This window comes from Indicator indicator, chromosome Z, assembly GCF_027791375.1.
Source record: "Indicator indicator isolate 239-I01 chromosome Z, UM_Iind_1.1, whole genome shotgun sequence".
NCBI lineage: Eukaryota > Metazoa > Chordata > Aves > Piciformes > Indicatoridae > Indicator > Indicator indicator.
In genome coordinates this window covers 77,545,900-77,617,670 of record NC_072053.1, presented here as the reverse complement: position 1 = coordinate 77,617,670, position 71,771 = coordinate 77,545,900, and the positions used below count along the sequence as shown (strand labels likewise).

Genomic DNA, 71,771 nt, shown 5'->3' with positions numbered 1-71,771 from the left:
TGGGGAAAACGAGCTTGAAAATCCTGCGGGCAACTTGGGTTGTTACCTGATTTCAGTGTGGCTGATCAGCAGCCCCAATGTCAAAATTTGTGCGTGAGTTACCTACACAAAGGAAAGATTTCTGTTCTTTAGGGTTTAAAGCTGGTGAGTACTTCAGGGATTGAGGAATGCAGGCGTTGTCTGCCAGAAATCATCTGAACGTATCAGGTAGCATACCCCTTGTAATACCCCCCTTGGTAACGTATCCAGGAGATTACAAGGCGGGGTTGTTGTTGTCTGTGTTGGTTTTATATGCTTAGCTACCCTACAGAGATCGTTCAGGCACTGATGCCAAGTACAGCCAACTGAAGGATGCTGGAAACTTGGAGAGTTTTCAGCCACTGATCTCTGAGCTGTGTTGCTGCCATTGTTGTAATAAGCTTTTCTTTGTGGTTCATTAGATGCAGCTGCAGTGAATTAGAACCAGCTTAAATATAACTCTGCTGATCTGCTTTGAATGCTCTAGGTATTTTTGTCAGACGTACAGCCTTGCTTTCCTTTCAGGTCCGTACTAGAAAGGATGTTTAGTTATGAAAGCTAAATGCGCTTTGAAGAAGACAGTTTTTGGAGTTTGAGCTGTGTTCTAAATTATTCCAACCTGCCTTTCCTATATGCAAAGGATAAAAATGAGCTGAGGAGCTGGTAGTTTGGAGGCACCCATGTGATTTCTCTCTAACCTCTGATACTTAGCAGACTAAAAATAGTTACCATATGGGATGTCTTTATTGTGAGGACAGCCTCTGCTACTTGCCAACCTTTCTGTGTTTAAGCACTTTCTGTGCCTAAACATTTTTAGCTATTTCTTCAAGTAGATGAAGTCGTCATATGGCTTTGAATGAGACCTGCTGTCACTGTACACAGAACTAGGAGGATGGAGACTTCTCTGAATTTAGTAGGGCTGGATATTGCAGAATTCTGTTTGATTTTTTTTTTTCTTTTTTCCCTGGGTCTGGCTTAGATCTCATTTAAAGACAAAATGTAAAAAACTTTGATCTTACACTGGTGAAAAATATCACACATTTTAATGTTAACACCTGACTTTTTATCTGTTTCTTTTGCTTAACCTTCTAGCCTAACCTAGTAAGAATTTGTAGGTTCAGTGGAGGTTGTTCAGAGATGTTCCTGACAGACACTACTTCAGTAGTTGTTCTTGCTATTGTAGGTAGTTCTTAAGCTACTGAGACAGGTAAGAGAACATTTGGTATTTGCTTACGCTGAGTCCATTTTCCCTCAAAGGTGTTGTAGCAAACAGAGTAATGCTTACAGAGCAGTTACATGTCTGTTTCAAGACCTGCAGTAGAGAAAGCAAAATCTAAACTTGAACACACTTGTATAGCACAGCTTATAATTAGCGTATATAATCTGGTATTTTTCTGCTGGCAGTTTGTGATAGGTTTGGGAGAAGTTTCCATTATTTTGGATTTTTTTTTTTTTTTCAAATAATTACTATACTGCAAACTCTTCCCTTCGTTAGCCAAATGATGCTTCATGGCAAGTCTTCAGTATTAGGATTCTGTTCTTCATGTTTTACTGGTGCAGTACCCTGATCTCATCCTTTTTGTCTCTCTTTTCTGATACTATGGACTTTATCTAAAGTGACTTTATGACTTCAATTTTCACAGCATTGCCATGCACTGGCTTTCTGGAAGTCTTTGGGAGGAATATACGAATGTTGCCTGAGTATGCAATGAGGAAATCTAAGGCTGTCTTGGAATTAAATATGGCAAAATATGTACAAAATAACAAGAAGGGCTTCTTCAGGTACATCTGCAGGAAAAGGCACACCAGGCAAAGTGTGGGCCTGCCTCTGCGTGAGGTGAATGGCCTGCTGAGAGAGGATACAGAAGGTGGAGTTACTGAAAACCTTTTTTGCTTTAGTCTTTACTCCTATAGCTGGCCTTCAGTCCCTGGAGGAAATAGAGAAAATCGGGCAAAAGGAAGAATCTCCCTTACTCAAAGAAATAACCTAGGCAAGCTCTTTACCCTGGCCCTGATGGGATGTATCCATGAGTGCTGAAGGAGCTGGCTAAGGGTTTTGCTAAACCACTCTCCATTTTTGGAAGGTGCCTGAGGACTGGAGGAAAAGCCATTGTTGTCCTTATCTTAAAGGGTAAAAAGGAGGATTCAGGAAACAACAGGCCATTTAACCTTACCTCCATCCTTGGAAAGGTGATGAAACAGCTCATTCTGGAGGTCGTGTCATAGAAGGCAAAATCATAGAATCAGTCAGGGCTGGAAGAGACCACAAGGATCATCTACTTCCAAACCCTCTGCCGTGGGCAGGGACACCTCACACTAGATCCGGCTGGCCAGAGCCTCATCTGGCCTGGCCTTAATCACCTCCAGGAATGGGGCCTCAGAAGATCATATAATGGACTGGTTGGAAGGGACCTGTAGAGGTCATCTAGTCCAATTCCCCTTCAGTAAGCAGAGACATTGCCCATCAGATCAGGTTGCTCAGACCTGCATCAAGCCTGACCTTGAATGTCTCCCAACTCTCTGGGCAGCCTGTGCCAGTGTTACACCATCTTCAGAGTAAAGAACTTTTTCCTAATGCCTGATCTAAATCTACCCTTCTCCAGTTTAGAACTGCGACCCCTTGTCCCATTGCTACATGCCTCCCTAGCTTTCTTCTAGGCCCCCTTTAGGTAATGGAATGCCCCTGTAAGTCTCACCAGAGCCTTCTGAAGTCCACATGGGGGAAAAGATTATCAGGAATAGTGAGCCTGTATTCACAAAGGGAAAATCATGCTTGACCGGTTTGATGCTTCCTATGATGTTGTGACGAGCTGGGTAGATAAGGGGAAGAGCAGTGGATGCTGTCTCCTGTGACATCCTCATAGGGAAGCTTAGGAGAAGTGTGGGTTAGAGGAGTAGAGAGTGAAGTGGATTGAGAACTGACTGAACAAACAACATAGTACAGAGGGTTGTAATAGTGGTTCAGGGTCTAGTTACAGGCCTGTGGCTAGTGTTGTTCCTCACAGTTCAGGACTGGGTTCAGTCTTTTTTGTCATCCTCCATCAGTGATGTGGATGAAGGGACAGAGTATACTCAGCAAGTGTGATACAAACCTGGGGGGGGGTGGCTGACACCAGAAGGCCTTGCTGCCATTCAGTGAGACCTGGACAGGCTGAAGAGGTGGGCAGCGGGGAAGTTCAGTGAGGGCAAGTGTAGATTCTTGCACCTGAGGAGGAATAACCCCATGGACTGCTAGAGGTCTGGGTTTGACCTCTGCAGAGCTGCTTTCCAGCAGAAGTGCTGGTGGAGAGTAGCTTAACCATGAGGCAGCAATGTGTCCTTATGGCCAAGAGTAGTGTATCAATTTCTGGGCTCCCCAGTTCAAGAGGGACAGGGAACTACTAGAGAGAGCCCAACAGAGGGCTGTAAAGGTGATTAAGGGGGTGGAGCATCACTCTTGAGGATAGGCTGAGAGAGCTGGGGCTTTTCAGCCTGGAAAAGACTGAGAGGTAATCTTATTAATGCATATAAATATCTGAGAATTATGAGGATGGAGCTGGGCTCTGTACATTGGTGCCCAATGATTGGACAAGGGACAGTGGATACAAACTGCAACACAGGAGGTTTCACTTGAACTAAAGGAGAAACTTTACTTTTGAGGGTGGAGTGCTGGAACAGCATGACTGGAGAGGTTGTGGAGTCTCCTTTTTTGAAGACTGGACGCATTCCCGTGCAACCTGTTTTAGATGTACCACTGTTAGCAAGGAGGTTGGACTAGATGATCTCCGTAGGTCCCTTTCAATCCCTACCATTCTACGAACATCAGGTTCCAGAGCTTTGGCATGGTTACAGGAACATCTGCAGTCATGAGTCTCAAATCAATGTGCTTTTAATAGATTTTTTTTCTTTAACACTCCTACTGTTATCCTTAGACAGCTGGCCCTAATATGATCTCTCTGCCTACAGTAAAAGCTGTAAAGCTTTTGCATTACCCTTATGTACAGGCTGAGCACATACAGATCTTTCATTCAAGACACTGTCTTGCAGAACTGACCTGCAGGTAACTTGGCAGTGACCATGAGTTTTGTACAATATTTATGCAGGATTAGCAGTAAGAAAGGTTTACATTCCTTTGTCCTTACTGCTCCTTCTGGGAGGTATACTTACTTTTCTTCTGCTTTCCCCCAGAACTCTATAAAACAAGGAATAAACATAGAAAGATTAAAAGTAGAGCATTGACTTGGAAGGTCCATTTAATGTAGAATGGTATAGTATGCCCACAGGGTGAAGTAAGTAGATGGTCTTTTTTGACTTTAAAATATTTTTAAAATAACTGTATGTTCTTGGTCTTTGAATTTGTACCTATAATATGTAACAATGAAATAAATTTTTGATCTTTCAGGTGGAGATGTTTGGGTCATTGATATCAGGGCTTCAATATTTACAAGTGGCCTGTGTATTAGGAAATGCTGCAAGATAGTTCCACTACATTATAATAATTTTGGTAGCAGGAGAAAAGGTGGAATGATGACACTACTTCTAGGAAATTATATTGTCCTTAAGTGTGGTGTAAAGAAAAAAAAATCCTTTCTTTCTGGCTCTGGGACAATATAGTACTTTGTATAAAATGACTCCTTTCAAATTTTGGCTATCTTGACAATGAGTTAATTTCCAGAAGTGGATAATTGTCTTCTGGTTCTTAGTTATGCTGATCTTTTAAATGCTTGCATTACATATGTGGGCAGAAGAATGTAGATGAGCAGCCTGTCCAAATTAATAGTGTGGAGTAAATTTTTTTCTTCCTGATTTCTCTTCCACCCCTCCCCTAGAGCTGCACTGTGCTGAAACAGATATTTTCAAGTTCAAGAGCTGATTCTACTATTTATTGAATCTCTTAGAATGTAATCTGGGTGGCATTGTTTTGAAAATGAGGTCTGTAAAAGGTCAGCTCTTACAGAGAAAAATTCTAGTGTAGGTTCTACCTTTCCAGCTTTTGGGGATTCCTGTTACCTGCTCTGGTAAAACACATTCTTGACTTGATGTTGGTAGAATAGGAGTACCCTGTAGTTTAGACAATTCAATATAAACAACTGGCTTATTTTTTGCAAGATAAATGCCAGGAAGGAGTATGTACTATTTCTGATCAGCCTTTGTTAATTTATTGATACCTTTGGCATGTCATCTCCTTTCTTCCCTACGATTAGGGTTCACCCTTTAAAAGTAGTCTTGTTGCTGTTTTGGAAGCAATTAATGACAAAACAGAGACAAAAACTTTCAAACTTGGATTCATTTCTCCATGTCAGAGCGATGTCACAGCATGAAATCCACAATCTAGTTAATTTTTAGTATTCATCAGCATTTGAGAGCCTTTGGGTGCCATGGCAAATACGGTGATTAGACAGGTCTGCTTATAAAGGGTGCTAGAGATTACAAGGTCTTAATTTCTGATTTTAAACTTGGCTGCTTGGTGAAAGGATAAGACTTTCTTCTGTGTCTTCAGAGTGCACTGGTATAATAAAATGATAAAAATAGGCAGATGAGTTCATATAGAAAGCAAGGGTGTCTTGCTAAGTTGGATAATTGTGGTTTTGACCTGTTGATGTTGTCAACGTTTTTAGTAGCTATTATGCGTGTTCTGGTGCTTGATGTGCACTGACAGAGGGCAGGAAAGTGTAAGTTTATTAAGAGCTGTGTGCTGTTGGACTGACTTTGTTCTTGCCATCGTGTTATCTTGAGACTTCTCACAAACCCTTTGTAAAAAAACTCTCTTGACTTGCCTTTATAATAAAGTTGGAAGATATCTTTTCCAGATTTATTTTATTCTGTGCATATGATGCTGTGGTGTACTCTTGTGACTACTGTTTTTCTTGCTATTGGATTTAGCATATAATTTTACTATGAATTGAAGTATTTCTTGATACAGTGATTAAGAGTGAAGTTTGCTTTTCAAAACTAGTTTGAAAGTGACTTAGAATTTGCTGTTACACACTCTAAATTTCACTAATATGTACATGCCGTATTTAGTGGGTTAGATAATAGAAGTGTTTCCTGCTTAAGGGTAACAAGTTGAAATTTTAATGGGTTTGGGCCTAACACTTAGCATGGAATAATGCATGGAGCAATACAGCATAAAAATCAAATGAAAATACACATGTTAGCCTGTGTCAGGAACAGAGATATCTTAAGTTAACTTAGTGATATATAGTATAATGGAAATGGGAGTACTGGAAAACAGTAAAGGTAGAAGCCAGATACAGCTTTGCGTGAGCAGGAGCCTTGGAGAAAGCTTGAATGTATGGAAGCCAGAAACTTACTTTGTGGACAGAATGACAGGGAAATATGATCAGCAGCATTAATTATGCTGTATCAAATTCTTAAGACATTCAGCAAAGGTTCCTGGCGTATTGGTTGCTATATTTCTGTTCTTTAATTTCTTTGTGCTGTGATGTGGCATTGAGTGCACCCTCAGCAAGTTTGCTGATGACACCAAGCTGTGTGGTGCAGCAGACATGCTGAAGGGAAGGGATCCATCCAGAGGGACCTTGACAGGCTGGAGAGGTGGGCACAAGCCAACCTCATGAGGTTCAACATGACAAAGTGCAGAGTCCTGCATCTGGGTCGAGGCAATCCCAAGCACCAATACAGGCTGGGCAGTGAGTGGCTAGAAAGCAGCCCTGAGGAGAGGGACTTGGGGGTGCTGGTGGATGAGAAGCTCAACATGAGCTGTCAATGTGCACTTGCAGCCCAGAAAGCCATGCAGATCCTGGGCTGCATCAGGAGAAGTGTGGCCAGCAGGTCAAGGGAGGTGATTCTCCCCCTCTGCTCAGCTCTGGTGAGACCCCACCTGCAGTACTGCGTCCAGTTCTGGAGCCCCTATTACAAGAGGGATATGGACATGCTGGAACATGTCCAGAGAAGGGCCACCAGGATGATGAGAGGGCTGGAGCACCTCTCCTATGAGGACAGACTGAAAGAGTTGGGGCTGTTCAGTCTGGAGAAAAGAAGGCTCCGAGGTGACCTTATTGTGGCTGAAGGGGGCCTACAAGAAAGCTGGGGAGGGACTTTTTAGGCTATCAGGTAGTGATAGGACTAAGGGGAGTGGAATAAAGCTGGAGGTGGGGAGATTCAGGCTGGGTGTGAGGAAGAAGTTCTTCCCCATGAGAGTGGTGAGAGCCTGGAATGGGTTGTCCAGGCAGGTGGTTGGGGCCCCATCCCTGGAGGTGTTTAAGGCCAGGCTGGATGAGGCTGTGGCCAGCCTGATGTGGTGTGAGGTGTCCCTGCCCATGGCAGGGGGGAGTGGGAACTAGATGATCCTTGTGGTCCCTTCCAACCCTGACTGATTCTATGATTCCCATCCATAGATGTGAGAAACCTTTAAGACTTGGGTAAGATTTCTGTGCTCACTGGAATCAAGAGAAAGATTATTTTAAAATAGGAAAACTTCTTAAGTATCTGTCTCTGCATTTTAATTGCATTATACAAATAGATTTCTGCACATAAGTGATCTCAGTACAGCATATGGATCTGCCATATTATATCTATGTTGAATTATTCATTACTTGTGGTATAGCAGGATAAAGAAAGTTCTCTTCACCTGCTACTGGAAGCCTTTGTGCTGCATTCATGGATCCATAGTGACTTCCTGCTCCTGGTGAGGCAGGCATAGCTGTCTTTAAGCTTGTTTTTTTTCCAGAAGATGTGATTAATCTCACACCATTAAGAATGCTACCTGGACTGTAATTTTTTGGTGTTAATTGGTTATGGATTGTTGAACAAGAGTGGCTTGTTGGTATCTTCACTCTTTCTGGATAAACCTGCATGTTTTTTAAGAAGTGAAGTAAGGGAAGCCTCATAAAACGAAGTGCAATCTGGTCATCAGCTCACTGAAGAGGGTGGAAGATGCTGACTGGAAGTCTTTTGACGTGAACAGTTTTCTCATGCTATTCCAGTCTCTCGTACCCAGTGTGAAGCAGATTGTGCGGCTCAAGTAATTTCTACAAATGACCATTTTTTTCCCTTACATGTTACTTTAAGGCCTTTCATCAATGAGGAAAGGTGGGTATTTACTATTTGAATAGTGTTTAACATCTGCAGGTCATTGAAGTGGTCTTGGACCATACCATATCCTGGGCTGTGGTATCTGCTGTAATGCTGAATTCATGACAAACTCTATCGTGTCTTACCCTGTTGTACTATTTGAGCACTTGTCTTACTAAAGATCTTTTCTTCCCCAGTCATGCAACTCTGTGGTTTGAAGGGTAGGGCTGTGATGGAGATACCAAGTTCTCAAAATCTGGCTTTGTGGGTTGTGATGGTTTGAAACTGCCTTTTTAATTTTTTCCTTGCAAAGTTCAAAACAGAGAAAGTGAAAGAATATAAATAAGTCACTATTGGATGTAAGAAAGCAAAATACTGATTGTTCTAAACACTTCCACTGGATAGATAGAAATGTTTAAGAACTATTACCCAAAACAAAGTGGGGCACTCTGCACATTCTGCGTTCTGCAGTGGGGGCAGTTGCTGGGCTGTGTGGCTGCTGTTTCTTCTTCTCTTCTGGCTGAAGATAACAGGTACTGACCTTGGTAGCTAAGTTAACAACTTTCTGCTTAACTAACTCTGCTTCTCTGTCCAGGGGAGTCTGGGGGGAAGCTCCTGGGAGAGAGAGAGGCCCCTTTGGGAGGGTCCCCTTGTGGGGAAGCAAAGGGAGATCGGTTGTGCTTTTCTGTTGATTGTATATATTTGTAAATGTTGTGAATTTTGTATATATGTACATATTCATTGCATTTCATCGTAGATTTTAGACTCTGCTTGTAAATACAGCCTTCATTTGCTTCCAGACTGGGCTAGCCTGGTTACTTGTCGGTTGGGGGGGAATTTCAACTCACACCGACACACACATTTTTATTTTTGGTGCCCAACGTGGGGCTCGATTGCTGGTATGATTTATTTCTGCTCAGATTAGGAAGCAAAATGAAGCTGTTTTGGATTCTGAGTCATTCTATTTCATCTATTATCAGTGTGATTGTCTACAGATGGGCCGTTTCCTGCATGATAGACAAGATTGTGAGATATGTGGCATATAAGTCGTTTCTTTGGGTTAAGAACAAGTTACTGAATGTTGGTGAATTCTGTTGTGGTCTTATTGGGCTAAGAAGATATGGTAACTCAACTATGGATGTGCTAGCAGACACATTTGAGTTTGTTACTCCTCTTACAGCTACAGAGGTTCTTTGGTATCTTAGACATCTTGTGCTAATCTTAATTTTTTTGCTTCTTGGAATAATCATATGGCTATTGATAGCACTGTGTCAAGAAAGATATAAGGCTACTTGCTCTTCCAGCTCTGCTGTGAATGTGAAAACCAATCCAGTAAATGGGTCTGCTGTGGCAGACCTTTGGAGTATCTCCATTACTGCTGTGTTTTGAACCCAACTGTCTCTCCAGTTTACCAGGTAGCTGTGAGTAGTAGGGGTGCTGCCATGAAAAATAATCAAAGCAAAAGTTTCTCCAATTGCGTCATCTTAAGTCTGGAAGATGAGTCCTGTCATCCATTGATGGGCCCTCTATTGCACTGAGGAAAGCTTTCACAAGGGCCAAAGCCTTTTAGCTACATGTTCTCTCAGGGGAGAGGAATGGGAGAGTAAATGCAGTACTGTGTAGCCTTGAAGTTGCCACCTGCTTTGATTTAGGAAGAAGCTAAAGAAGCTATTTGCTCTTTTTTTTTTTTTTTTTTTCTGAGATTGGGCATCTTTTTGGAGTCAGACTAACCTGGTTTGCTTCCTTTTCCTGGCTGTTGGTAAAACTTAAGCTTTAAAAATTGCTAGTAGGGCAGAACGTTGTAAGTGGTAGTGTGAATGAGGGAAGTTTTATACAGTAAGGTGAATGCTGAAAAATTCAAGTAGGCATTCTAGCCAGTTCAAGTGGAGGAGGTGCTGTGTGTCTAGAAGTGGATGTTGACTTTGAAACCCTTCAAGCTATCAAGGCACTGTATTTCAAGAGTCCTCGAGTTCTCTCCTTTCACTCCATTGAATCAATTTTCTGTTATTGTCAGTAGGCTCAAGAGGACTGCAAATGTGTAGGGGTGAAGGGAAATGCCTGCAGTTAAGATAGCGTTACTTCTTGTGGGATACATATGTGTGTTGACAGAATTGTATTGCATTGGAGAGCACTTTGAGAGAAGGCTGGAAGCTAGCACATGAGATTGGGACAACATGCACAAGTGTTGAATAAGAGTGAAAACTCTAGTTGGCAAGGTATGGTGAAAGGTAGAGTGCAGCTGAAAAGTCTAAGCACATCCTTTCCTTTAACCAGGCTGATTTAAATTATCAATCAAATCTGTAATTGTTGCCAAGTTACTTGTGGTTTGATATTTTTTGAGGACTGTGTGATTCAGCAATATTTCTGGAGGAGCTATCGCTGAACATCAGCAATATTGGCTGTGTTCAAATAGGCACAACTTGACATTTAGTTAGGATTTCATCTATGTCAAAAGTAATTGTTTCCCCTCAGCTAGGTTTCAACTTCTAAATGAAGGAGGGCAATGAAAAGGAAGAGTATAATTTCGTGCTGAGTTCTTTCATTCTGTGCAACAGCTAATTAATGCTGCATGTTGATTGTCCTTCCCAGGGAATAAGTTATGCTGGTAGAAGTGGTACCATGTGTCTAAACTGACCTCAATAACTAAGAAACAATTATTTTACTTTATTGGAGTCTCATTTGAACTGATCACTTAACAAAGTACAGGTGTTTTTCTTTATGGAAGACTATCGCAGTTGATGTTTCTAGTATGCTTTCTAAATTAACTTAATATGTTTCCCTCACTTTACCCATCTGGCAACATAGTGATTGCAGTCAAACAGAAGAATCTTCTGCATAGTCTATGGATGACTGTTGTCAAGCAATGTCCTCAACTTGTTGTACATCCACTAATTTTTCAGAACTCCTTGCAAATCTTTATGCTGTCTTCACTTTTAGTATTCCTTGTAAAAGTTTTCATTAGGTACATAACTTACCCTTTCTTCTCCTGTCCTTTTAATGCTTTCACCAGAACTCATGCCAGTCCTGGTAACTTTCTAGTTAAGCTGTCTGCAATTGTCCATTTGTCTTCTCATTGCTTACCTGGTGTGGGCAAGTCTGTCATCCTTGGTGAAAGCCTCTGCAGTTTAACTTTTTCAAGCCCCATTCGCAATGGTGAATTAAATTCCCTTTTCTTACTTTTTATATCCCTCTTTTGTTTCTTCACACACTTTATCACCATGCCAATATATGGAAATGGTAAGTAGTATTGCTTTAGTGTCTGAGCCAGCATGAAAAAGTTTCTCCTCTAACCTGCCACCATAGAGAGGCTACTTAGTTGAGGTTTTATTGTTGCTTCTTATCTCATATTTGCCTATGTTTACATTACTAACTTTTAAGCTACTTCGGAAATTTTAGAGGCCACCTTAATCAGAAGCTAATTCTACGTTTCCTGTGGGATTTTTGTGGTGTTTGATCTCTGTATCACAAAGTTATTCCTCATAACTTTGCATGACCTAAGAGATACTCAACTGGTTGGTTCTCATGGGCTGAGTGAATTTTCTTCTGAAATAGTAATGTAGTTCATGCTACAAATTTTTTTCAAATCTAATGGAGGGAATGACAGAAATGAATGGGACATACAAGTAGGGAGGGTTGCTAATGGGGAGCAGGAAAAAGCTAGTTTATACTGTTCTAAAATATCTGTGAAAACTGACTAAGAAATTGGTATTACTTAGCCAGTTTGTGCAGACTCTCCAAGTACAGTATGTGCTGTTAACCTGTGAACATCAGAGCAACAGTCAAGCTCTCCTTGACATCTGTCTTTCCTACAGGGAAACTGAATGAGTAATGTTTTATTCTGACAAGCAACCTTGTTGACTGAAGATACACCCTGTGACCTGTATATGCCTTCACCCATAAAGAAGTTTGGGATTTTCTGGCAGCCTATGTAATATTTTTTTGCATATACTGTATTCAACATCTTATATTCTCTCATACACATACAGCTCATTTGAGTATTTACAAATTAATGCTGTGCTTTCACACAGGCTCATAAGATAATTTTTTACTTGAAGGAAAAACCACATGCCCTTCAAATTAACACTCATTAAAGATAGGTCAGCAAAGAGGAAACATTAAGACTTGCAGCTGTTTCAAGTACAAATAACTGTGGGGTTTTTTTGGTATGAAAATCTGAGATCTGTTTTTGAAAGCAAAATTTGGGGATCTAGATTGTCTGAATGATTGCCTTTCACTGAGCCCTTGGTGTTTAGAAACATTCCTTACAGAAAACAAATATCTTAATCCTTGCTGAATTACCTTCATTACTGTTGTGAGTCAAAGTACGTGGTATAAGTCCTCTGCAAAACACACCCAGTATTTAAAGAGTATCTTTATTACAAGCACTTCATTACAAGCTGAGATTTAAGTTCTCATTTCGACCTTCATATCTGAAAGATACAAAGGACATTGTTTTCATAATACCAAATAGCAGAAGCAGCAAAACCCCATGGTTGAATACAATCTGTAACATCAATTTATGGAAATAGCAACACATTTTTATTGTTATCTTCCTTTGTATTATCTATATCCAAGAGGACAAGGAGCAAACACTGAGTTTCTAAAGCATGCACAGATAGTCTCCTGCCGTGTAACTTGTCAGAAGGATGTTCAGGATCTCTCAGGATTTTATTAAGAGTACAGTATCTGCTGTTAGGCACCACCTGGGGCCACGCTTCACCTCTATGCCTGGGAAGATCATAGAACAGATCCTCCTAGGTGACACATGTGGCACATGGAACTCAGGAGGGTGATTGAAGACAGCCAGCATGGCTTTACAAGGGGCAAATCGCACCTGACCAACCCAGTGGCGTTCTGTGATGAAGTGACTATGTCAGTGGACAAGGGATGACCTATGGATGTGATCTATCTGGATTTCTGCAAGGCCCCCACAACACCCTGCTTGCCAAGTTGTAAAGGCACAGATTTGATGGGTGGACTGTTCAGTGAATAAGGAATGGGCTGGACAGTTGTATCCAAAGATTGAAAGTTTAGATGGAGAACACTGACAAGTGGTGTCCCTCAGGGGTCTGTACTGGGACCTGTACTGGTTAATATTTTTATCAACAATGTAGACAGTGGGATAGAGTGTGCCATCAGCAGGTTTGAAGATGGCACCGAGCTGACTAGTGATGTTGATATACCAGAGGAACCTTGACAAGCTGGAGAGGTGGGCCGAGGCGAACCTCATGAGGTTCAACAATACCAAGTGCAGGGTTCTGCATCTGGGCAGGAACAATGCTGACTATCAATACTGAGTAGAGGATGGGGTGATAGAATGCAACCCTGCAGAAAAGGACCTCGGGAGTGCTGATGAATGAGAAGCTGGACACGAGTAGGCAGCGTGTGCTTGCCCCCCAGAAGGCCAGTGGCATCATGAGCTGCATCAGAAGAAGCATGGCCAGCAGACTGAGAGAGGTGATTCTGGTGCTTGCTCTGGTGAGACCTCATCTGGAGTATTGCATCCAGGTTTGGAGCCCTCAATACAGGAAGGACATGGACCTGATGGAAAAGGTCTAGAGGATGGCCACGAATATGAACAGGGGATTGGAGCACCTGTGCTATGAAGACAGGCTGAGGGAGCTGGGGTTGTTCAGCCTGGAGAAGAGAAGAATCTAGGGAGTCTTAATAATGACCTTCCAGTTACTGAGGGGGTTGCACAAGAAAGCTGGAGAGAGACTGTTTACAAAGGCCTGTAGTGGTAGGATGAAGGGCAATGGTTTCAGACTAGAAAAAAGTAGATTTAGATCGGATGTTAAGAACAAGTTCTCAACCACAAGGTTAGTGGAACACTGGAACAGCTTGCCCAGGTGGAGGTGGGGCCACATCCCTGTAGATATTCAAGGTGCTGTGACCTCTGAGGCTGGAGGCATCTTCTGTTACAGCTTCAGCTGCCTCTGGGGAGTGGTAATCTGTTAAGAGAGGCAGATGTACTTAGTATTTGGTGCCTACTCACCTAGATTTAGGATGTTGATTATTCTATCATCACTTTTATATACTAAGAGAATTTAAAAGTATATAGTTGTGCACTGATTTTGGAGTGATGTCTAGAAATAGAATTTAGTATATAAAAATCTATGTGAATTTTTGTGTGTGTGACATGGATGTGCAGGTATGAATCAAAATGAGGCAGAAAGACTTTGGCCCATGAATGTGATGCACTAGAGCCTTCTGCCTAGCATGTATGCCTGAGGTGAAAGCTATTCTGTTACATCTTTGTCTGAAGACTGTCAAGGTCCATTCCCAGCTTTCGTTTTCAGCTGAGCATGATCAGTGGAGTATGTTGCATACCAAAAATGTGTTTTGCAGGGAAAGTTAGTAAACCACTGTGACTATTCTTTTCTTGGCTTTCATCTTGCTAGTTCCACTTCGTTTTCTAAAGCTGTCATATAAAAATCTACTGTTCATATAATTGGAACTGTTCTATGGCAACCAGAACTAATCACCTAAACCATATGGCTTTTTAACTCCTGATGTTTTTTGTCTTAAAAAGAAACCTACTTGTTTCTCTGCTAGGCAAACCTTACTCCTGGCTGACTTGAACTGCAGCTAATTAGAAAATAGGGACTCAGTTAATGTTACAAACAATGTGTAAGGATATTCTGATTTAAAATCTGACTTTTAATTCACCAAGCACAGTTAAACTTATTGGAAGTAGATGACTTCCAGTGATTTGTATGTTAGTAAAAGGGAACCACTCAGTTTGAACCAGACAAGTCTTCAGTTCTGGTTCCTTTCAGGGCTGTAAAGAAAGCACATTTCTTTCCCCGGCTTCACTTAATTGTTCTTTTCCTAGTCCAAATGTATTTTAAGACAAATTTCTTCAGTAGGTATAAAGAGCTCAGCTTCCTGAATTTAGTGATTTCTTAGGTTTTGAGTGCAGTAGCTGCTGAGCTATTTTAATGAACTAAAGTGTAATATGGTCTCTGAGGCTAATAGTAAAAAACTGTATTAGCTCTTTTAATGGTTCTAGTGATTCTTTAGTAGTGCAGTGTTTTGCAGTGTTTATTTTAAAGACTATTCATGGCTCCTTCTTTATTAAGAACCAAAATTTGGTTTTGAGACAATGGTGTGGTAGTTATAGAATTGATATAAGTACCTTGTAGAATACTTCAGCGAAGGCATATATGTAAACTGGAAGTACTTCAAATGAGAAGTGCTCTTTGATTGAGAATGTGCTGCAGTGCTTGAGGGCACAGTGAAGTCCCTGTAGTGAATTCATGGAAGTCCTGTGCACTTGGGTCCTATTGGAGTTGTCCATCTGCAGCACATAGCTCACAAGAAGCAAATTTGTCAGGTCATGCTACTTCACTGAGAGCCACAGAGGCCCGAATATATCATCTTACACAAGTCATCACCGTCCCTGTAGGACAGAATTTTGTAGACTGACACTTTAGTGCAGCCTCTGTAATAAGCTTGTCTGAACTTAAACAGGTGAGACTTTTTTTATGGAGTAAGTAGTTAACTAAACATACATTGTACACAATGGAGAGCTTCAGAAGTGCAGTTGTTAGCATTGTTTTGTGGTTGAGACAATAATGGTTTGCAAGCTTGCAGGTGATACTGAAGCTTTGGTATTTTGTGTTAAAAAAAATTTAAAAATTAAAAGGTTTTCTTATCAATCTAAGTTAAAAATAAAGACCAGCTATGAAGTAAGCTAATACAGACTTCAGTAGCAAACTGAAATGAAGACTAATTTACACTGGTTTAAAACAGAAAAAGTTGTTTTGAAATATGTATTTAAATCCTGGATATGCAGCAGCCTTCCAAAAATTTGAGTACTTTTTATCAGTTTAGATTTATGTCATCTGCTAACCAGGGGCGAGAAGAATCTCTTATTTACATCAATCTCAAGCTGTGGCAACAGCCAGGAGTCTTCCTGTTTGTGCCAGTATTGTGGTGATATTTAACATCTCGACTACTTGTAATTATCTGCAAATGGCCCATTAGCTTTTGTGGTATTCTCCTAGCACTGTTCAATTCAAATTCAACTGGGTGTGCAGTGGTGTTTTATTTAAAAACAATGCGCTTGGGGACAAAAATACACTTCTGAAGAACTATCTCTTGCATGTTGTGCTCCAGTTACTCAGTTGGAGAAATCCTTGATTCAGCTGCCACTTGCATGTCTGGTGGTACTCTTAAACAGCTATTGCAAGGAAATGTACTGAATACCTGTGCAAGACTTCAATTTACTTAACTTTGAAAACCTAGGATTTTAACAACAGACTCGGTTCTAGATATGTAGTTTGTGGTCTTGTGTGGGTTTTTTTTTGTGGGTTTTCTTGGTTTTCTTTTTTTTTTTTTTTTTGGCTGGGAAAGGCATGTGAGAAGAGTTGTTTTTGAGTGGTGCATGGTCATCTTGCGTACAAATGGCAAATCGACTCACTGTATTTCTTTCCTTCCTCTCTTCAGTCTTGAAGATGTAAAAATTTCATTTGTCGTAGAGTTCCTTTTAGGCGTGGTGTGGTACTAAAGGTAGTTTCCATGGTAGATGAAGCATCTTATTTCACAGAAGAAAAATAACTTTAGAACTAAATTTGGAAAGATTAGATTGGAATTGCCTCAAATCCAATTAAGCCACACTGCATGGACGTGCTGGGAGTATAAATGCAATTACTGTAAATTTGTACAAACTGATTTGTTGCATTATCTTGCTAATCTAACATACGGTACTTTTTGTGTCCATATTGCAGACGGCAACTCCAAACTAACATGGCAGTCAGACTCTGTGATGTGGCTTCTCTGCTTAGAAGTGGTTCGTGGGCAGCAGAGCCTTGGACTGGGGTCTGTGGGATTTTTCTTAAATTCTGTAGGCTGCTTTTCTTACATGTTAATAGTGCTGAGGCCATACCAAACTCTAATCTCTCATTTGGAATGTTAACTCTCTTCTACATTTCATTACAGGCTGTAGGTTGTGTCCCTATTCTGTGAGAGCCTAGAGCACACTGGTGTACCATGACAACTCTTTCTATAATCTGGTGATCTCCTGTAGAAATTATACTGCAGTGGCTTGCCTTTCCTCAAATGTCAATTAGACTTATGTATTAATTCAAAATACCCGGTGGATAATTGAAGAGTAGTATTGTACTAAAATGGTTTTGGTATGGTCTGAATACTAAATTGCAGTAACTTTAAAACCTGTATACTCTGTGTTTGTTATTACTATTTAAAAATTATATTTGCAAGTCTTATTCTAAGAATTGTTTGAAAACTGTAAATTGATCTCAAACTATTTTTCTGGGTGGAAAATATTTGGTAACTACTGAAGATGTGCTTTGTGTTTTATGAACAGTTGTATTCAGCCTATCAATGGAATATGCGTTATTTGTAAAACATATTAGTATCACTTCATTCAGAGCAGATGGTTCTATAGCTGAGAAGTGCTGTAATTTCAGCACACAGAGGCTACTGCAGCTGTTCACTTGAATGTTGGCTTAGGATTTCATTCTTGCCACCTGAATAAATGTGTAATTAAGTGAGAATTGTTTGTTGTCCATACTCAGTCCTGCTAATTTTCATTAATGAACACTTAAGTTTGAGGGGGAGGAAAAAAGGAAAGTAAGGGGGAAAATGCAATCTGAGAGAGCTCAGAGCTTTTGTGGCTGCTAGCCCTTGCAGATAAACTAGTGTTTTTAAAAGTAATTTATCTTCTTTAGGATCAACTGCTTTATCATCTTCTCAGCAGACTTGTTTCATTGCAGTGCCAGGAGCGGGTTACCCCTTGGAGTTTGTCACAAGGGAGTCAAATGTCGTTCCAGTTGTTGTTCCTCAGGGAAACTAAATCACAGTTTTATATTAAATCTTCTTAACAGATACATCTTCCCCCTTTTTTTATGTTGTTGGGTTTTTGATTTTGGTTGGTTTTTTTTTTCCCTTACTTTGTGCCGAAGTAACCTCTTGGAAAATCTGTTTGCAGATCAGAGAAATGTTTTCCCAGGAATGTTTGCTTTGTGGTTTAAGTCACGCAGTTTAGCCCCTCATGTTTTTAGGAAATTCAAATTTACACTCTCTGAATACAGCTGACCTAATCAGCTGTTTAAGTATGCATTGATGGCATATGCTGCTTTGAACAGGGTAATCAGTACAGATGACCTCCTGAGGTTATGCTGCCGTTTTACTGGAGGCATTTTTGTCTCCTGGAAATCCAAGTTTAGATTTCAGTGTTTCCTGGATTTTTTAATTAATTTATTTTTTTCAGTGAAACTTCTTGATGAGTTTTGCTTCTGTGTTGAAATGTTTATTGCTGGAGAATTAATTTATAGACTTTTTTCCTACTGGATGTTTTCTTGTGATGCTGGTAACAGAGTAGGCAGCCCAAGTCTTGGATATTAGGCTGCTGTTAAAAATCTGCTGTTTTTACCAGCTGTTACCATTCAGTGACTGACTGAGATGGCAGAGAACCTTTTGTACATGTGGTAAATTGTAGGCAAGTGCTGTCACTTCTCTGACTGATTACTGCTGTATCTGCCAGTCATACAGTCAGTTACTTAGGGATGAAACAGTAGTTCTTGGAGTGGTGATTACTCCTTTATTTTTGTCTAAAAGTAAATCAAGTAACTTGAAGTATCAAACTACTTAACAAATTCAAGTATTTTCAGGAAAGGGGGAAGAACTGAGAATCGAGAATTGTCAATTTATTAAAATGAAAGCATTTAAAGGCTATTTGAATCTATGGTAATAGAAGGTTGACCTAGCGGTTATCAAGGAAGAGTATATTTCCCATCCCAGCACATACATGAACCTATGAACCTTTCAAAATACCTCTTTTAATTACTAATCTTACTTTCTGTTACTGCTCGTAAGAAATGGGCTTAAGATACAGTGAGCTCCCATCTCTTTGAAAATAATGAAACGCTATCGCTTTTATAATCTGTAAGTTAAATGAACTAACTACCCTTGCAACAGGCCAATTCTGCTTAGTAACCTCTGTACTAGAAAGGCTGGGAGACCCCTAAATGAGGGGAATGGGAGGGGATGGAAATTTAGAATGTTGACTTAATTGAGAGATCTCCTTAAAGATTTTAGCAGCAACTCTATTTGCCTGCAAGCTTTTAAAGCGTTACCCTGACTAACAGTTTAAATCCTTCTGTATTGGTGGGTGGTTTTTTTTTTTTTCTGTTCCTTTTTCCTTTTTGTTTGTTTTGTTTCGTTTTAAATTCCCTTACAGAGGCAGTGTATGGCTCTGGCAATAATATTTTTGCATAGGGACAAGTGTTCTGGATTCTTGTTTGAACTTACTAATAGATAGTGAAATATGAATTTTGATGGTTGTTGTTTTCTGTATTTTTCAGCAGGTAATTGGTGCCATGGAAACACAACTGTCTAATGGACCAACCTGCAATAACACAGCTCACAGTTCAAACACTATAAACAATTGCTCATCACCAGTTGATTCTGGAAACACAGAAGACAGCAAGACCAATTTAATAGTCAACTACCTTCCACAGAACATGACACAAGAAGAACTGAAGAGCCTGTTTGGCAGCATTGGTGAGATAGAATCCTGCAAGCTTGTCAGAGACAAAATAACAGGTATGTTGATTTGGGGGTCTTCTCTATTTTTTTTTTTTTTTCATTTTCCAAGCAGTCCCATGGTCTTCTGCAGTTCTCTTAAATCATGGAAGAAAGGGAGCAGAAACCAATGCTGTTGTTGCTAGTGAGGAAGAACTTAGGTTCATCATTATCTAGATTCCACATTGAGAAATTAAGTGTCTGTATTTGCATTTCATCAAGGTTTGTATGAGCGCTGTAAATGTGAATAGGGCATTTAGATCTGAGCTTTAGTCTTTGGAAAGAAGATTTAGATGAAGAGAAGCAGATACTTTCACAAGGTTTAGTGAGTTTTTATTCAACTCCGTTGGAATCATGACCTCTTTAGCCCCACTTGATGCAAAAATTCCTTTTAAGGCACGCAGGTAATTAAACTTCTATCTTAGGAAAGGGGAAGGCTACCTTACTTCATAGGTAAAGCTGCTTTTGCATTGCAGCAGTTATTTCTTACTTGAGTGTGTTGTGTTTTATTTAGTAATTAATTTTTACAACAGCTGGTGCACAGGTCACATGTATTTGGACCAGTTGTTTAACTTCAAAAGCGCATCAGATAGATGATTCTACCTTAAAACAATCATGAAAGAATAGTTGGCAGAGTTCAGTGTCACATCTCCATTTTTCAACTCCAAACTCTCTCAAATTAAAAAACATTGATGTACCACTTAAGTTGGTATTTCGTTAGTGTTCAGAAGTGGTGACTTCTGATACTATGTTTCCTGGCTTTTTTTTCGGAGTCCTCAAGAACACGTCTTCAACTCACTCTTGATTGCAGTTCCTAAATGTGCGGGTTAGCTGTTGCATTAAAAATTACACCTCTTTGAGGTTGCATGTCCTCCATGCTTTAACAAGTGGAAGCCAGTATTTTTCTAGTACCAAAAGTAGTTGCAGAACATGGACATTTTTCTCATACTAAATAAAAACTTTGTGACTCAGTGCTCCTGGAGCAGCAACAGTGAGAAGTGGGAAGAGAAAAGCTTTAATTGAGGCAGATTGAGGCAGATTGTGTGATGTGAGCCCTTACTACATGTTTGTATTGAAGGCTTTTATATGCTGGAGAGGTATGTTTCCTGGCTATGTACATGAATAGTGGAGGACAAGGCCCTTCAGGCAACTCTGGCACTGCAGGACTTGTCTCTGGCATATGCAGTGCCTGATTTCATCTCTCATCCTGATGACAGATTCTTTTACTCTAGCATTACATAAAGAAGCCATGCCACCTTTTCCCACATTGATGGGTGATTCCTGCTGTCGTGTCATCATTACAAGAATGATGCTGAAACAGGAATCTGGCAGGAAAAAGAGGAATATTTCCAAGTTGTTCATAGAATCATGAGATTATAAAACTGTAGAGGTTGGAAGGGGCATCCAGAGAGCGAGTCCAACACCCCTGCTGGATCACCTACTGCAGGTCACACAGGAATGCATCCAGGGATGTCTTGAAAGTCTCTAGAGAAAGGAGACTTCACGACCCCTCTGGGCAGCCTGTTCCAGTGTTCTGTCACCATTACAGTAAAGAAGTTTTTCCTCAAGTTGAGGTCAAACTTCCTGTGTTCCAGTTTTGTATCTGTTTCCCCTTGTTCCTATCACAGGGCAAGACTGAAAAGAGACTGGCCCCTTTTTCTTGACACTCACCTTTCAGATATTTCTAAACATTATAAGATCTCAGTCTTCTGTTTTCCAGACTAAATAGTCCCAGGTCTCTCAGTCTTTCTTCCTAAGGCAGATGTACCAGTCCCTTTGTCATCCTTAAAGCTGTCTATCGCTTGGTCTGGTATGTTCTATATCTGTATCTGCTGAGGGTGAGCAGAGTGAGCCAAGTTAAGGATCTCTTCTAAATTTGACCACCTAGTCTTCTGCACAGTAAGACTGACTATAGCCAGAGCCTGTACCTTTCTAAAATAATACAAAGTACTTCCTGCTAGTGCTCATTACCTGCATCCTGCTAATACACAGTTAGTGAAAATAGTAGTAAGACACTGAATAATTGCCCTTTTTTTTTCTTGAGTATGCTTACTTTCTGTCATTGTTCTCTTCATGCTGAAGGTAGCATTTGTGACTATTTTTACATGTACATGGTGTGATGATAACTTCTTACAAATAAAGGGATGGTTTTGGCATTGGTCATGCTTGATTACAGGTCTTGGCTACTGCCCTCTGAACAATTTTGCTGTCCCCAACTGCACTTCTGGGTCCCCAGTCACAAGATTGATTCTCAGACTGTACTTCTTGAGTCTGAAGTTAACTATACAGCATCAATCAACTTTGTGCTTGCCTTCAGGTGGCTTTTAAAGTATAGTTGAATGAGGAGGAGAAATTCCCACAATCTGGCCTGGACAGGTGCTGCTGTACTTGTGTGATGGAGAGAATGGGATTTATTTATTTTCTACTGACTATTCTACCCAGTTTGTTAATTTGAAATCAAGCTTCCCCAAAACAAAAGTATGGCTTTTGAAACATTACTGACAGAATGTATACCATGTGGTGGTGAATTCAACAGGCTTCACAGCTCTTCCTCACTAAACTGGTAATCGCTGACAACTTGCCCTCTGAGGTAAGGACTATTTAGTGGCACACAATTAGTCAAGCTAAGAAGCTGCTGAGAGCCCAACTCTGATCCTTTGACTTCCATATTGAATAGCCTCTGACTGACATCAGTGCTGTTGAATGGAGGTTGCTTTGCCTTCTCTTTGGATCTGAATCACTACCACTTCTGATAGCAGGTAGCTTGCTCCAAAGACACTAGGTAGGGAATGGTTAAATCTGTGCATTATTTTCAGCATGGTAGCCTTGGCTACCGAAAAAACTATTTCTAGTCCTAGGTTTACCCAACCCCAAAGCAATCTCTACTTTTGGCTGTGAATGTTGAGCTACCCTAGTTGAAACTAGGCTGGACTTACACCACACCTTGTTATTAGTCAGCTAAAGGCTGGTGCAGAAAACAAGCCCCTCTTCTCTGTAAGTAATTGTGTCAGTGCATAAAAGGTCCTTTACTTAATCTTCTGATTCTTTGTGTTGAGGGTGGAAAGATAAAACTGGTACTTGATCAGTTATTGGTATGGGTATTCAAAGTGTTTGTCTCTGTCTTGCAGAGCTGAGTTCACATGCTTGGCATTTCTTAGTGAAGTTGCTTCTTCCAATTAACAGGCTGCTGCAGGCACATAGTGAGCCTCAAGGTCTTAATGATGGATGTGCAAATTGCCCACATCCTTACATAATGGTTTTGATGCTTTATATGCTGGGATTTCACATTGCTGCTACTTGGTCAAGAGATTCCTTGCCTGGGATTAGAATCTCACAAAACTGTGGAATAGAATCATGGAATGCCTTGGGTTGGAAGAGACCTTTAAAGTTAATCTAGTCCAACCCTCCTGCAGTAAGTAGGGAAATCCCCAAGCAGATTACTCTGAGCCCTATCAAACCTAAACTTGAATGTCTCTAGAGATCAGGCCTCCTTCAATTCTGCAATAGTTTCAGTTTTATGTTGGGGAGATAGTTTCAACCTGCCACAACTTCCCTGAGCAACCATATTGCTTCTTGTAGGTCCACTTCAAATAGTGAAGTGCTTCTATAAGGCTCTCTTTTCTCCAGGCTGAACAACCCCAACTCTCAGGCTGTCTTTGGAGGAGAGGTGCTCCAGTCCTCTGATCGTCTTCATGGCCCTTCTCTGAACATGCTCCAGCAGGTCCATGTCCTTCCTGTGATGAGGGCCCCAAAACTGAACGCAGTACTGTAGTTGAGGTCTTGCCAGCACACAGAGTAAAGGAGTGGAATCACCTCTTGACCTACCGGCCATGGTGCTTTTGATGCAGCCCGATATGCAGTTTGCTTTTTGATCTGCAAGAGCATGTTGTTGGCTCCTCTTATCCACCAATACTCCTAAGTCTTTCTCTGCATAGCTGCTCTCAATATCATCCTCAGCCTGTACTGATAACAAAGATTGCCCTGACTCCGGTGCAAGACCTTGCCCTTGCCGTTATTGAATCTCATGAGGTTCTTCTTAGCCCAATTGTCCAGCCTATCAAGGTCCCTCTGGGTGACATCCTGCCACTCAGTCTTATCAACAGCACCGTGGAGCTTGGCATCATTAGCAAACTTGGTGAAGGTGCACTCAGTCTTGCTGTCTGTATCGTTGATGAAGATACTGAACAGCACTGGTTCCCATACAGACCCCTAAGGGACAGCACTTGTCACCTGTCTTCATTGGACATTGTGCTGTTGACCACTACCCTTGGGATGCAATCATTCAACCAATTCCTTTTTCACTGAACAATCCATTCATCAAATTCATGCCTCTCTAGAGAGAAAGATGTTGTGGGGGGACTGTGTCACAGGCTTTACAAATGTCCCAATAGATGATATCTGTTGGTCTTCCTTTGTCCAGTAATGTAGTCACTCCATTGTAGAAAGCCACTGGGCTGGTGAGGCAGGATTAGTCCTTGGTGAAGCCATCTTTAATCACCTCCTGTCCTCCTTTAGTGCTTTAGTATTGGTCCTTGGAGGATCTTGTTCCATGATCTTCCCAGGCACACAGGTGAAGCTGACAGGCAGGTAATTTCAAGGTGCTCTTTCCTACCTTTTTTAAAACTGGGTGCATTATTTCTCTTCTTCCAGTCACCAGGGATTTCATGACACTTCAAATATCATGGAGAGGGAATTCGTGACTCATAAGCCAAGTCCTTCAGGTTGTTTCCTGAGATGCTTATTATCAGGTCCTGTAGACATGTGTATGTTCAGGTAGGGGTCAGAAGGTACCTCTGGAGGATCAACCATCCTGCTAAAAAGACTCACCTAGATCTAGTTGCACAGGAGCATGTCCAGGCATGTTTTGAAAGTCTCCAGAGGAGGCTTAACTACAGACCTCTTGTTTGAAAGCATGATGTCTTCTATATAGCATACAGTGATGGCTTAAGAAGGATCCCAAATTCAAATTGAAGTTGGAACCACTGTTGGTGTTTCTGCTTTATCAGAGAACATCATATCAGCTTTGAGACATGTCTTCAGGTGTCAGCAAAAACACTGCATCAGTCACATTCCAAAATATTTTAGAATAAATGTGATGTCTGACCTTACAGTTGTAATGGGAGCAATACTTCTGATATGAGTAGCCTGGAGCAAGATTACCTTGTGTTTGTGAGTGCTGGAGAGAGAATGCTCTTGTTCTAGTCCTCTTCATACTAATTTTCAGGTTTTCCACAGTTCTTGAAAAGCAAATTTTCCTTTCTACAGTTCAGAACAAGGGTGGTTATCAAGTTTGTATGAAGGAAGTTTTGGTATGAATTTAAGAATTACATTGGTTTAATTCCTGTGTTAAAACAGATATATTTTTTTACCTTAATTGAACTGTCAGGAGTACTAGGTACCAAGTGAATGCTTTGAGAAGTTTAGGGGAGCATATAGAAAATTAAATAAACTTTCATGCAGGCTAAGTTGCAAATGAGAGTTGATAAGCAGCAAAGCTCTGTTCTGCATTTGACTGTTTAATTCTTGTTTCATATCAATGTTGGATGCATCCTCATGCTGCTTCATGAGGTGTAACTTTGTATATGAGATACTGGAACAGAGAGCTGTTTTCTAAGCTGATGAGGCAACTGCAGTACAGGAACACTAAGAGGTCTGGCAAATAAAATGAAAACATGGAGGTGAACCTTTTTTCATCAGAGAAGCTTTTTGGTGAAAAACTGACTTTTCTGCACATATTAGTAGGCAGTGTCAGACTCTACTAATGTGATCTACTAGCAGATTTTAAGACATGTAGCCTGCTACATACTGGGTCAAAAACGCTGTGTATTGAAAATCAAAGAGATAAAGAATCGCTACTGTTGTCTTGATCTGAATATTTGTCAGAGCATCCTGTGGATTAGAACCAAATTATCTCCCAATCTTTTATTTACCATGCAGTCTGTGGTCACATCTGCAACATTGGAGTGCACTTAAAGACTGCATTACAGCAATGTCCCAGTTCTTTGACGCTGTCTGCACACTTTAGGATTGAGATGAGTTGAGCATGAGAGCCTCCTCATCTCCGAAAAACCTGCTGGAGGGAAGGGAGACACCCAGGAGTTTACTTTTAATTTCATGTGAGCAATCTGAAGCCCAGCTTCCAGAGGGCAGTTCTAGTATTTTGCTATTTCTGTGGAGTGGAATTGTTTCAATCAATGATTCCTTGCAGCATACTGTCAACAAGATTTGCATCACTTTCTGATTGTTATCTTGGGGTTTGGTTGAGAGAGGTAGAAGAGGAAACTGAACTGCAGAAGATTCCTTCTGGTCATCTTCAGGCAGGACATTCATGGACACAACTTGCTGTTGGGGGAGCCCTGGCAGCTGAATTGAAGTTTAGTTGCTCAGCTAATGGAAAAACACAGTGTTATCAGCACAGATTAAAATAGCTGATTGCTGTTTTGTTGCTTTACTGAAGGTGCACAAATTAAACCTTGATGCTAATGAAGATTTTAGAAGGTGCTGTCTATTCATGTGAGAATCCCATCATCAAGAGCAGCATTTGAGAAGTGGGGCAGGAATGACACCCTTGCTTGCTAACCAGAGAGTCTGTCTGGAATGAGTCATTGTGCCCAGATATTTTGGAGTCTGTTAACTCATGCTTGTATCTAAATACAAGGTGCGAAACTACCACATGAAGTAATTATAGTTCTACAAGAGGTAGGAGACTCTAATCTCAACATAGCATCATAACTTAATTGTTATCAGCTGTTCTAGATAGTGGGCTTTGATTTTGATTCTTTAGTACTTTTACAAATATAAAAGCAGCAGGTAACATTTTACTTTAATATCAAGCTCAAAATGCTTCAAATGTGAGGGAGGAAGGTAAAATGGGATGAAGCTATATTTACGAAAGAACAAAGTTCAAGCACTTAAAAGCACAAGGTTTCTGCTTGTGTAAGACAAATGGATTTACCAGCTGTTGACAAAATGCAAGGCATGGTAGTAGCCTCTACTTGAAAATGAAGACTTACCATAGTATGGCAGACTGCATTTTCTAAACCTTCTTTTCTGGAACTCAAATAGAGGTAAAAATGGCAATTTAATGTGGTGTCTTTACAGAAAAGACTACCCTTCAAAAATGTCTGTTTTCTTCAGTGCAAAATCAGTTATAGATGTGGAAGATAGTGCATTATTTTCACACTGCAAATCATGGAAATTATTTTTAAGCCTTTGCTTCTTTATTTGCCTGGGAATGCTTGTGAAGTTGTTAGCTAAACTGAAGCTTTGTGGAATTCAGACTAACTTTAGAGAGCAGTGGAAATCAGATGTCATAAATTTGGGAGAATTTCTTAGGTTTTTATAGCTTCATAGCTCCTTTACAATTTTCTTATTGTAATAGTCATATGCTCATAAAATTCACAACTCTTCTTAAAAAAACCTGCTTGATAGGTCAGTTTTTTTTCTTGTCTCTTGACATTGCTTGAACTAATAATAATGCATGTGTAGACGATTTTTTGCAGTTCAGTATGCCTGCTTGTCCTATCTAGAAAATGAGGCAGGATCTGTTTAGAGATCTAAACTCAGGAGTTGCACTTGATGATCTTGGAGGTCTCTTTCAACCAAGACAATTCCATGATTCTGTGATCTAGCCTGGAACAGCATTTTACATCTGCAGACTTCTGTAGCTGTGAAACCCTATTAATAGACTGTTCCAGGTGCTGCCCATGTGAAGGTTTCTCTTTGCTTCACTTCCTGTTGTCAAACCTCCTGTCTTCTAAACCCAAACAGACTCTTGCCCATCACGTTTCTGCAAGGTTTTGAGAGAGCTCAGTGAGAGAGTTCACCAGTTTGGTAGCTAAAGAGGGAGCTAGCTGAAGCTGTGGTGTGTTGGAGTTGTAGAGGAAGGGGTTCTTGATAGCTGCTGCTTAGTGGTGTGCCAAGGTTAAAGAACTACTTCTGGATGCCTGACAACTCGGATTTGGGCAAAGATGTAGATAAAAGGTGTTCCCTGACAAAGTTTCTCATCTCCAGAGCAACTTGCTTAAGACTTGGAAGCATAGATTCTCTGTGGGTGGGTGTGAAGGTGAGGGTTGTAAGCATAATCTTTTTCATTTTCAAAGTAGTGAACTCTATAAACACAGCTTCTGATGTGGCCTAGAGACTGTGTTGCAGTACAAAAAGAAAGTAATTTCAAACTTCATATGCTTGATGGAAGAAGGTGCAATTGGCCTACTTAGCTGGTGGGTGGAGTACTATCTTATTAACTGGACTGCAGGAAAATCCTGAAGGAGCTGTTTTCAAACAAGCCTCATGTATGTGGATCCAGAGCTCTATTGGAGATTTGTCAAAGTCTGTTAACAAATTATAAATTGGGTTGGAAGGGACATTAAAGATTGAGTTCCAACATCCCTGCAATGGGCAGGGGTACCTTCCACTAGACCAGATTGCTCAAGGCCCTGTTGGACCTGGCCTTGAATACCTCTAGGGAGGGGGCATCCACAACCTCTCTGGACAACCCATTCCAGTGTCCCACCATCCTCACTGTAAAGAGTTTCTTCTTAATATCCAATCTAAATCTACCCTCTTCTAGCTTCAGTCCATTTCCTCTCATCCTGTTGCTACAAGCTCTTGTAAAAAGTCCTTTCCTGGCTTTCTTTAAGGTCCCTTTCCAGTACTGGAAGGCTGCTGTAAGATACTCCCAGAGCCATTTTCTCCAGGCTGAGTAGCCCCAGCTCTTAGTGTCTGCCCCCGTACGGCAGGTGCTCCAGCCTGCTCATCACCTATGTGGCCCTCATTTGGACTTGCTGTGTTGGGGGTCATGTTGTATCCTATAGTTAGTCTTCCTTGATTCTGGATATTGCTATTTTATCACTGAAAAGGACTTCATGGCATTCACTGTGCTTTTTTCATAGTAAGCTGCATAATTTATGTCTCTTTACATGTCTCCTGGAATGAGTCACGCAAGCAGGTGGAGATGAAGGAACTTGTTTCATCTTACGTTACTCAAGATAGCACTTGATTGTCTTTGCACTTCCACTTGATTCTCCTTCTTTTGCAGGCATGGCACTCTTTTGACCTTTCAAGAGTTTAAGTAGGCTTTGTTTTTAACAAATAACATAAAAAGAACCTTTTTTGACTAAACCTATATAGTCTGTTCCAGGGATTCAGTTATATTGCCTTGTTCCATACTACTGACATTGTAAAAACAGCCTTTTTTTCACAATAGTTAAACAGTTTATTCATCCATATATAAACCTGAACTGATGAAGTGATCTCAGTACATAGCGTGAGGAAGGACTTCATGCTTTAGGCGTTGAACTCTTGTTATAAGGCTAAATATGATTAGGGACCTCTCTGAATGTAGCAAATCAGAACATCCTCTTCATTAAATGACTGCTTTTCAGCAAGTGCTGTGCTTTTAATGGCGATTAATCCAGTATCTATTTTCTGCCACAACTGTGCAGTCGAAATTTGCTCTTGTCAGTGACTGCAGTAACACCAAAAAGAAGCCTTTGGAAGTCTTGGGTCTTGCAAATTGGCACTTGTCCTCTGGCATGGGATATCTTGTGTGCTTTTATCAGAGACAGCGATTTGTTTACTCCTTGGGAGTCCTTAGGCTGTCTGTTTGGCATGTCTTTACCACTGCTTGCCCTTTCATGTGTGCTTGTAGGTAGGTATATATTGGTGTTACATCACAGTGATTCTAAGCCAGCTGCTTGAGTAAATGTGAATTCTAGTGGCAACTAGTGTGTATAAGGAGACCTGAAGTTTTTATAGGCATCACCGGTTTTCAGGGTAACTGCTGTGAAATTAGTGCAGAAAGTGTTTATAATAAACAAGAAGTTTATCTTGGTTTGAGTAGTAGCGCTGTTGACCTACACCCCCTGAAACCCTTTCACTCTGAAGGATATCATGTGGGTATCTCTCTCAGCCACCACAGAGTGGTAAGTATTAAGACTTAAAGCTGCAGATTTTTTTTTTTTTTGGGGGTGTCTTCCTAGGACTTGCGAAGTGCAAGAAGTAGGTAGAAAGTTGTATAAAGCTACAGAAGTTAAACGTGCAAGCCTCTGATTTTAGTGATGTGATGCCTTAATCCACATCAGGAGAAAGAGCTGACACAAATACAGCTCAGATCCTGCATTTAATTTTGAGATGGCTTTAAGAATTTTTGTGTATCAGTCAACTCCCAGAGCTATCACAGGCACAGCCATGTTACATTTGAGCTTTCCACACTTGCTGACCAATTCAGTCAGACAAGACTATCAGTGTTCAACTTTCTGTAGTGTCCAGAAGCAAATGCATTGTTCCTTGTGCAAAAACAGTCCCTGCTTTCAACTTCACATTTGCTTGTGGTGTGTCTGTTAATAACTCTCAGTGGCTTGCCTTTCATGTGAAACTTGCCATCTATAATACCCCCTACCCTTGATTTTTTCTGCCTGCTGTGTGGAGGAACCTGAGCTGCACGCTGGCTTTTATATATCAGCAAGCTTGTATTGATGAAATAGCAGATAATATTCCTCACATGTGAAGGAACTATGCAAGATTTAAGGCAAGAAGATGGTACTTAATAAAAGGCCAGAATTGAACCAGGGTGAAAAAATAAGGTTTTCAGGATTACTTAGTCTTGTTGATTATGGCTAGTTAAACAGTTACGTTGTCGCTGTATGGCAGGATGAACTGTTGGATGCTTCAGTCAGCAGTTGATCCTTTTAATTCAGTCTTGAACTTCTGTTTTTCCAGCTTTGGAGCAATAGCTGAGAAACTGGGTTTGGGGAAAGAGGCATAAAAGTATCAAAATACTGAAATCTAGTAGCAATTATGGTTTCCAGGTGTTCTTTCACAAGCTGCCTAACTTGCTAGATCAGTGGTGTTTGTGTTGCTGGTGTTCAGTAGATAGAATCCATCTGCTGGAACTAGGAGCAAACTGCAGTTAAATTAGGGGCTGATGAGTGGCTCAGGCAATTTCCCTAATTTTGCTGGATTTGCATTTAAAATGCAGTTCAAGCCTTACTGCAAAATTCTGAAGGACTGTGAACAATACATCAAAAGTAAATGGCAAGAAAGCAACACTTGATGGTTATTCTGTGCTTATTTCTTTAGCCCGTTTTGTTAGAAAGACAGCAGCTCTGTAGACATTTGTAGGTACAGTTCTACAGATAAGTGAGTTGCATTTTCAGTATGTGCTTGTAGATTTTTATTACTAGACTATGGAACTAGTTTTAAGCTTAGTAACGTATTAGTTTTAAGATGTATTATTAGTCAAATAATTTCTGGGTTTCTTTCCATTTTTAATTAGGTGTATCAAGGTGATAATTTGAGACAGTGAGTGATAGATTTGGAGTCCATCTAAGAATTAGCACTGACAGCACTCAATTGGTGGTGTTCTAATTCTCTTACATTAACTTGTAAAAGAGAGTGGTAAGAAGAGGGAAGGTGGAACTTAAGTCTGTGTATCCCTTTAAATAAATCATTTTTTCACAGAACTTGTTCATCCTTACCTTTCACAAAGTTGAGTGCATACTGCTCAGCTGATTGTTAGTGTCCCATTTTGCTCTAATTACTGCTTTTGATGGGAAAACCAATTACCTGAAACTGTTGATCATCTATTATGTTTGGTTTGCAGACCTTACAGGAATATTTAAGAATTCCAGACAAGGTGCAGGACTAGCTGGGTCTCTGGCAATACAGTCAGCAGTCATTACCAAATACTCAGGCTCTTGCACTGAGTGATGGATAGCTCTGACAGGAAACAGCAGCCAAGGACTCCCTCGTGTGGTGGGTGTGCCAAGCTTTCAGAGGCCTCTTGCTGCCTTGTTCGAAGGCAAGTGTTTTGGTTTACTTGAGTAGGGACAACATGTTGAAGTAATGCAAGTGGTTGACCCTGGGAAGAAATGCAGTGATAGAAACTCTTGCAGAACCAAAGGTAGTGTTTTCTCAGCACCTGTTAATGATCTGGTGAATAATACCATTGTATACTAAGAGAACACAGCTGGAAAAAAAAGACAACTGTGTGCTCAAGCAAGGTTCTACAGTATTGGGTTTGGATTTTCTTGGGGAAGACAGGTTCCTTGTAGTCATGCATGTAGGACAGTGAGGAGGACACAGATGCAGTAAAAAGCTGGTCAGCAGTAAGCATAAGAGCAGAAGAGAAGTAGGCATGATACCGGCCAGAAATTTCTGTGGTCAGACTTCATTTTTCTGCTCTCCAAAGTTCAGAGAAGACCTATTAAACTACCCAGACATTTTAATCAGTTACTAAATAAAACTACCATACTAATTAGCCACTGCGTAATCACACTGTTATGCAGAAAATTTATTGTTTTTCAGGAGTGATAAAATATGTGAGACCACTGAAAATGCAGCCCTCGTTTAGTGTTACTTACAGCCTCACAGGGCCTACCCCTGTGTGATAGAGCTCTCAGTTTTTCAGAATTAGCTTTTGAAAGAGCTTACTTAATATCTGTTAAGATAAGGCTCATGCTTGTCTATATTTCTAGCTTTTCTTTTAAGGTGTAACATTGTGAATGACACTTCAGCACTTTCAGATCAAACTGTTGTTAGCAGAACTGCATAATTCAGATGACTGAACTCTCTCACTGTGCATCCAGCCCAGTAATGTAAGTAAAGAGCTGGTGAAGACACTGCCCCTGGTGCTTGTCTGAAATAGTATTTCTTCCTGGTTCCGAGGTGCCTGGAGGCTTTAGGGAATGTTCTTCCAGAAACTGAATGGTAGCTTGTGGATTGAAAATGTAACAGCAACATTTTACAGCAGTTCCACATTCATGATTTGTACTTGTAAAATTTGGCTCTTTCAACAAGACTCTAATCCTTCTAGTTAAAAGTGTTGAACCAGTTGCTGGAAGCAACCAAGATATACTCTCTCGTAAGTGTAGTTCTAAAATGAGGTTATTCCTGTTCAGAAAGTTGAATGTTCTTGTCAGGAGGAAAATGCTGTTTTTTAGCGACTGTATTTAAAAGGCTTCATTCTGATTTAAGGAATGTTGCTGCCACTTCTTAAAAAATTAAGAATGGACAACAGGCATCACTTGTCGCATCTACTTTGTGTGACCACTTCCTGTGTGGATAGCATCTATTTGGGACCTTCTCTGAATGTTGAACTACAGAGGATTTTCATTGGGCATTTACAGCTCTGTGCAATATGTAAAGAGGGTTAATTTTCAGTAAACAGCCTGGGCAGGGATAGAGCTCATTTTTGTTCCTTTTCCTCTCATAAGTTTTGTGACTTGGAGCCCTCTGCATTTTTAAAAGAAAAAAACCGAAACAAACAAAAACCAAAAACACACACAAAAAAAACTTTGTCAAGGCACAGTAGTAAATTGAGGAGCACTGTGACCATGGCTGTAGCTTCCTGTTGATTCATTTCTCTCTTCTAGCTTGAAAAATTTTTTTGATCTTTGGATGACTAGTGCCTGTGAAGTTTATCTACATGTTTTTCCCAAATACTGAATCAGCATGTTCATGCCTTGTTTCTTAGTTATCTACACTTTTCTCATGTGCACATGGATGTCCACTGAATCTCTTGAACGGTTATTTCAAAACAGCTGATTAGAATTACATAGTTCAAAATCACTTTTTGCCCTGCTCTTCAAAAATCCATTCTGTATGAATGAATGCTAAAAAGTAACTTGGAACTAACTAATAAATTACTTTTTAATTCACATGATCATCATATGTGACGGTCAGATGATATTTATGAAGCTCATAAACTTGAAACATAAATGAAAGTAAATAGCATTGTGCTTTCCAGATCATGTTTTCTTTGTTTCATATTTCCAGATCATGGTAGCCCACATGTGTAAGAGCTTGAACATTTGTCAGTGACCCACTTAGTGGCAGATACAGAATGCCTAGGTTTAAAGAGATGCCTGACTGCAAGGACTTTTTTTAACACTTATGCTTGAGTTTGATTTTGCAAGTGTCAGTTACATAAAACGTAATTAATGAATATGAACTTTCAAATCATAATCTTTGCTTTAAGTTCCTTGCTCTTGTAAACTTGAGGCACTTCTGCTGTGTGCTGTTGGAAACAAAATTCAACTAAAACTGCCTTTCCTCATTGCTTTCCTTATTCCTTCCAGATCATTTTATCACTTTAACTTGACCTGGTTCAGGTGATTTCTTTTTCCAGTTGTTTATCAAACTAAGTTTTATTCTACACCACATTGTCTAATATTCATAATGTCCAGGGCATAAATGTGTACAGAAACAGCTTTAAACAGTGTTATGAAATAGTCACAAGAACACTTAAGAATAAGCATGTAACTTCTGAGGTATTGCTCACTTCTGCAAATGAGAAGAGTATTCCCAATGAAGGTGGTGAATGTTTTCTTCTTACTGGCCCAAGTAATAACTCAGAATAAACGCTGACACTCCTTCAGGATAAGCTAAATGTAATACTCTTTATAAGTCTGAGTTATGGAATAAATACCTGATGTGCACAGATAGTCCCTTGTCTGTGCTGAGGTTGAGGAGGCCATAATTTTGAAGTGCCAAACTGGATATTCAGAGTACCTAAAGTGATAATAGCAGGCAGAGCTAACCTGAAGAGGAATCAGTTTTTCAAACTGTAGTGTCATTAAACACAAGTTGCAAGAACAAAGCTGAAGCAACAACCCAGGTGGAGCTATCTTAAAACAGTAGGAGACTAAGATGCATTTTGATACATATTTAAATCTGAGAATTATCACCCTGTTGTGGACATGGACACATCATCTACTTTAAAGTGTGTTACTAGACTTGGAAACAAGTGTGTTCGCAAAGAAATTTGTCTTGGCAAATGGAGTTTGGTGTAGAAGAGGTACAGATGGAAGACCCCCAGAGCTGTTCTCCATCAGTGTTCAGCTTAATCCTTGGCTTCAGGCAATACAAATTAGTGATTACAATTAGTAAAGTTTTTCTTTAGATATTTCAAGTGGTTGCTGGTTTGGTTTAAGTGCATCTAGCTTCTGCTTGGTTTGTGTGAAAAGCGGAAAGTTTAGACGTTTAAGCAGTCTTGTGAGACCCCGCCTGGAGTATTGTGTCCAGATCTGGAGCAACCAACAAAAGAAGGGTGTGGCATTCCTGGAGCAAGTCCAGAGGAGGGCTGTGAAGATGATCAGAGGGTTGGGGCACCTCTCCTGTGAAGACACGCTGAGAGAGTTTGGGTTGTCCAGCCTGGAGAAGAGAAAGCTCCAGGAAAGCAGCCTACAAGATAGCTGAAGAGACACTTTCTGCAGAGTTATGTAGTGATACAACAAGTGGTAATGACTTCAAACTGGAAGAAGATCAATTTAGAATAGATACTAGGTAGAAATTCTTCCTAATAAGAGTGATGACACACTGGAACAGGTTCCCCAGAGAAGTTGTGGAGGCTTCAACCATCGAAGTGTTCAAAACTAGGTTGGGTGGATCCTTAGAGCAACCTGTTCTAGCAGGAGATGTCCTTGCCCCTGGCAGGAGTTTGCAAATAGATGGTCTTCAAGGTCTCTTCTAACCCAAACCGTTTCTAGGATTTGTAGAATTGTTCAGGGTGAAAGGGACTCGCTTCCCTTTGTCAGCTTCTGTTCCTCAAGCAGGTTCTCCCTGAGGCAGTTGTCTCAGGACTGTATGCACACAGACTGCATATCTGCAGGAATGGAGACTCCAGAGCCCCTCTGGATGGCCTTTTTCACTCAGTGTTTCACCAGCCTCACAGTGTAAGTGCTTTTTTACTTGCAAAATGACCGAACAAACATTCAGAAATCAGTACAAGCTTGTCCTGAATAAATGACTGCATTTGTTTGTGTAGCTTCCTAGGCTAATCTGTGAATACTCATCAGGCTTAACTAATAGAATGTCTTCAGAAGAACTGGAGAACTGGTCATGAATGATGTCCTTAGTAGCATCACAATCTGTGCATTGTCTGGAGTGGTTTGGGAGTTTTAATGTGAAAAATAGAACATGTGTATGGAGAGGTAGCAGAAAATGGTCGGAATAATTTCTGCACACTTTGTTCACTATGGAATTAACAGAGTATTTGGAACATCTTAGATGAAATACCTTTCTCTTTGAGATTTAAACATCTGTTCAGGTTATGGTTTAAATAGGTTCCTTCCTAGAAGATTAATACACCAAAAATCATCATTTCAGTATTAGGGGGTAAGACTAAAATAAGCTGTGCACAAAAAGAAGGTTGCTGTTTTTAAGAGACATTGCTGGGAAGAGTTTCTGCAGACAGTGGGAGTGATGGAGGTGACAGGTGTAGAAATTGCTCTACTGTAATCAAACAGTAAGGAGAAAGGCACTCATAGGATAAGGAACATAGTTATATCCAGGTAGAACTGTAAATGAATACAGAAATAATTCTGTGTTTCTACATTGCCTGTTACAGAAATACAGAACTGCCAATGTTAATTTTTTTGTTCTACTTATTTATGTTCTTATGCACTAAAAATATCTTTTAAAAGGGTATGCTGGTTAAGGATGGTATACTTCAGATTTGAAGTTGCCAAGAGATGACTACTGCTAAACTCTCAAGTGTTTCATGCAGAGTACTTAAACAGAACACACTGTTGGATATGGGCTGCAGTTCAGTGATTAAGAGCTAATTAAAAATGTTTTCTATCCATCTATCAGCTGAATGACTAATGCTAAAAGAATCAGAAAATGTTGCATCTTTGGATGCTGTTTAGCTCGTGACCATTTACTTGTACCAGATGTTTTGAGTATAGGAACAATATAAGCCTTTAAATGGTTGTTACTGAGAAGCTCTATTCAGTTTGTGAAGAACATATGTGGAAGTGTTCAGCTTCAAATCTGTCTCAAAGTCCAATATTGAAGTATATTTGAAACACACTCATTCTCAAGCACTGGTCCAGAATTTTGTTGCTATACTGCCTATGTTCAATTGAAAAGCTCAAAAGCAAGTAGTGAATTTCTGGTGTTTTAACCTTGAATCTCCTCCACTTCTAGTCTCTAACCTAGTGGACCAAGTTCTCCACAGGACAGCAATGTGCCCTTGTGGCCAAGAGGGCCAGTGGTATCTGTGGGTGCATCACGAAAAGTGTGTTCAGCAGGTCTAGGGAGGAGGTTCTCCCTCTCTACTCTGCCCTGGTGACACCACACCTGAAATACTGTGTTCAGTTTTGGGCTCCCCAATTCAAGAGACAGGGATCTGCTAGAGAGAGTCCAGTGATGAGGATGATTAGGGGACTTAAGCATCTCCCCTATGGAGAGAGACTGAGAGCCATGGGCCTGTGTAGTCTATGAAGAGAAGCCAGAGAGGTAACCTGATCAATGTCTATAAATATCTGAGGGGTGGGTGTCAAGTGGATGGGAACAAGGTCTTTTCAGTGGTGTGCAGTAATAAGACAAGTAACAATGGATACAAACTCGAACATAGAAGGTTTCACCTCAACATGAGGAGAAGCTTCTTTATGGTGAGGCTGAAGGAGCACTGAAACAGGCTGCCCAGAGAGGTTGTGAAGTCTTCTTCCCTGGAGACTTTCAAAAACCTGTCTGGATGCATTCCTGTGCAGACTACTCTAGGTGATCCTGCTTTTGGTGGGGGAGCTGGACTCGCTCTCTGGAGGCCCCTTCCAACCTCTAAGGTTCTGTGACTTTGTGTAACCTATTTTGCATAGCAGTTTTAAGTCTGTGTTGAACGTAGGGCATTCTGTGGGAACAGAAGCAGCTAGTTAAAACCCACTAACCTTACTGGAAAAATTAGGTTTTGTGAGCCTTTGAAACTGTGTGGGGCAGGTGGTGATCTTTTAATATAATGAATTTTTGCTCATTTTGTCTATTTAGGTTTTAAACACTGTTAGTTATCGATTAGTAGAGCTGCAGTACTAATGATTGCCCTTGTTTTTAAACAGGACAGAGCTTGGGCTATGGCTTTGTGAACTATGTGGACCCCAAGGATGCTGAAAAAGCTATCAACACTCTGAATGGATTGAGACTTCAGACTAAAACCATAAAGGTATGTAGTTAATTGTGATTTAAAGAAACTTGAAATGTTTTGATTTCTTGTTGATCAGATATAAGACTTGTTTTCTTTTCCCAAGTGTAACTTAAGAATTCTGATAAAATCAACAGGATTCAGTATGTGGCAGAATGATTAGTTCTTTGTAATCTGTTTAAGTTGAGTTAGGTTGTGATTACATATCGAAAACTTCAAGTTTTTCATCCGCTTTAACATTTAAGATGTGAGCTTGAATTATTTTGAATGTGTTGTATGCTTTAGTTGCAGAAATGCAATATTGCATGTAGTCTGAACACAACGTACTTCCTCTTTACTTTCTCAAAGTATTAGCAGTCTTTGTTTTGGTCTTTTTTCTCTTGCAAATCCTTAAAATGAAATGCTGAAAATAAAGTATGTTTTTTTTGTGAATTATGGACTTCTGAGCATGTTTCACAGGTATTGATGCCTGAAGGCAATCCAGGCTCAAGCTCATTCTCTCTCATTAAACAGCAAGGTTTGCTAGTTAATCACTTGGGTAGTTACTGCCCTCTAGGATCATGTTTGAGCTTCTAGAGCTCACCTCTAAAAATGTTTGAACTTGAAAAGCAATGCAGAGTTACTTAATGATGGCTTGAGACAATAAATAAGAGGGCAGTAATCATTGTTAGAATGCCCTACCGGTTCTGAATTCTTCAGATTTAATAAAGTGGCTTACATTATTTGAAAATTAAATAATGCTGTCTAAGATGTGGTGAAACATGGCTTGCAATAACAAGAAACGGATGGGTGCTTTGCAGAAGGCTCGCTATGTGCTGCTGGCAGACTTCTTATCCAGAGGCAATTTCTTTCATTTTCTGCTTTAAGGGAAAACAAAGTAATGTCATTTTGTGCACCAGGGATTTTGATGATGTTTTTTGGGTGGTGAGGAGAAAAGGATGGGGTTTGCATTACAATAGTACTGCTGGTACACTGTATCATTGAATTTAATGTCTTGGATTGGAGAAATGAAAAAATGCATTGGTCCTTTGTGTTAGAATTCCTGGTGACTGTATAGCCAGGTAAAAGAGATGCTACAGAGAATGAAACCAGGTATCCTAAATCAAAATGATCCTTTGAGGGAGTCTCTAGTGGGGTACTTCACATGGCCAGTATTTGAATTCTTAATCCACTTTCACCTTGTTAAGTGATTAATGCAAATAGCCACTACATTTCTGCAAACAAAAATTGACTAAAAAAAGTCTAGGGAAGACAATGAAAATGGTGTAGACAAATATGAGTGATGGCATTGGTGCTTTTCCTTCCTTGCTTGCTCAGGACATCCAAATACAAGGTGAAAAATAAAATCTGTTTAGTTAGGAAAGAGATATATGTAAATGTTGCTTGTTCATGTTCCAGGTAAAATTTTAACTAGCCCTCTTTAACTTCAGCAGCACCATTTAGTGTGCATGACTTCACGGTAAAAAACGCTTTACTCTCCTGTCCTTTATCTTCTTCATTCTTGGACACAAAATGGGTTTCAGGCCAAGTCTTCATGACTGCATTCTGCCACAATGATGTTTAAACACTGCAGAGGGCGCAGAGGCTAGGGGCATCCCCAAGACATTTGTACATTGGACAGTGGCTTCTTCTGTTAAAAGAACTAAGATGTCTATGTAGCAGTGACTGGAAGGGAAGCTTCTCAAAAATGTCTTTTGTCTGCAAACCCATAGAAATGCCTAGCCTTCTGTGAAACACTTCAGCTTACATATTCTTCAAATCAGCCTGGAGGCAAGAAATGAAGTTGATGTCTGAGGACTTTGTCTCTGGGGGCAGTGTCGGGGATGGAGAGAGTCATCTATGAGACCTCAGTACCAAGACCTTTGAACAAACTGCTTACATCTTACAGATGATGGTGTTCCTGTTTGTCCAGGGTTGATATTATCCAGGGTTAATAACTAACTGTTTAGCCAACTCAGAAACCAACCCTTAGATTTACTTTCAGTTTTTAAAAGCAGATATCACTGGATTTTTATATGGGCCTTTGTGGCAGTTTGGGCTGGGTGCCCTCTGCCACTGCTGCCCATAAATCCTGCGCCCTATAAAGCCATCTGCAGAGTCATCCTTTTCCTCTTTCTTCCCTCTCTGCTCCCATGGGAGATGTCCTCTCTTATCGGGTAATGGCGGGGGGGGTATCTCAGGCCTCTTAGGCCTGACTAGGCCTAATGCCAGGAGGAGGATGGAGGGGGGGGCAGTCTCAGACCTGGCCAGCCTGAGACTTGCCTAGCAGTGGGGGGGGGGGGGGAAGGAAGAGCCCTGAGGGATTGGGTAGACACTCAGGTGGGAGGAAGGGAGGATTGGGAAGCTTTTGGGAATTCTGTGAGGGGGTTCTGTATGCTTTAGGATGTTCTTTTCCACTATGCTTTGTAGTTTGTAGTTTTCTGTAGCTTCACCAATTTGTTTTTCCATTTAAACTTTTTTCCATCACTCTCCAATCCGTTTGCATGTGTCATTCTTTTGTCCCTTTCGGGGCAAGAGATGTTCTGGCTGGCCTCAAACCAGCACAGATTTTTGGTAGCAGAGGATGGTTCCTGTGGAACTCTGCAAATTGGGTTGGAGAAGTGCAGGGGTGGAAAAGTTAAAATGGTATCTGGGCGTTGTTGGTTTTTGGTGGCGCGATCGTGTGGGTGTTTTATGGGTTCCGAGGGGACACCCTGGTGCATAGTGGTGGCGTAGAATCCCATCTGCCCTTCCAAGCGGCAGCGGTGATTTTGTAGCCATTTGCTTTGGGCGGTAAGCTTAAGAATGCGGTGCCTGCCTCTTTCCTTTCTGTTCCCGCGGCGCCAGCGGTGAGCAGAGCGGCGTGGAGCCGAGGAAGGGGGAGGGACAGTCGGAAGCAGACCAGGGTGGGCTTGTCCCGCGGCGGTGGGGGCTGGCCGCAGCGAGAGGTGAGCGATGGCTCCCGTAATCAAGAAGGCGAGCATTGGCTCCATGTGGCAGTTTAGGCTGGGTGCCCCCTGCCACTGCCGCATGAGATACACCTCTGGTGTCCTGGGTGCCCACCCACAGGGGTGGACACAGGAAACGACATATTTCTACCCATAAATCCTGCACCCTATAAGGCCATCTGCAAAGTCATTCTCTTCCTCTTTCTTCCCTCTCTGCTCCCACGGGAGATGTCCTCTCTTATCGGGTAATGCCGGGGGAGTATCCTCAAGGCCTCTTAGGCCTGTCTAGGCCTAATGCCAGGAGGAGAATGGAGGGGGGGGCAGTCTCAGACCTGGCCAGCCTGAGACTTGCCTAGCAGCGGGAGGGGGAAGAAAGAGCCCTGGGGGGTTTGGGTTTACCCTCAGGTGGGAAGAAGGGAAGGATTGGGAAGCTTTTGGGAATTCTGTGAGGGATTCTGTACGCTTTGGGATACTCTTTGTCACTATGCTTTGTGGTTTGTAGTTCTCTGTAGCTTCACCAATTGCTTTTCCATTTAAACTTTCCATCACTCTCCAATCCGTTTGTGTGAGTCTCATTCTTTTGTCCCTTTCGGGGCAAGAGACAATCTGTCTGGCCCCAAACCATCACACTCCAGTTCAAAGGCTGCTTCTGAGGGCCCAGGGAGCAACGGTAGCCTTGGCTGGAAAAGCCGCTCATGTGGCCCAAGGGGTGGCAGCGGTTTGGATCTGTACCGCGGCTGCAGAGGTGACAGCGGCTCTCACTGTTATCTCTCCCCTGACCTTCGGACGCGTTCCGCAAATGGCGCCTAAGCACCTGGCTCCACCTCTCTTCTCGGCTGGCTGCAGTGCAGCCACTCCCTCTCCGGGGGGAGGGCTGTGTAGCTGGATGCCTCCATGCCTCGGCATGTGTACGCTCAGGGGGAGCGGTGTGCCTGTGTGTGGTGTGCATCCATATTAGCTTCGGGCCGCGGCTGGAAGCGGTCAGCACTGGGCTTGGGAAAGGTCCGTGCAGCTTTGGAAAAAAATCTCAGCGTGCTGTTGCCTGCAAGGGGTGGAAGGAGTCGGGTCGAGGAGCCTGATTGCTCAGACTCGATTGCCCCAAGGGGTGGAAACATGCCGCTTGAGTGGATGGAGAAATGTTTGATTGAGAAGTTGTGAGGTTGTTTCCAGGTGGCCAGGATGTCCATCAGTTCCATGAAGAGTTCACCGTGCAGAAGAATGAACTCTGTGTCGCTGGGAGGTTCCACAGGATGAGGGAGAAGAGCTGGACTGAACTGTGACCTGAGCCCGAGGGAGACACTCTTTGGAAGGACGCCCAGATGAGGACCTGGACTTTGCCAGACATGTCATCTAAGAACTGTCTCTGATCTGATGATATGTTTCGGGTGCAGGAATTATGGGTATGAAATAAGAGGTGGGATGTGGCAGTTTGGGCTGGGTGTCCCCTGCCACTGCTGCATGAGATACACCTCTGTTGTCCCAGGTACCTGCCCACTGGGGGTGGACACAGGAAACGGCGTATTTCTACCCATAAATCCTGCGCCCTATAAAGCCATCTGCAGAGTCATCCTTTTCCTCTTTCTTCCCTCTCTGCCCCCACAGGAGATGTCCTCTCTTATCGAGTAATGCCGGGGGGGGTATCTCAGGCCTCTTAGGCCTGACTAGGCCTAATGCCAGGAGGAGAATGGAGTGGGGGTGCAGTCTCAGACCTGGCCAGCCTGAGACTTGCCTAGCAGTGGGAGGGGGGGGGGTGAAGGAAGAGCCCTGAGGGATTGGGTAGACCCTCAAGTGGGAGGAAGGGAGGGTTGGGAAGCTTTTGGGAATTCTGTGAGGGGGTTCTGTATGCTTTAGGATGTTCTTTTCCACTATGCTTTGTAGTTTGTAGTTTTCTGTAGCTTCACCAATTTGTTTTTCCATTTAAACTTTTTTCCATCACTCTCCAATCCGTTTGCGTGTGTCATTCTTTTGTCCCTTTCGGGGCAAGAGATGTTCTGGCTGGCCTCAAACCAGCACAGCCTTCTTATGAAAAATGGTGGCATAAGATAGTGCTAGTGGGATATTTTGAGTTCCAAAAGAAAAACAAACAAACAAAAAACCCCAAATAGATGCTTGTTCTCTCTGTACATTTTTGGGACTACCATAGAAATGTTTAAGTAGTTCACAAGGTTAAAAGTGTGTGTTTTCCTGTTTATAGTCTACAAAACTGGAAGGAACTTCAGTGGTTAAGTCATGGACCCTCACGTTGTGGCTAAACTTGAGAATGTTTCTACTTAGAGGGAACTGTTTTCATCCTGATGCTTAGTGTTGTAGACTGGGGCCATGATGCATATCTCTGCACCGCTTCTGTACTAGCCTGTGAGATGTTGGATGTAGTTCACTGCTTCTTAAGAGGGCATCACAGAACCACACAGAATCACAGAATTGTCAGGGTTGGAAGAGATCTTAAGGATCATCTACTTCCAAATCCCTTCCATAGGCAGGGACACTTCCACTACCTCAGGTTGCCCAGAGCCACATCCAGCCTGGCCTTAGAAGCCCCATCCCTGGTTGGTTTTACTACTTCCCTGGGCAACCTGTTCCAGTGTCTCACCACTCTCATGCTGAAGAATTTCTTCCTGACATCTAATGTGAATCTCCTCTCCTCTAGCTTGTACCCATTTCCCCTACATCACTATCCAACCCATTTCCCCACCACTACCCAACACCCTAAGTCCCTCACCAGCTTTCTTGTAGGTCCTCTTCAGATATTGGAAGGCTACAATAATGTCGTCTTAGAGCCTTCTCTTCTCCAAACTGAGCAGCCCCAACTCTCTGAGCCTGTCCTCACAGGAGAGAAGCTCCATTCCCTTCTGATCATCCTCGTGGCTCTTCTCTGGACATGCTCCAGCACATTCAGCTCTTTCTTGTAATAGAGGCTTCAGAACTGTATATAGTACTTCAGGTGGGGTCTCCTAAGAGCAATGTAGATGGGGATGTCGCATACTGTTTTCTTGAAATAAAATACGTTAAAAAGGTGGATTTACAAATTGCTGCCCTGAATGTTTTTGTGCATGAGTAGCAATATTAAAACCTAGCACACAATACCTCTTCTAAAACAACATCCTGTAGAATGCTTTCTGGAATATTTTATTGAACTATTTACAAAGCATCTTAACCAGACATCAGATGGATGCCTCCAAAGGTCATAGTAGTCTTAGTCTTGTATAACTTGGTTGTCAATTGTGCTGGCATCTGACGAACTTGACCTGAATATTGAAACTGGGGGATAGGTATTCCTTGACATTTAAAGGACATCTAGGTGTTAGATACCTGAACTCTACTCTGCTAGGCAATATACTGTACATGGTGTTCTCTGTGGCATAAATTATGGTTTATTTGCAATGTAAATAGGCTGATTTGAATTGCAGGTAGACTGTGAAGTTTGGGCTTCATTTAATTATGCAGCTTCAGTGTGAAAACATTGTCTATTGGAAAAGGCAAACTGTTTCTATGGCTCCTCTTCCGGAAGAAGCTGCTGCTGGGAAGCACTTTGACACTCTCCTTTTAAAATGCCAGTGAACATGTGAATTCTTTTCTTCTGCCTACCTACTTGCTTGTCCATAACAGCTTTCATTTGAGTTGTTCTGGAAAGATCCGTTCTTCCCAAAGGTGGAAAACTCAGGAGCAAACTGCGTAAAAGAGTCTATGACTTGCACAAAGTGACAAGAAAACTCCTTGCAGGTTTTTGTTTTGGCTTCTGCTTGGGAGGGAGGAAATTCTTGGTGGCTTCCCTTCCACATGCTCCTGGGAAAACTTAAAAACATACAGATGAATTCATTGTCAAATTATTCCTATTCAGATATGTTTCAATGTGGTGTGCAAGATGCTTGAGTAGGAGGCAGGTTTTAACCTAGAGTTTTAGGGGTAGCAGGTAAATACACAAATCCATTTGAGCGGCTTGCATGACAGACATGGTATTCTGTGCATTGTAGCTGCCAAGGGGACACTGCAGATGGCAGCAATGCCATCACTAGGTGACCTGGGACTGAGGAGCTTCCCATTTGATATGTCACATCATCTTTCCAGTGTTAAAGGGACTTTTCTTCTTATCCATTAATGCTGGTAATACCTTTAAAAACATATATGCAATGGAAAGGGTAAAGAAAAGAGTGTGTCCAGGCTAGAGGCCTAGGAGTTGCACTTTTTTATAAGGTAACATTGATGATTTATCTCTATTTTACCTAGCCAAGTGCTTCTTAAAAATCAGATTTAGTAAAATTCCTTCTTTTAAGTTCTTCGGACTATTAGGGTGTTTACATGAGTAATTATCACCTGTCAGGGGAATAGAGATTTGAAAATATTTTATCTACAGTATTAAATCTGTAGGTTTTCTTCCCACTCTTCCATAGCTTTGCATATATTAAAATTAAAAAAGTAAAAATCAAGCTTAATGTTCTGCTAATTTTGTGTTGGAATGAAGTCTGATAAATTCTTGGCTACAAGCACAGGTGTCCTACTTTGCCATCACCACCTAGTTAACTGCCCTACTGTAGAAGGCTGTATAATAAGAGCTAGTTATGACTTTAGTAGAAGAGTCAGTACTGAACTATCATCTTTACAGAGTGCAGTACAGCAAGGGAAGACTTGAGGGTGGTCCACAACTTTACTGGTGTCCTTTGAGGTAGAGCATCCTAAACTTGGCATTACATAATGTAGTTTTCACTTTGTGCCTTGAACCATTGTTTAGGTTTACAATACGATTAAAATTTAAACCAGTTGTCCTCTAAGTGCTCAGGAGCTTCACTCTTACGAACTTGTGCACATGGCAGTCTTGAAAATACTGTGTTTAATGGAAAGTAACAAAATTATGAAAAAAAGAAACATGCTAGTTTGATTTCTAACAGGTAAAAGACTGTTCCTGTCTTCACCATTGCAGAGGTAAACTCTGGCGGTGTCCCTTTTTATAGCAATTTTTTCATTAACTAATGTCCGTGGGGAGCAGTAAAATAAGAGTTGTGTAAAAAAGTCTATTAAAAGACCAGAGCCAAGTGAGCTGTGAAGGTGAGAGAAACCCTCCTTTACCCTCTTGATTTTTTTTTTCTTCCATCACTAAAGAACATTGATCTAGTGAGTAGCAAAAGGGGATCCTATTTGGAGGTTTAATTAAAGCTAGTGACTTTTACTGATGCTATCAATCAGGAAAGATTGAGGGAAGGGGGCATGGTGCCCAGGCCATTTAGTGGTCTTGACAGAGTAATTAAATAGCTCTGGACTGTATTCTCAAGGTAAAATTGGAGTGCACTGGCAGATCTGAAGCAGAAGAACAATTTGTCTTGGAACAAAGGTAAAGGTGGGGCTTTTTTCCCCTTACATCTCTTCAGGAGTTATATAAAAGGTAATTATACAACCTTTTAGCTATGTTACAGTTAAAGGTTTGACAGCATTTCCATTTTAAACCCCCTCCCCACCCCACACATGCCTTTTCACCCCCTGGCAAAATTTGTTCTTCACTGAAGTTCAAATCCCCTCACATTTCAAATTTCGCTTACCTGGCCTAAGCTGGCTGTTTGTTTTTCATGTTGCTGAATAACACCGAGAGGAGGATTCACTTCTGAATGCATATTGCTGACGCTTTCTGTAAACCACATGATAGTTAGGTGGTTGTTCATTAATGTCTAACCACTCTGAGGAAAGTAAGTAACACAGTGTGTCAGGCAGAACTACAAAACGTGCTAATCTTACTTTCAGCAACTATACAGTTTGTTTTCTGTTTGGACCCCAAGTAGCGGGTACAGCTGATTGTAAAGTTTTTTTTGTAGGAGTCTGCCTCAGCTTTCCCTGGGGCAGAGCATCCTTACACCAATGCAGATCATCTTAAGACAGATTTGCAGCCAAAACCCTCATTAGCTTTGACAAGATCCTTTCTGGGCCTGCATAGGTGATTTATGACACAGAAATGGAGATGGTAGAAAAGGCCAACAGTATTGTATGGGGCTGAAGGAAGACTGTGAGCATTGGTCAAAAGCCAAGCTGGAAACAAATGAAAAAAGACAAAACCAAGAAAAAATTGCTTGTTGCTGCTGAGGTAGATGATGTATCTTTCTGTCTTCTACACTTCCCATGCTGTGTCAAGTCCTTTAAGTAGGATATGGCTTGCTAGATGGGTTCAGTATGCTGCTAATGCCAGTCAGAGAGATCTCTCTGAGTTGTTTTTTTTTAAATCCAGATATTTTCTCCATAAGAATTCTTTAATTTTAGAATATGGCTGCACTTATTTTTCAAAATTATAGAAATCTTGAGACAACGTAACCTCTATTAAGCTAGTGGCTTTCAAGTTGTTTTAAAATACCAATTAAAATTTGACTTTCATCCATTTAGTAACAGTTTTTCCTGAAAGGTTGTGAGATATTCTACTGAAGCAGTAACAGTAAATAGCAAATGGATGTTTCTGGAATGTGTGTCTGTAGAATGAATAATGCAAGAGGAGACCCAAGGGATGTACTTGGCTACTGTCTCTCAGCAGCAGCAGCTCCCTAGACACAACATGGAGAAGCTGAAGTATACTTCTTTTCTTTCAGAAGAGGGGAAAACTTGTGAGCAGGTTCATTTCACCTCCAAAACCAGGAGAATTTGGGTCTGCTATTTTGAGATGGCTTTTGTTTGTATTCCTGTTGGAAGGCTGGATATTATTCTGAGATGGCATGATTTTTGTGTTTGGTTTTTTTTTTCTTGGAGGTGTCTGGAATTTGATTTTTTTACTGGTTGGGCATGAGTGAAGAGGGCGTGTCATCAGATCAGAATCAGGAACGCAAAGTCCGCAAAGGAGCAAGGAGTTTGATGTTGATCTGAGTAATGAGCAGCTGGCTCAGTTTCCAAGCTTTGTTGTGGACCTAGGGCTTTTGACCCACTGGCTGCTGGAAACTGGGGTGGGTGTGGGCTGTGCTGCAGGTGAGCAGCACAAACGGCTACTGTAGTTGCTGACCAGAGTCAGATACAGAAATACAGTCAAAGAGGAATGGAAGTGAAAAAAAATCCTCTGGTACTCATTGTTCTATCAGTGATGCTCCTCTGTGGAAGCTGAGTCCTTGTATTTAGTGTCCAAACTGCACACTAATACACTCAAGTATGAAGCTGATAAATATATAACAATGGAAGACTTTCCTGTAAGCAGTTATTTCTCAAAATTTGTCAAGTATACATGTAGCGACTGTCAAAATTGTGCTGCAATAACATGAGACAATTAACTGACTCATGGGTCTCTTCTATGTGCAGTCGTTGAAGAGAAAGCTCTGATACCAGCGCAGTGTATTTGAGCTATTTGTCTCTGAAGAGTAACTCACGGTCCCCCCCCTGTTTACTACTTCATGGCCAAATCTGGTTCTAATTGTTTTGTGGATGAATGAACTGTTAGGCTGCTCCATTCATGCCATCAGTTGTGTGGGCACAGAACAGATAGAGATCTTATGTCTGGTCTCTGGCCTGCAACTCTGGTACTGGTTATGGCTGTCAGAGCTGGCACTCCTCAGGAGACAAGGACTAAAACGGCAAAACTTCTTCTGGTGGCAGTGCTAAAAGGCTGTTATTTCCATGTCCGTATTTTGAACGTATTACCTATTGCAGGGCAGGCTGTAAAAGCAAAGACTGCATTGGATATGGTTAGCTTAATCTACACACAGATGAAGCCGTGTTGGATTGAATAGCATGTTTTTGATGTTCTACAGAGCTGAGTCTAAATTTGTCTTTACAGAGGGAAGTCTTACTGTGTTTGACTTTTGCTTTGTTCCCAGAAACAAATGCTTCTACAAGCTTGCACAATGAACTTAAACTCAGCACAGCACGTACATGTTTAACAAGGCAGTGTTGTGTATACTGCGAAAAGTGGTCTTCAAGCTTTGTTTTGAATGGAACAATTTTTCATTTGAGGGGAGACATAGTAGACATGAATATACAGCAATGTACTCTCCAGTTTCAGACAACTGATCGCTGGCTAGTGACAGCTGAGACCTGGTCTCTGCAGTGTGCTGCAGCATCTTGTTACTAGAAATTAAATTAAGAGGAAGAATTTTTCAGTTGTGGTGTCTTGTATACTAATTTTAACTGCGAGTTAAAACTACTTGCCAGGCACAGTGGTCTCTCAGAACATTGCTATAACAGAAACAAAGAAATACGTCCTTGTTTTTGTTGTGCTTGCCAAGGGGACTTATATATTCCTAATGTTGTCTCTTGTGGGATGGCTTTTTATCTGCACAAACTGGGGTAGTAATTAATTTGAAATCTTTTGCTGGATTTTTTTTTTCCACCGACACAAGTATTTTAAGAGACCCAGGTACTCTATCCTTAAGGCAAATAGTGTTCTTAGCTGAAAGTTTACACTGCAAGTTACTGAATCTAAACATTCATTAAAAACAATGGTTTTAACATTTAAAGATGTCATATTTAACTACTTGCAAGAATGTCTTTAGTAGGCATGTTTAGAATTTAAAATCACATTTTCCTAAAGTTCTTGCATGTAATGTAAACACTTTTTCATCTATAGTACTAATAAGCTATAAGATAAAGAAGAATGGGAATATGTCCCTGAGGTGTCTAAAGCTATTAGCAGGTAGTAAGGAAACTGAAACATTAGTTTGTTGGGACTGTCTCTTATTTTCTGCAGCTTCTTTGTTCAACCTGCTAACTTTCACAGTTTTAACTTAAGTTGTAAATCAGTTCATCTTGATGTTAAGAAATTAAATATTAAAGCAGTGAAAATGCTTGAATTTGGTGGTGTAGTGTTTGCATTTCTAGAAACAAGAGTCTTTCCTCTTAACTGCAGTGGAAAATTCCAGTAAAACTGTTTTTTAAATTTATGTCTCCAGAGTGGCTGTGTTCAGTGTTGTACAGTGTGTGTCATCATTAAATATTCAAAACTGTAGGCTTTCTGGCTGCTTCTTGATTTGTATTCTGTTTGGTGGTTTTGACATTGAATAACCTTAATGTTTCTCTAAATATTCACCTGTTGAAGTACCTGCAGAAAAAAATACTTTAGCACAGTTGCTAATTCAGTACATATATATATTGTTTGAAGAAGCTAAATCTAGAACTATCAGCAAGTACTTAATCAATGAGGAAATTGACAGGGTACAGGTAGGGAGATAAATTTGGAAAGTCTCTGATTTAAGCCACAAGTAAATAGCTGGACTTCAACATCAGTAATGAATAGAAGCTGTGTATCCTGTACTTTAGCCAAGTTTCTTTTGTGTGGGAATTAATTTCCTGATTTATAACATTTTGTTGTCCTTGATTTTCTCTAGTGATGCTGACTTGTAATAATCGTAGATCACTAGTAAGATTTTGCCAAGAAAAGTCAAGCTTCAATTATATTTGGTTTCTGAAGTTCTAGTTCTTTCCAGTTTCTTGCTTGGCCAGAATTTCTCGTGCTTGGCAAGATGGCTAGAGATAGTGTTCAGATATTGGTAATGAAGCACAGATTTCAGCATGTTACTCCTTTACTCTGCTCCTTGTTACTGGTTTCATTTATTTTCTCTGAATTGCATTTAATACAGGCCTTGACTGCTGTTTCAAACTCTGTCCTAATGTGCTGGTTTGGGGCCAGACAGATCGTCTCTTGCCCCGAAAGGGACAAAAGAATGAGACTCACACAAACGGATTGGAGAGTGATGGAAAGTTTAAATGGAAAAGCAATTGGTGAAGCTACAGAGAACTACAAGCTAGAAAGCATAGTGACAAAGAGTATCCCAAAGCGTACAGAACCCCTCACAGAATTCCCAAAGCTTCCCAATCCTTCCCTTCTTCCCACCTGAGGGTAAACCCAAACCCCCCAGGGCTCTTTCTTCCCCCTCCCGCTGCTAGGCAAGTCTCAGGCTGGCCAGGTCTGAGACTGCCCCCCCCCCTTTCATTTTCCTCCTGGCATTAGGCCTAGACAGGCCTAAGAGGGTACTCCCCCGGCATTACCCGATAAGAGAGGACGTCTCCCGTGGGAGCAGAGAGGGAAGAAAGAAAAAGAGAATGACATTGCAGATGGCCTTATAGGGTGCAGGACTTATGGGTAGAAATACGTCGTTTCCTGTGTCCACCCCTGTGGGTGGGCACCCAGGACACCAGAGGTGTATCTCATGCGGCAGTGGCAGGGGGCACCCAGCCTAAACTGCCACATTCCACCCCTTATTTCATACCCATAATTCCTGCACCCAAAACATATCATCAAATTAGAAACAACTTTCAGATGACATGTCTGGCAAAGTCCAAGTCTCCATCTGGGCGTCCTTCCAAAGAGTCTCTCCCTCGGGCTCAGGTAACAGTTCAGTCCAGCTCTTCTCCCTCATCCTGTGGAACCTCCCAGCGACGCAGAGTTCATTCTTCTGCAGGGTGAACTCTTCATGGATCTGATGGGGCATCCTGGCCACCTGGAAACAACCTCATAACTTCTCAATCAAGCATTTCTCCATCCACTCAAGCGGCATGTTTCCACCCCTTGGGGCAATCGAGTCTGAGCAATCAGGCTCACCAACTCGACTCCTTCCACCCCTTGCAGGCAACAGCACGCTGAGACTTTCCAAAGCTGCACGGACCTTTCCCAAGCCCAGTGCTGACCGCTTCCAGCCGCGGCCCGAGGCTAATACGGATGCACACCACACACAGGCACACCGCTCCCCCTGAGCGTACGCATGCCAAGGCATGGAGGCATCCGGCTACACAGCCCTCCCCCCGGAGAGGGAGTGGCTGCATTGCAACCCACCGAGAAGAGAGGCAGAGCCAGGTGCTAGGCGCCATTTTCGGAACACGTCCGAAAATCAGGGGAGAGATAACAGCGAGAGCCGCCGTCACCTCTGCAGCCGCGGTACAGATCAAAACCGCCGCCACCCCTCGGACCACAAGAGCGGCTTTTCCAGCCAAAGCTATACTCGCTCCCTGGGTCCTCGGAAGCAGCTTTTGAACTGGAGCCACCGCTCGCCTTCTTGAGTTGCGGGAGCCACCGCTCACCGCCCCGCTGCAGCTAGCCCCCACCGCCGCGGGACAAGCCGACCCTGGTCTGCTTCCGACTGTCCCTCCCCCTTCCTCAGCTCCGCGCCGCTCTGCTCGCCGCTGGCGCCGCGGGGAACAAAAGGGAAAGGGACAGGCACCGCATTCTTAAGCTTTTCCCCAGTGCCTGCAGCTATAGAATCGCCGCTGCTGCTTCGGAACAGCAGGAGGGATTCCACGCCACGGCTACGCACCAGGGTGTCCCCTCGGAACCCATAAAACGCCCACACGGTCGCCCCAGCACAAAACCTTGAGCCCAGCCACCAAAAACCAACAACGCCCAGATACCATTTTAACTTTTCCACCCCTGCTCTTCTCCAATCCAATTTGCAGAGTTCAGCACAGGAACCATCCTTTGCTACCGAAAAACTGTGCTGGTTTGGGGCCAGACAGATTGTCTCTTGCCCCGAAAGGGACAAAAGAATGAGACTCACACAAACGGATTGGAGAGTGATAGAAAGTTTAAATGGAAAAGCAATTGGTGAGGCTACAAAAAAAACCTACAAACTACACAGCATAGTGACAAAGAGTATCCCAAAGCGTACAGAACCCCTCACAGAATTCCCAAAGCTTCCCAATCCTTCCCTTCTTCCCACCTGAGGGTAAACCCAAACCCCCCAGGGCTCTTTCTTCCCCCTCCCACTGCTAGGCAAGTCTCAGGCTGGCCAGGTCTGAGACTGCCCTCCCCTCCATTCTCCTCCTGGCATTAGGCCTAGACAGGCCTAAGAGGCCTTGAGGATACTCCCCCGGCATTACCCGATAAGAGAGGACATCTCCCGTGGGAGCAGAGAGGGAAGAAAGAGGAAGAGAATGACTTTGCAGATGGCCTTATAGGGTGCAGGACTTATGGGTAGAAATACGTCGTTTCCTGTGTCCACCCCTGTGGGTGGGCACCCAGGACACCAGAGGTGTATCTCATGCGGCAGTGGCAGGGGGCACCCAGCCTAAACTGCCACACCTAAATAGCATTGACCAGCTAGGACATGTGTTGTAGACACCCTTGGAACACCTGTCACCATGAAGGAATTCATGCTTACTGATTTTCAGACTGTGGATAGAAGTCTAATAAGATTTCATTATCTGTTGTTGCAGACTCATGGAATGGCTGACTTTAGAGGCACTTCTAGAGACATCTAGTTGAACTCCTTGCTCAGAGCAGGTTCATCATAATCAGATTGTTCAGGCCTGTGTCTAGTTGGGTTTTGAGCATATATGAAGTTAGGCCGTGCAATGAGTAACTTCTTCCAGTGCTTGACTCCCCTTTACCCTGAAAAGGTGTCATCATACAGAACAAAATCTGTGTGGAACTTTCAAATTAACTGTCTTTCAGTTTGTACCTGTTGCCTCTTGCTTTGTCACTTGATACTACAGAGAAAAATCTGGCTTCATCAGAATTTTAATGGCTGAGATCTTGCTGAGATGCCTTCTCTCTTGAAAAATTTCATATAGAGTGTCAAGTCTTACTGAATTTGAGAAAAACAGCATCCACTGTTCTCCTATTGTCTACTAAGGCATTTGTGTTATTTTAGAAGACCATTAGCTTCGTCAGACATGGTTTTATAAATCCCCATCCTCTTGATGTTTATATTACTGGTGGTGATTTTCATGATTAGTTTCTCATTCACCTTCCTAGGGATGGAGTTGAGATTGAATAGTCTGTAGTTGCTCAGACAGCAAGAGTTTCTTGTCGCTCTTGAAGATGGCTGGTACTTGCTTCCTTCCACTCTGTGGAAATCTTCCCTGTTTCTCCTGACCTTTCAAAGGCAATCAAGACTTAGCCTGCAATGACATCCAGTAGCTCCCTTAATGCTTGTGGGTGCAACCTTTCAGGCCCCATGGAAATCTCTGTGCCGTTTGCTCCTCAGTGTGATCCTTCTCCACTGAGGGTAAGTATTCCTTGTTCTAGCATGTGTTTCTTGGGTCTGAGATCCCCAAAGGTCCCTTTTACTGATAAAGACTGAAGCAAGTGAAGTACTAAGTATCCTGTTCTTTTTTGTGTCCCTGATCAGAGGTTTCCCTGCCACGGCTGTAAGTTGGTTCTCCTTTTCCCCAGTCTTCGTTTTGCTGAAAATTCATTTATTCGCATCTCTTTTGCTGCCCTTCAAATCTCACCAAACTCGAATTCAGGTGGGCTTTAGCTTTCCTAATCTCACCCATGCATGATTTGGTACCATTTGTGTATTACTGCTTTCTTATTCTGTACACGTTAATTTTGTGCTGGAGTGTAATTACTTTTTCATCCAAGCAGACCCCCAGACACCTCTGCTTTCTAGGATGCCACTATGGCTTGAAAGCAGTCAGGCACTGGAGATAGTGAACAAGGACATCAACGTGGTCTCCAGACTTATAAAGCAGTTCTAGCAGCTTGCTTTGTAAGAACTGCTACCCATGTGTGTGGTTACCTCTGCTGGGCTGTGGTAATCACCAAGGATGTCCATCAGGGCAATGTTTTCGTTAGAAGGGAGAATTTCAATTTCATTCTCAGTGCTACTGAACTCAAGCTACAGATGGGGCAGACCTTGTGATTTAGTTATTTCTGTAGTCTCTCATAGCAGGACGGAAAGATGTTGCAGATATTAATCATTGCCTTACACGTCACTTAATACACTTCAGATCTTTCTTTGGGTTTTATGTCTTCATCTCTTCATGAAGAGCACAACTCTCTTATTTCTGCTTACATTGTACTTCCTCAATTTTATTCCATCTAGTTTGTTGAATCAGAATGACTGTGACAGTAAGCAGTGAGCAGCTTCATGTAAAGTCCTATTGCTGCATTAGATTGCTTTGAAAATGGATCTATTTATCAACATATATAGGATTACTAGACCAAAGTCTAGATAGTTAAACTAGGAAAACAGTAGCACCATCAAATACAGCTTAGGGATTTTGGTAGGATTTCAGTTTTGTCTTTTCATACAGACTTCTTTTATTCTGTTTGGAAGTCTTACATTCTGCAGTCTCTGTTCTGAGAGCTTACAATGGTGTGTGCTTAGAACACAACAACAGGTGTTTAGGAGTTCAGAGCTAACAAAGTCCACAATGCTTTCAGTGCTTTACTTAATCTTCAGCAAACCATGGGGTGGTTTGGGTTTGGGGTTTTTTGTTGTTGTTGTTTTTATTTAGGGTTTTTTTTTAGTGTCTCAGAAGCAAAATGTTTGACCAGCAGTTGCTTTGTTAAATATAAAGATGTCGCTTTTTTGTTCCTTCCTTAGCTCATGGTCACTCCCAGGAATTCTGACTTCTTTCCAAAAGAGTTGATCAGATGCATATAGAAAGAAAAATTTGTCTGATATCTTAAACAGGAATTGATAGAATAGTTTTCAATGTATCTCAGTTCCAGAAAGAATTAAAATTAATTAAAACTGGCGTATTAAATTGAGTTGCCAGTGATGCATGCAGCTATACTTCTTTCTTCATCTGATTTACCTGTAAGTAGTGCCTGTCCTCTTCTGCTTCCAGTTATGTCAGACTTTACATTAGTAAAAGTTCGTTGTGTTTAGCTACAAAATAGGCTTTGTTGCTGTGCTCTCCTACCATGGACACTAAATTTTGGGATGGTGGAAGGATTTCTTTTGAAAACAAACATTAATTTAGCAGTTCAGAACATCTTGGTTTTGATAGTTTAGGGTTTGGTTGTGTCTCAACTTGCCCCACAGGCAGCCTGTCTCATTTCTCTGGTTTTGGGTCTCATCAAGGTCATCCTGGTTTTCTGACTCTAGTACAGCTTACCTCAGACCATCTACCTGAGAATGTAAGTGCATCCTTTTGCATGTAGAAAAGTAAGAAAACGAGTTGATCTAGAAACTGTTATTTCAAATATGAGTATATACAGCATGAGGGTTGGTTATACAGAATAAAAAAAAAGATTTAGTTTCAAACATCAAAATATTGAGCTTTAGCTGCTCAGATGTAGCATTTCAAGAAAATTTAAAAAAAAATGGCAACTTGTTTTACAAAACTTCAGCACAGAACTGGCAAAACCATTCAGTTGATCCAGCCATGTCAGACTCTGCCATGCAGCTAGTAGCTGAAGCCTGATTCCTCTTCTCCTATTTGCAAGGCTCTGCTTTCTGTTCATCTTTTCCGTAGTTCCACCAGTATTCATTGTTTTGGATATTGTACATACCTAAACAAAGGGCACAGTTAAAGAGCAGCAACATGATACAATAGTAAGGTCTGTCTTCCTTTGAAAGTTCATGTTACTGATGAGATTGGACTTGTGTGGCATCTACTCAAGCAAGTTTTGAGAATTGAGAATTACGTATTTGCCTTTATTGAAGGGCCTGTTAAATTTCTCATTTACCTTGTGAAAGACTCTTGAGAATTAAGTGTTCTGTCACATATAGTAAACAACTGCTGTTTGTATAGCATTTAATAGTACAAAAAAGTGAGAGGGGCATGTAAGGGAAAAAGGACAAAGTAATTTTTAGTGGAGTAAGTAGTCTCCAGTAAGAAATGCATGTTTGTGATGGTTTTAAGGTTCAGCGTGACTTTACTGGAGTTGAAACAAACTGTATGGAAACTGGGAAGTTCTGTCATTAGCTGTAGAACTGGATGATTGGCAGCTTTTCCATTATGATTAAATTGGCACATTCTCACAAACAGTAGTTAAGTTAAGAGGAAAGGCAGAAGTTACTTCCAGCTGCCTGTGTAGGAGATGAGGAGACATGACTTTGAACGCAAGTCTTTAGCTCTTACGTGGCCCCTGTTAAAAGAGCAAGGTATCACACCTCACAGAGCTCCTTTTTTACTTTTTCATTTTGTACAATTGAAAATTCAAAATATTTTGTCTTGTCCTGTTCCGTGTGCGTGGATGTTATGTTCTAATCTTCCCTTTTGTAAGAATAAACCAGTCCTACAGACTTCAGTGGGAAGTAGCGAACTCTTTAATATGCTGGTTTTGTGTACCATGTGCCTAGAGGTTGAGGAATCTAATTTTATAATCTTAATAAAATATTTTGGGCAGACACTTAGAGATGGGGTAAAAGCTGCTGTCCAGAAGGAACCAAGAAGCTCACTGTTCTGTGGCATTTGGTTGTAGGACCTCTGTTGCAGAAACTGGCAAAATGTATTCCTAGTTCTGCCTAGTCTTAGGCCTGTGAACGTGATGTAGCAGACTTTATCTTGACCTCATGAACATTTGTGTGTCATTTGTTAGGAAGCTTAACATAGGGACAAAGAGTGCAGCACGTGAAAAACACATGAAAACCTCTGTGTTTGGACTCTCTTTCTGTGGTTTTGACCTAGATAACAATCCTGGAGTCTTTATTCCCTGTTGTTTTTATTGGTAATTAAAAGGAAGGCATGCTTGGATCATCTTAAAGTTGTCATCTTATAGCAAGCTAGCTGAGAACAGTTTTTACTCCATCCAGGCGTGCTGCTGGAGTGTGTAGTTAGGTTCTTTCTCCTTTATTTGAAAGTACTCCTTAAATGATAGGGGTTCATGTAGTCATCTGCTTCTGTGTGGTTGCTGTTCTGTTCCTTCAGTGTTTTCACAGAAACCGGCACCAAATAAAACCTCACTTTAACTTTGCAGGTTACCGTTATAACCATTTCAATGTCTCAAATGACACTGCCCCATTTTAGCTGCTTGTAAAGTGTTTGATTTCTGCATCTTTTTACTTTCTTTTTCCTAAGGTTTCCTATGCGCGACCAAGTTCAGCTTCTATCAGAGATGCAAATTTGTATGTTAGTGGACTTCCAAAAACAATGACCCAGAAAGAACTGGAACAGCTCTTTTCCCAGTATGGACGCATTATCACTTCCCGTATTCTAGTTGACCAAGTCACTGGTAAGTGGGCAGTCTTGCACTTTCTCTCACTTTTGGACTGGCAGTTAAAGAAATATTTCACCTTTGAGTACAATAGTCTTGTCTGTGGAATATATGAAAAGTGTATGTAGGCCAGAAAATGCAATTTTCTGCTGGAATTGTTCATAAATATGCATGGACAAAAATAGGTTGTGCAGTGTACTGAGCCAACTTGAGTCATTTCCACCCTGAAGGTGCAGGTTTGAAGCCTGTTTCATGGCTTGTAATAAATTTACAGCTGCTGTAATCTTCCTTTCCAAGCTGCTGCGTAGAAATAGTCCCTATGTGCCTTATGAAATGCTATTAAAACACTTTTTATAAAAATAAATTTTTATGCAGAAATGCACAGCTGGTTCTCTGAGGCTAGGATTACAAAAGTCCCAGACTGGTAATTGCTCTTAAGACTATTTTCAAGGTTGCCTCATTAACTTTGGGGGCACTGAAGAACATGAACTTCCGAGGTCCTTGGGAGCAGATCAGTTCTGTGCTCAGCAGTGCCTTAAAGAGCTAAGCTTTCACAGGTTAGTTGTTGTTACATTGTGTCTTAACCAGTGACTGGTTGTCAGTGACACTCTATGGCTACTCTTCAGATTTGGACACCGATGCATGTGTTTTTTGCTGGCTCAATGGCTGATCTTGAGGAGGTTTGTGATTTGCTGCCTCACCTGCTTCCACTAGGCCTGTTCCAAAAAGAAGCAATCAAATGAAATGCAAAGCAAAACACAAAGGAACAGGGCTCTCCAAATACTATTTTTTCAACAGAAGTAGAGGTGTGAGGTGGAGGAATTAATTTACTCATAATTACTCCCTGAATAGTAAGCAGGCTTGAATTTTTCTGTTGTACTTTGACAAAGTCATATGTCATCTTGGGTGACAGACAGTTTTCAGATGCAGGAGGTCAGAGTCTTTCAAATGGTCTTTGGGAGGATTGTGCATGCCAGTGTTTTGACATTTATCTGAACTGTCAGAGGAACCCATATGTATTCCTTTGCAATTACGTTAACACAAATCGTATTGACACGCAATACTTAAGGAGTGTTTTAATAGTGAAAGTTGATGAGAATGTAGAGAAGACAGGGAAAGGAAAACTAAAGACTAAATAGTAGCTTGTAGAAACAGCAGATTTGCAAGTCATATTTCCAGTCTTTGTGCAATGAGTAGTTATTTACAGTGTGTTCCTGTATATTCATGCATAGAAATGGTGAGATTTGACAGAAGAGATTTGAAATAAGTAAATGTAATTAAACTTCTAAATGTGTGCTGTAATTCCAAGTACTCAAACACTAGTATGTGCACAGTAGTTCTCTGGCATAAACTGTTCAGATTTAAGCTTTCTTTCCTCCTTAGTAATCTAAGAGGGAGACTCAAATTGGTATGAATAATCAGGTTGTGACATGAACTGGCAGATGAAAAATGCAAAATTGAAGCTGTGACATTTGCCTATCTAAAGCTTTCTTATGCCTAATTGTTGTCACTTTAGTGGTTTAAATCATCATTGTTTGTGAACAGAATGCATTTCTTGTCCTTAGTGTCTTTCTTGAGAACAGGCATCTGACTTCTCTGTTTATTCATGAACCAAAATATAAGGGACCTCTAAGTGGATTTAGGAATATTACATAGCAGGCAGCCAGCTAGAGCTGGCTGTAGTTGGTTTAGTATTAGTTGGTTCACGTGTTGACACCTCTTTAAGCCACAGAACAGATTTTTGAGGTGTGATGTTCCTAAGATCTTCCACAAACCCTTGCTGCTAATCACGTGGCCTTTGAATTTTATGTACCATGAAAGATTCTATGGCCCAAGAAAAAGCTCCTTTGAAAATAACACCTGCAAAATGATGGTGGAATGCTGAAACTTGGTCTCTTACTTAAACTTTACTTTGTTTCAGAATTGCCCTTTGGCTTACAATGTTTGTCATCTTCACTGTTTTCCCTCAAGTTTTCAAGCTTTCTACACCATGTCTTGATGTCTGTTAAATTTAATAAAAATAAAATATTTACTATAGAAAACTTTGAGCAAAAGCTGAGTTCTAATAAGCTCTAAATTATGCATGCACAGCAACTGGTCATTAACATATCAATTGGCTTTGAAAATCAAATGTTAACATCTAATATTCCAGAGTATTTGAATTAATTAGTATATGCTTCCTTTACCCTGTGCAGGGGTATCAAGGGGTGTGGGGTTTATCCGGTTTGACAAACGAATTGAAGCAGAAGAAGCGATCAAGGGCTTGAATGGCCAGAAACCTCCAAGTGCCACAGAGCCCATCACTGTAAAGTTTGCTAACAATCCAAGCCAAAAAACGAATCAGGCCATCCTTTCCCAGCTCTACCATTCTCCAAACAGAAGGTATCCGACACCTTTAGTCCAGCAGGCTCAACGTTTTAGGTAAGCCACCTACATACTTTTCTGCAACTATGCTGAGAGACATGTTCCCATGGGCCTGTGTCCCTCCCCTCTTTCCCTTCCCTGCTTGTCAGATATCTCTGTGTGAAGGAAACGCATGAAAATGTTGAATTTCAGCTATGCTCCTACAATGCAGATAAAAGCAAAAGTGCATTCCATCCCATTGATACTATTTCAGTGTCTAATAAACATATTTAATTAGTTAAACTGAGATGAGAGCTTTTGCTTCTATGCAGTCAGTTAAAAAAAAAATTAAATCCCTTTCTAAAGGTTATTTTCAATTTCTTACATTATTGTTGATAAATATAGAAGTTGATTTGGTTAACATCGACCTAGGCAGTTCAATTGGCTTCTTAGCCATATGGCTTGCCACAGCCAGCTTTCTCTTCCTTATCCCTTATATTTATTCCTCGTTCTGGTTTTCAGTCTTTTTCCTAGTCGGTTGTCTAAATCCTGTATGCTGCACTTTGTCCTCTCTTATTACAAACTTCAGTCATGAAGATTATTCAAATATTTTCTGCACGTGTGTTTTGCAGATAAATGGTTCCTATGATATTTAGTGTATTGAAAAAGACAGATGGTGAGAACAAAGTGAAACAAATATTGCATTGTCTGCATTCATGAGTACTTCAGATCTTTTTTTTCCTCCTGTGATTGAGATTGTTTCTTTCCACCCTCTGCCCCTTGGCTATGTGACTGGAATGTGTTAAAACCAGTAATAAACAGTTCCTGTTTTGTTTTTCAAGAAATAAAATCTGCTGGCAGTACACTTCAGAAAAAATATGCCAAACTTCAAAAGCTCTGCAAATGGCTATCCTCAATTTTAGGCTGAATATTCAGTGTTCATGCACTGCACTTCTGTCACAACTTCTGAATTGTTCTTTTTTTCAGCCTTTCAGCTTTCGTTGCTGTGAGTGTTTTACAGGTGTGAAGGTCAGCACTAGAGTAGGCTTTCTGCCCTGAGGGAAGGAATAACTAGTTTTACTCATTTGCCATTTCTTAGGATGAGTAAAGGATCAAGTTGAGGTGTGATGAATATTGAATAAAAGTAGGCTTGCTGTTGTTTCATGGGTAGAGCACAGGGGTAGAATTGCAGGATGGACCCAAGTGTGTGAGGGAGCTGTTGCACAGCCATATTCTCACAAGTCTGGCCTATTGGGTCCTTCAGTTATCTGGAAATAAGTGCGCTCAGTATAATTGGCTCTGTTCCTTATTATGCTGATACCGACATAGCATCTAACTGATATTCCATGTAGCTCTCTCATGATTTGTAAAAATTCTCTAACTTCTGCAGTTACTTTCTTTGAGTGGGACCTAAAATTCCTTTGCAGTTAAATAATTTCATTAGACTACCCTGTCATGCAACATTAAGCTTTGAATCTTAACAATTTTGATTTATATTGTATTATATTGTATTGTATTGTATTATATTATATTATATTGTATTATATTATATTGTATTATATTACTTGAGGGTTTAAAAAAGAAAGATACTTTCATGAATGCCCATTTAAATTTCACTGAAAAGTAGTTTTGTTGTGGGGTTTTTGTTTGTTTTTTTTCTGAGATCCTAAGTGTAAAGCGATGGCTGAAACAAACCATAAGAGTTGTGATTTATTCCACATAAGAGTATATTGGTGGCAGAAAACTGAGTAGGTACAAAGCCCATAGTGAAAAGGATGGAGAACAAAATCGTTCTCACTTTTACTGATGTGAGAGGAAGAACAAGACTGATCTGACTGGTCAAAGTAGACTAGACACACTATTTTCTTTAGAATTCTTCTGGGGGAAGGCCTTCAGGCTTCTGTTTCTTACCGAAAAGAGGCAGCCTTGCCAAATTCTCTGTTTTTAAAACTGTAAAGGAAAATAATCTTTTTCTGGGTTTTGTTTTTCTTTTTTTTTTTTTTTTGAGAGCTCAGTCAAGCTCTGTTGCTGACTGTATAGTTCACATTGCACCTCATGCTTCAGATCCTTCATGTCTTTCACATGCAAGAAATCTCAGAGAGGATTATGTGATGTAGTTGCCCTGTCTCTATTAATGGTTGACGGTGGACTAAAACTAGCGAATATAAATTTTGATAGTGAAGTGCAACAGAATCATTCTGAACCTTCTGAAGTTTTTTTCTTATTGAGAAAATTTTTTCTGGACTTTTAAAAACCACTATATAGATTTTTCTCAGTTTCTGTAGGATAACTTAAAACCTTATAATTTGTCCAGAATATTTTATATTGTCCAGGTAACAGATGAAAACTGCTATGATGATACCATTACTGCATGAAACCTTCAGGAGACTGTTCTATATTAGGGGCATGTGGGTGGTGGTGTTTCTGGAACTTCTCACTACCTTCTCCACTCTCAAGTGTTAATGACATCTGACATCCACACTAAGTCTACTGATAGTAGTCAGACATTTATATATGTAATTTTTTTATTTTCTCTTTTCCTGCTCTTTTAAGGGTTCAGTGACTCTCATGCATCCTACAAACCTTTCTCACTGCAGGATCATAGTGCTCTCCATTTAGAGACTTGACTTTGCTGCAAACAAGACCAAGTACTTTTTTCTTTGTGTTTTTTGTTCACACTGCAGCACTTGCATTTGGATTCTGTATACCAGTAGTGGTTCTAAAATCCTATAGCTCATTACTGGATAGAAATCACAGTGTGACAGAGATCTGTGAGGTAACTGTAAACTAAAAACTAAATCAAGTCTTTCTACCAAAGCTTTTACCTTGTGGAGTCCTGAAGAGAACCTTTAACAAGACTTTCTTTTTGCATGTCTGAGCCTTGCCAGGAGGGAAAAAGAGCTTCTTTAGGACAGATTTTTTTTTTTTAAAAGGAGCACTTCGAGTGACTTCAGGAATAAGATTAGTAGGGTTGGTAGCCACTATATGTTGTGGGTAATGGCCAAGTTGTTCCAAGGATTTAGAGCTGCAGTAACATCCTGCAGTTCAGCAGCTTGGGGAAAGGTGAGGAGGGAACTACATGGACAAAGCTAATATGTGTATATATATTCTAAAAATACTGTTCTGGAAAAAGTACAGAAAATACAATTCTTCTTTGCAGTTTGTCTCCGAACATTAGTTTCTGCTGCAAAACTCTGCATCTGCCTGCATGTTTATGTCAGCTACGTGTCAGAAGCTGTGGTAGAAAACTCATCCAAAGCAAGTTAGTAATGTAGAAACCTTCACTATGGTGGTCACTAACCATAACTTCCTGCTAACAATATTTGGCTTAGGCTTAACTTGTAGTAGTGGTACACTCTCTGAACTGTTCGAACTGTTCATGGGTTGTGGACACTACGCAATAACATCTATTCTGTGTTCACTGTGTCAGGTGTAATAAAGTGCCACAGCTCATTCAGTGGTGATACTTTTAACTTTGCATGAAGATATGTACAATACAAGGAACATGACATTAATATGCCAAGCTTCCTTAAGCTTAAAGGATGTAAAAGTCTGAAGACTGAACACTGCTAAATGTTTTGCAGGTTGGACAATCTGCTCAACATGGCTTATGGAGTAAAGAGGTAAAAAAGGACTATAAGGCTTCTCATAGCAACCAAATTATGTATTTTGCATACTCTTTTCAGTAAAACTTCAGTTGAACTTTTGCATGTTGAGACACCTGTTGGAATTGTTCATTCAGGTGCCTTTTGCATGAAAGAGCGTTTGTAACAGTTCCATGATACGCCTTCAGATGACTTAATAATCCCCACTAGCATGGTTTTCCAGCATGCTTTTCCTTTTGTGTTTTGGGGTTTAGGTTTTTTTTGGTTTTGGTTTTGGTTTTGGTTTTTTTTGTGTTGCTTCATTTCAGATGGTCTTTGTGCTATTGCCCTACTTGTGTGCAGCATTGTACACAGTATTTGTGCAGCTGGGGAAATGCTACTTTGTTAGTCCAGTTACCATGTTCATCTGTGAAAAGCCCTGTATAATTTTCCTTTTTAAATTTCTTTGGGATGTTTTGTGGTCATATAATTAATGATTGTTTTGTTTTCCCCCATTCCTTAGTAGGTTTCCTCCAATGACCATTGATGGAATGACCAGCTTGGCCGGAATTAATATCCCTGGACATGCAGGAACTGGCTGGTGCATTTTTGTGTACAACTTGGCCCCTGATGCTGATGAGAGTATCCTCTGGCAAATGTTTGGACCGTTTGGAGCCGTAACCAATGTGAAGGTCATCCGTGATTTTAACACCAACAAGTGCAAAGGTTTTGGATTTGTGACTATGACAAACTATGATGAGGCAGCCATGGCAATAGCGAGCCTGAATGGATACCGCCTTGGGGACAGAGTGTTGCAGGTCTCTTTCAAAACAAACAAAACGCACAAAGCCTAACAAGTTCTTCTCAGTGCATTAATACACGAAAACTGTACAACAAAGGCAATTTACGAGAAGCATTAGTAAATGCCTTTGTTGTGTGTCAGTGTGGAAATGGGGATAAAATGACTACTTAGCATCCTAAGAATATGTGAGATTTTGTATTGCTAATATTTGAATTAAAACTTCTTAAATATCTTTTGTGTTTGAATATTGACAAGAGGTACAGGGTTTTTACCTGTCACGATGCATATTCTATTGCCTTCTTTGAAGAAGGTGGACCTTTCAAAACGTTTCAGCTAAAGGAAGAAGTTTTTTCTTTGTACATGGCTGCCTTGAAGCTATGAGGAAATGTTGAGGCTTTGTGTTTTAAGTTGTTTTTTTTTACTTCTTTATTTGCCTTGTGTTTTTATTTCTACGTATTAATGCATTGCTATTTTGTTGTTGAAGAAAAGTATTGAAGTTTACATTTTATTTATAAAGTTATAGTCAGTATTTATTTTATCATTATCATTTGAGTTGGGGTGTGGGAACACATTATAAAAGCTTATTGTAAGAATACTGGAGAACTTTTCATAAAGCAGTACCTTGCCAAAGAGATAAGAGCCTCTTTGATGTGGGTTTAAAAAAAAGCATCTATTTTTTTAAAAAAAAAAAAATAAAAAAATTTGGAGAAACTTTTTACTGGTCCTGGAACAAATATTTTGACTTGAATACTTTGAGAAATCTCTTCATATGACACCTAGTGAGCTTTTAAAACTTACCAGGAAATTTGCAGTTGTTGGGGGAAATTTAGAAAGATTTATGATGTAGAAATACTTTTGAGACCTTTGTATTAAGAAGTAGAGTCAATGGGATGCACTGTTGGTTTCATTTTTGTAATCATCAGTGGAGTCTTTGATCATCCTGGTTATTAAGTAACAGGTGGCTCACATTAATTTGTGATTTTGGAACAAATGAAAATTAAAAAAAAAAAAGACTTTAAGAGCAAGCAGGAAACAAAATACTGAGAGATGGGGGGGAAAAAAAAAATCTGTTCTTCCTAAAGAATTCCCTTCAGAATAGAGCTCATGGTGCTTTGTGATGTACTTGCTATTGTTTGAAGAATTGTTTTGTCTTAAGAAAAGACATTGAGCATGATTTGCAACATAGCAAATCAGCAGAAGTGGCCTGAGTTGGGTATATTTGGAGGAGGTATTTTGAAGGTTATGTTCAAGGATAACACCTGAGCTTTGTGTAATGTAAATAAGACCTTGAGTTATGAATTCTTCAGCTGACTTTTATTTTAGTTTATTTTTTAAGTTACATGCCAAGTGATGTTCAACTTTGAATGTTTTTGTATGGTTTTTTCTTTGTAAATGGCATTAACATTGTTACTTGAGGTCTGCTTACTCATTTTCGTTGTCCTGAGGACTTGAATTTACAGTGCATCAGATCTGTTGCTATTTTTGTCTGTAGATAGTCTAGCTTCAGCTGTTTATGGTGATGCTACATTTTTGTTTATAAATATGTTTGTGGTAAAAAAAACAAGTATAATCATAGATTTTGAACAAATTTCCTTACATTTTTCATAGGAAACCATAAATACCTGTATGCTATTGAAATTTAACTTTGTATGATGCTTAAATCACTATTTGGGGAAATAGAAAAAAGTCTTTACCGTGTATTGAATAAATTTAAGAAAAAATACAGAATATTTTCTGATTAGCATCTAGCTTATAATTAAATTTTTAAAAAAAAAGAGCTGAGGGTTTGATGCCTTCACCAGGATGCACTGACAACTATGTAGTTACGTCCTGCTTTTTGTATTAACTGAGATGCTCATATGCTTCCCCTTAGAAAAGGCAATGTTCTATGCATAACATAGTTGTACACTATCTTTGCAGTTGCTTTTGTTTCTTATTCTTTTAAATTGTAGTTATAAATCTTTCAGTATAGTACAGTACATATACTGTGAAGCGCGTGCTAAAGTGAATAAGCGAGTTTTCATGCTGACCCACTCAATGCTATTCAAAAATCAATTGGCTTCCTGGGCACTTCCTCATTCTTAGGTGCATTTAGATTGTTAAAGCTGATCCTCTGCATTAAAAATTGTATATACTATAGAAATCACAAACTTTCCAATGTGGGGAAAACAGTAGCTACATGCTTCTTTCCTATACTACTGTAGCAACTAACGGCATTGATGAGAAGGCATGTAAATTTGGCTTCACTTTACAGTGTTTATCAGAGCACTTAGTTAAATATAAGGCTGGTATTTATTTGAAGTTGTATAGTATGACTTAATTCACATCTGTTGGAATAGAAAATATATTCTGTTGAGTATTTAAGAGGTTGTACATGTTTTCTTTTGTGTTTGGATCCTTTGTACTTTTTCATGTTCAGTACATCAATAAACAAAGTTGAAGGGAAAACAGTGTCCTGAGCAGGTCTTTTATAATACTGTCCTTTGCTTTTAATGGGTAAGCAATTTGAGTGAAAGGTTTCTCCAAAGCTCTTGGGCTCCTTTAAATTTAGCTTAAGGATCCTGGTTACCAACAAAAGAGGTAAGCTGGTGGAGCTGCATACCAGTTCTGTTACTGTTATATCAGAATCAGTGTTGAGTCTCTTCAGTTTATATGAACCACTCAATACTTTGGCTGATACAATAAATGAGGGTCATTAAACACATCAGTAAAAATTAATTTTCTGTCTCTAGTGTATACTGCTATTTACTGTAGGTATGTTAATGACCTAGTGTGTTAAGATAAATGCAGAAGAGTGGGAAGGATTTGCTTCTATTGCAGTGTCCATTTGCTGTTTAATTACTGCATTAGTTTCTGGTCTCCATTAATTGAATAGGTATTAATTTAACATTAGTTTGCTGTTCTTGCCCCTTCCCAGCTCTTGAAGAAATTCTTAAAAATCAGTCTGCTGTCTCTTGCTTTTTAAAGCACATATACTCAAAAATTAATGTGCTTTGAGTTGAATGACAGTGCATTTCTACCCATTAGAATGCAGTTCCAGAAGTAGTTTATGCCATATAGCTTTTATTTTAACTGTTTTCTTTCATCTTCTCTTTTACATCCTCACTGTGAATTTGTTTTTCATTCAAAACATTGTGGTATGTGTTGTGTGAAGCATTTATCCGCAGTAGAGTCTGAGTAGAGTTTACTGGGATCATGGAGGATTAAGTCTGTAGATGAGAGTACCTCAAGATGTCATTCATAACTAGTGTTAACAAGCTGACTAGAATTTACTTAGAGAGGAAAAAAAAGTGTGTATTGATGACTTTACACAGTTAGGTTCTTTGGTGGCTGGAGTAATGAAAGGATGCAAGAGACAGTGCTTAGCAGCAAATGAGGAGCTGTATTTGGAGTTAGTATCCCAGCAGGGACATGCATGTGTTCAACTTCCAGTCTTTTGTGGAAGGATGGTCTTAGTTCTCAACTGACACCAGTTTGAGTACCCGTGGTTGAATTACTGCATGGAAATGAGAACAAAATGTGTTTATGTAATTGCCTTCTGCTTAAAATCAAAACTGCTTATATTTATTTTGAGGGTTAGCTGCAGATAAGGAAGCAGTGAAGGAATAACCCAAAAAAACCTATTGATTATAATTGCAGCTGCCCAGAATAAAGCTCAGTGCTGAAATTTTGGTTATACATAGCTGAGCACCTCTGGGTAGCTCATGAGTAAAAGAACATGATGCAGATTTTTACAGAGGTAGTACTTTTCTTCCTTTATCGTAAAATTTTAGTCTAGTAAGAAAATGTGAAATTGCTTCATGCAGCTAGTGGAGGAAGGATAGCTCCTTCTGTATTAGGGGAGGGTTCCAGGAATGTCTACAGACATCTATGTGGAACTATCAGCAACAGATAATCTGGAAGCATGACCCTGGCAGAGGGCAAGTTGTAACTGGAGTACATGAGGGGTAGTTGGGGCACTTGTTACTGCAGAAATATGCTGTGGCCTCTTCTGCAAGAAACTTAGACAATTAAATCAACAGTGACAGGTGGACTTCAGACACTACATGAAAATTACAAAATACATAGGAATGGTGACTTAAGTTAAATCTTGGAAAGGAGCAACTAATTAAAACTTGCTGTCAAAAAATCTGTAGGTTTTTTGACTAGCAGACAGTACCTCACGGTTTTTTCACTCTTAACAGTTTGAGAAATGAACACAAGTTGAGAGATGCTCCATCACAGGTAAACTAACTGCCTGTGATTGTGCTGTTTCAATCTGTCAACACTTGGTCCAACTCTCCTTGCACTACCTTTAACATTTGAGTTGTGACATTCAGACTTCAGTGTTTCAGTGTGTGCACTTGAAAACTAGGAATGCACCTGTTTTTTACACTGATGTTTTCCTAGTTATGCTTTACTGTTGAGGCACCTATCTACAAAACTGCTGCTGTGATAACTGATGTTTTGGGCCAGCAGATGTGCTAGCACATCAGAGGTCATCTGGGCCAAGCAGCTTAAAACAAAGCTGAGTTAGAGTGGATTTTATGGTGAGAGGAGGTAGAACAGGTACTCTATGATGAAGTGGGAAGACTCTTGCGGGTGTAAAGATCAATTGTGAAGCGTGACTTGTTGACCACACCTTACCTGTGACAAAAATTGAGGAAGCAATATAAACTTTCAGGTATCTTCAAAGCAAGATGAGTGAATTGGGCAGGTGAAGAAGTTGCCTAACTTTATGCTATCAAGCATTACTTTATCTTCTGATTACTCACCCATCTTTTGTTCAGGCATAAGGGGGAAACCCCTTTTTTTTTTTTATATGCTTGTAAGGCCACTAAAAAGCAAGCATAGCTGTAGAATGTTAATACATTTGATTTCTGATTTTATGTGTTATATTGTGATTTTTATACATAAGTGAGTTTAAGTCAACATGACCTTGTAATATGGTAGGAAGGGTTGCTACAAGTGCTTGAAGGGCACTGACACTGTATACTTTACAAAAACATGAGCTGCATTTTAATTTCTGTTGCTTTGAGGGCAAGGATCTTCTTAGTTTCAAGTGTTTGCATGAACATTCTGCTGATAAAAGCTTCAGCAGGTCATGTAGTTGCTGATACCACAGGACTATTTGCCAAAGCTTATGAAACACAATATTGTCTAATAAAAAATTAAATAGCCCTGAAAGCTAGTTCCCCCCTTCTTGGTGTCTTGTCTGTTTCAAAAGTTTGACATTAACTTCTGGAAGTACAAGGTGTTCTATTGCAGCTTGTTCTGTCAGAAGGAAGGTCAAGCTGAAACACTCCTTTCCTCTGTGCTTTGATCTGCTGTACAAAATAAGGAAAAAAACATGGTAGCAGGCGCTTTTTTTTTTCTGCCCTTAGTTAATATTGGCAGTATTCTGATGAATCCAAAGCAAGTTCAGTCATACCCTTCACTTCAACTCATTCACTGTAAAACCCAGCTGTGCAAGTAGCAAGTCACAGAGAAAGAGCTTAAGAATGTGGGTGGCTATGTGTTTTACAGACTTCAGGGAAGACCACAAAGGACAAAATTAACCTTAAATTGAGTTTTGTTAGGTTGCCTATGCATGACTTAAATACATTGAGCCACAGCTGATTAACAATTTACTTTTAGGTAGGAACTTAATTCTGGATGCTGGTGGTTACTTTACTGCTGGTTGAAAACAGGGTCTTCCACATTCTAGGTTGCTTAAATATATTTGCCACAAACCTGAGTCTGATGCCTTAAGAATTTATGCAGCCATCCCACCAAACAATTGGGGAAGCGAGGAGGGCATCCCAAAAGGATCAAATTTGGACCATGAGAGAAAGTTTTTGAAAATTTTGGTTATATCTGAGGCTTGTCAAGACTTACATGTTTCACTGGCTACCTTTCTTAGTCCTGAGGCTTGCTTGCTCTTTCTCTGGGAAAATGGATATTTAATTTTATGCTATCTAGAACTTCTCCAGACAACTCCAGGGAACTGCTTGAAAGAGTCCAGGGCAGAGCCACAAAGATGATTACCTTATGAGGAAAGGCTGAGGGAGCTCAGTCTTTTTAGCCTGAAGAGACTGAGGGGTGACCTCATTAACATTTATAGACGTGTACAGGGTGGGTGTCGGGAGGCCAGAGCCAGGCTCTTCTCTGTGATGTCCAGTGATAATAGGACAAGGGGCAATGGGTGCAAGCCAGAGCGTAAGAGGTTCCATGTGAACAGAAGGAAAAACTTTGACTTGTGAGGATGACAGAGCCCTGGAATGGGCTGCTCAGAGAGGTTGTGGTGTCTGCTTTTCCAGAAACGCTCAAAACCCATCTGGATGTGTTCCTGTGTGACCAACTACATAATCATGTTCTGGCAGGATGATCTTTCAGGGTTCCTTCCAACCCCTAACATTCTGTGGTACTGTGAAAAGTGGAAGCAAAAGAAATAACTGAGAAAACCAAACAAAAAGCAAACCAAAAAAAAGCAAACAAAAACCCCTAAACAAACAAAAATACCACCACCACCACCAAAACAAAGAAAGACAAAAACAACCTAAAAAATGAAAATGCATCAGAAGTCTGAGCAGGAGCTTTCACCCCAGTACTGAATTTTGACAGTTCCATGATAGTGGGCTTCTTTGAAATCTATTCAAATCATGGAGAACAGAAAAAAATTAAAAATTAGAAGTGAACTTTAATAAAATGAGTCAGAAGGTAACTTCTGCTTTAATTAAATCGCCACCTGTGAAGTGTGTAGTTTTTGAGGACTTCACTTGGTCATAGCTAATATTTGAGGAAACTCTTGAGAGTCCCTGCTTTAAACAGCTGTTCAGAGTAAAAGTCTGTAGCTATTACCTAGAAAAGTAAAAGTTGCAAGAAAGTGATGCCCAAATTTTGTTCCTCATGCTGGGATTTGGAGTAATTATTGGATATATCAAAATAACTTAGTTTGTTCTGTTCCACACAGACATTTTTCACTAGCAGCAGGTCTGTATGAGGATTTCTGTAGGACAGTGAAGGAATCAGTCCTAACCAGGCACTTAAATGCAAACTCTGTTTTAATAGAAAAAAGTTGATACTTCCACTATGTAAAGTTCCTGAAGGTGCTACCACAAAGCCCTTCTTTTGCCTCTTGTCTCAGAACTAGCTAGTTTTCAACTGAGGAAGATTAATTTTATAAAATACTACCGGTAGAAATGTGTTTGGTTTTCTTCAGGATACAAAGGCTGAGATCATAACAATGTCTGGTTCTTAATTGCTTATAAAATTTGACCTGTAAACAAGTCTTATGAGGTCTAATCTAGGCAAATAGAAGGTATGATTTCAGGGAGGCTTGTTAAGGCATTATGTGACCACTGCTATTGGCAGCATTTTCTCCTTAGATGATTTCTAAACATGAAAGTGCCTTTAGTAGTATGGCAGTATTGTGACAGATGTCACAAAATATTTATTCTCAAATTTTGATCTTTAGCTTTCTCCAAATACCATGTTTAGAAAACAACCCTGTAATCTGGTGAGTCTACTCTGTGTCAAGTGTCCCTTCAGCAGAATTGGCTTTGAAGAGCTATGTAAACTTTCAAATTCAAAGCTGTTTGACAGAACCCAGCAGTAGCCACAGTAACCAGTACCAGTAGGTTTTTGCATTGGAAGCTCAGTTAGGATTTTGTGTGATTTGGGGCAAAGTGGTCTCCTCCAAATGCCTGCATGTTGGAAGAAAGCAGTATCACACTCTGGAGAGACTCTGTTTTCTGTCATAATGTGGTTTATCCACTGGGACAGATAGAAGATTAAGAGTTGAGACTTTCCTTTCAGACAGTTGCTTTGAAGTTCTTTAGCATTTCTCCAGGAACATATACACTATGCAGTGGAAGTC

General features: G+C 40.6%; 1 protein-coding gene across 8 annotated transcripts; it reads left to right on the top strand.

Moving 5' to 3' along the window:
- The first annotated feature begins 16,773 nt into the window (after window positions 1–16,773).
- Window positions 16,774–63,986, top strand: ELAVL2 (ELAV like RNA binding protein 2). Of its 8 annotated transcripts, none has more exons than XM_054398194.1 (7): window positions 16,774–16,857; window positions 19,365–19,605; window positions 37,422–37,525; window positions 57,070–57,223; window positions 59,401–59,626; window positions 63,133–63,171; window positions 63,656–63,986. In XM_054398194.1, the coding sequence occupies exons 1-7, from the start codon at window positions 16,786–16,788 to the stop codon at window positions 63,984–63,986; spliced, it is 1,167 nt and encodes a 388-aa protein (XP_054254169.1). In that variant the 5' UTR covers window positions 16,774–16,785. The 8 variants fall into 8 exon arrangements, with proteins under 8 accessions (XP_054254169.1, XP_054254170.1, XP_054254164.1 ...); XM_054398195.1 differs by having other exon boundaries at window positions 16,777–16,857; window positions 19,368–19,605; XM_054398189.1 differs by having other exon boundaries at window positions 16,786–16,857; window positions 19,368–19,605; window positions 63,659–63,986.
- Window positions 63,987–71,771: the final 7,785 nt, after the last annotated feature.

Bases quoted from the DNA above. Each gene is read 5' to 3' on its own strand.
- ELAVL2 (XM_054398194.1), top strand. From the start codon at position 16,786: ATGGCAGTCAGACTCTGTGATGTGGCTTCTCTGCTTAGAAGTGGTTCG. The intron at 37,526-57,069 runs GTATGTAGTTAA...CTTTTTCCTAAG, and splicing joins TTCAGACTAAAACCATAAAG to GTTTCCTATGCGCGACCAAG. The intron at 57,224-59,400 runs GTAAGTGGGCAG...TACCCTGTGCAG, and splicing joins TCTAGTTGACCAAGTCACTG to GGGTATCAAGGGGTGTGGGG.